This window comes from Malus sylvestris, chromosome 14 (genome assembly GCF_916048215.2).
Source record: "Malus sylvestris chromosome 14, drMalSylv7.2, whole genome shotgun sequence".
Classification (NCBI taxonomy): Eukaryota; Viridiplantae; Streptophyta; class Magnoliopsida; order Rosales; family Rosaceae; genus Malus; species Malus sylvestris.
Window position 1 is genome coordinate 23347334 of NC_062273.1, and position 70358 is coordinate 23417691.

Here is a 70358-nt window from a genome sequence, read left to right on the forward strand (position 1 = left end):
CTTATTTGGTTGAATTCTACTCTTTCGGAAGATCTTATTCCTTTCACAGTTGGTGTCCAATCTTCTCGAGAACTTTGGCTCACTCTTGAACAACGTTTTGGAGGCGTCTCAGCTGCTCATATTCACCAACTTCGTTCTCGCCTTCACTAAGTTTAGAAGGGTGATCTACCTATTTCAAAGTACATTCAACTCATCAAGAACATTTCAGATGCACTCATGGCTGCTGGAGCTCCAGTTTCTGAAAGTGATCTGATTGATATCACACTACAAGGTCTTTCTGATGATTATGAGTCTTTCATCGACTCGATTATGCTCCGCATCTCGTCCACCTCTTTGGATGAACTCCATGGATTGTTGATTAATAAGGAGCTCTTTATGAATCGCAAAAAGAAGTCTGTTGTTTCTGAACCATTTCAGGCTTATGCAGCTCACTCTTCTTAGCCTCATCTTCTTCCTACACCACAGGGCTATTCTCCACATCATTCTCGGGCCACTTACTCTCGTGATCATTCTCAGGGCACTCACTATCGTGGCAAAGGTTCTTTCCGGGGCCACAACAACAACTTTCGTGGAAATAATGCTCATGGTAATTATCGGGGCAATTACAGAGGTAACTCTCATAATTTCAATCGCAATTTTGGAGGCAATTCCAGAGGTAACAACACTGGTTCTAAATCTCCTTGTCAAATCTGCCATTTTCTTGAACATGAAATTATTGACTGTTTCGAACGAATGAATCATGCCTACTCTGGTAAAGTTCCTCCTGCAAAACTGGCAGCTATGTGTGCTCAAACTAACTACAAACCCTCTGCTCCTACTTGGCTCATAGACTCCGGAGCTACATCACATATCACTAATGATGTTTCTGCCCTTCAATCTCCAATGCCTTACAATGGTCAAGATAAGGTCTATATCGGTGATGGTCAAGGTATGCCAATTCATCATATTGGTACTACCACTCTTCGAACTCCTCTTGCTAATTTTCGTTTAAATAATGTTCTTCATGTCCCTGCAATGAAGCATAATCTTCTATCTGCTTATCAATTCCTAAGAGATAATCACTGCAAATTAACCTTTGATTCTGATGGATCTAAAATCAAGGATCGTATTTCGAGGAGGATGCTTTTTCGGGGCCCTGTTAGTTGTGGCTTCTATCCATTTCAAGGCTCACGAACTGCTTTCAACTCTCCTTCTGCACTTGTTAGTACAGCAACTTCTTTACAAGTCTGGCACAACCGGCTCGGTCATCCCTCATCTGTTATCTTCAGAAAGACTTTGAATAATAGTTCTATTGCTTATCGTGGTAAAAAGTTCACTTCGTTCTTTTGTTCAGATTGTGCAATTGGCAAGAATCACAAACTGCCATTTATTACCAGTGTTAGTACCGTGTCTGTTGCTTTAGAACTTGTGCATTGTGATGTCTGGGGACCTGCCCCTACATCTTCTGTTAGTGGCTATCGTTACTATGTCTTGTTTGTTGATGAGTTTACAAAGTATAGCTGGTTCTTTCCACTGAAGTTGAAATCTGAAGTGTATTCCATCTTTGTTCATTTCAAGAGCTATGTAGAAAACTTACTTGGAAATAAAATCAAAGTTCTCAGAACTGATTCAGGGGGTGAATTCACTGGTACTAATTTCAAGTCTTTTATGCTTCATCATGGTATTATGCATCAGTTTTCTTGTCCTCACACACCAGAACAAAATGGTTGTGTTGAACGGAAACATCGACATCTCACAGAAACTGCTCGCACTCTGCTCACTGCATCAAAGGTTCCTCATAAATACTGGGTTGAAGCATGTTCTACTACCTTATATTTGATCAATCGGCTTCCGATTTCTGGTCTTGCACTTTCTCCATGGGAACTGTTATTTCACAAGCCTCCTGACTACTCCAAGCTTAAAGTGTTTGGTTGCAGCTGTTATCCGTGGCTCAAACCATATACTACCTCAAAGTTGGATGGTAAAAGTGTTCAGTGTGTTTTTCTGGGTTATAGCTTGCAGCACAAAGGCTACAGATGCCTTGATCCTCTTACATCCCGCGTCTACATCTCAAGACATGTTTTGTTCAATGAAATCCACTTTCCTTTTCATGATTTTAAATCTTCTTCTGTGTCATCATCACAGCAATCCATTTCTTATCTTCCTACTTTTACCCTTCTTTTTTTAATAACCTGTCCCACACCACCCTCCCTCTTTCAGTCACCTCTCCCACTTTCCCCTAGTGCTTCCAGTCCTGTTAATGTACCACAACCCCAAACCACTAGTTCATCCAGTCCACCTTCCTTATCTCCTCCTACTTCTCCTTCCCCATTACCCCAACCCCATATCCCTGCCAACACTCATTCTATGACCACCCGATCCAAAGCCGGCATTTTTAAACCTAAAGCCTTGGCAGCCACCAAACATCCTCTTGACACTTCACAATTTGTTCCTACTACTTACCTTCAAGCCTCCAAACATGCTCATTGGAACCAGGCCATGGCAGAGGAATTTCAAGCACTGCAATCTACAAGAACTTGGTCCCTTGTTCCTTCTTCTCCTACTCAAAATCTGGTTGGTTGTAAATGGGTTTTTCTAGTTAAAAGGAAACCTGATGGCACTGTGGACCAGTACAAAGCCTGTTTGGTAGCGAAAGGATTTCATCAACAAGAAGGGATTGACTTTATAGAAACCTTCAGTCCCGTTGCAAAGCCTATTACTATTCGGATTCTTTTGACTTTAGTAGTACAGTTTGATTGGTTTTTAAACCAATTGGATATTAGTAATGCATTTTTGCACGGCACACTCAAGGAGGAGGTCATTATGCAACAACCTCCGGGATTTATTGATCAATCTAAAGCTTCTTATGTTTGCAAGCTCCACAAATCCCTTTATGGCCTTAAGCAAACCCCCCGGGCATGGTATGACAAGCTTTTCCAGACTTTGGTTTCTCTTGGTTTCACCAACTCTCCTTCTGATTGCTCTCCGTTTGTTCAATATCAACTAGCTCTTGTTATTGTTCTGGTCTATGTTGACGATATCATTGTGACTAGACCCAATGCCCAACTCTGTCAAGCTTTTATTCATAAGCTCAGTCAACTATTTCCGGTTAAAGACCTCGGCCCTTTACACTATTTCCTGGGTTTGGAAGTTCATCGCAGTTCAGCAGGAATTTTTCTTTCTCAACATAAGTATGCTGCTGATCTTCTGCTCAAAACAAAAATGCATGACAGCAACCCGTGTGCTACACCTCTTGGTACTCAAAAATTAAATCATAGTGGTACACTTATTTCCAATCCACATGAATATCGATCTATTGTTGGGGCATTGCAATACTTAACTTGGACTCGGCCAGATCTTTCTTTTGCCGTGAATCAACTCTGTCAGTTTTTACATTGTCCGACAGAAACCCATTTTCAGGCTGTCAAAAGAGTTCTCCGATTTCTCAAAGGTACTGGTACTGAAGGACTTTGGTTCAAGAAAAGTTCCTTGCATCTCACTGCCTTCTCGAATACTGATTGGGCAGGCTGTGTATTTGATAGGCGCTCCACCAGTGGCTACTGTGTTTATATTGGTAGCAATCTTATTAGCTGGAGTGCAAAGAAGCAACACACTGTTGCTCGTTCCTCCACCGAAGCCGAATATTGATCTTTAGCTCACACATCTGCTGAAATTACTTGGATTTGCAAAATTTTCAACGACATTGCCTTCCTTCTGTCTAAAGTTCCAGTGCTCTGGTGTGACAATATCTCTACCATCTCTCTAGCATCTAATCCTGTTTTTCATGCTCGAACTAAACACGTGGAAATTGATTATCACTACATTCGGGAACTTGTCTTAGCTTCTCTTCTATTTGTTCGCTTTGTACCTAGTCACCACCAAATTGCAGATATTCACACCAAATCATTGTCCAAAGCTCGGTTTCAGCTTCTTAAATCCAAGCTTTCACTTGGTCTTCCTCCGTTCAGCTTGAGGGGGTGTAAAGAGCCACATCCTCAGTCAACTCAACAGTGCCAACTAGGATCCAAGTCCTCAGTACAGTCAGCAATTACTTAGTGTATAAGTTTAGTGTTACTTTAGTATTGTAACTAATCTTAGTTTAATGTTAATTAGTTACAATAGTTAATATCTAAGCTTTATTTTAGCTTACTGGTATAAATACCATCATTTAAATCATTTCTTCAGTTAATAAGACATATCTTTCTAAATAGGAGTGAGAGAGATCGCGAACTTGTTTTTTCATCTGGCCAGATTATGAGATTATAATAATTCTTAAACCATTTCTACTGTTAATTCATATTTATATATAAATAATTATTTGCTTTTATACAATACATATTGTGAATTATTTGCAGCACATTTTTCTGGTCTTGTAACAACTTTAGACTCAAAACTAAGCATATCTTGAGGATAGTACCGCTTCTATTGCATGGTGGATGCGATATAACTTCTCCTCGTGCGTAAGCTTTTTATGAATTTCATTGTATATATCCAGCAACATCTGATAGCAGACTTTCATATACTCTGGTAGTTGATTCATGACTGAAACATCCTTCCCGATCAAGTAATAATATAAACCAGTCGTGCGTAATTAGGTTAGATTTTACTTTTGATCAGACGGTGATGTAAGGTAAGATAGTTTATATATAAGAGAATTTTAACTAACGATGTATTCATGCCTCTCAATAACTTCAGTAAAGAGCTCTAGTTCTTCATATGTTCCATATGCATCATAAACGTCATCGATAATGGATATAATAGCAGTAACTTTGCATAATGTCCTCCTAGTCAGTAGCGGAGCCATGACTTTACTCCCTTTAAATTCAATTTTTTTTTACATAAAACCCATAATAATATATTTTTCTAATAAAAATTCGATCCGAACTACAATAATAAATTTAAAGCTACTTAATAAATATATATACCATTCAATTTCTTAACTATTATAAACAAAAAATCGAGATAGCATACACCAAAAATCGCAAAAAACAAACATTCAGAGATCAAGTAATAGGACAAAACTTTTCAATAGTTATAAACGAAAAATCACGATTTAACGGTTATTTTAACTCCGATTTTGATGATTTTTTTACAGCTACACTCCTTGACCCTGTACGAATACAATGAATGAATTCGATCTTCAATTTAAAATATTTACACTAGTGGATACCACAAAATCTTATGTGATACTTAATGAAAGTATAAATAAATTCTAAGTGTTAGTGAATCTATTGTTTTGATGGGATACGCATTCTCCGAAACTAGTTTCAATAAACTTGTTTGTATATACTTCGAGATCGCATATGCCAAAAATCGCAAAAAAAAAACATTCAGAGATTAGCTAACCGGACAAAACTTTTCGATGATTATAAACGAAAAATCATGATTTAACAATTATTTTAACTCTGATTTTGATGATTGTTTACAGCCACACTCCTTGACCCTATATGAATACAATGAATGAATTCGATCTTCAATTTAAAATATTTACACTAGTGGATACCACAAAATCTTATGTTATACTTAATGAAAGTATAAATAAACTCTAAGTGTTAGTGAATCTATTGTTTTGGTGGAATACGCATTCTCAGAAACTAGTTTCAACGATCCAACCGTCAATTTTGTTTGTATATACTTCGAGATCACATACTCCAAAAAAAAAAAACATTCAGAGATCATGTAACGGGACAAAACTTTTCGACGAATATAAACGAAAAATCACGATTTAACGGTTATTTTAACTCTGATTTTGATAATTTTTTTACTGCTACACTCTTAACCCTATATAAATACAATGAATGAATTCAATCTACACTCTTAACCCTATATAAATACAATGAATGAATTCAATCTTCAATTTAAAATATTTACACTAGTGGATACCACAAAATCTTATGTGATATTTAATGAAAGTAAAAATAAACTCTAAGTGTTAGTGAATCTATTGTTTTAATGGGATATGCATTCTCCGAAACTAGTTTCAACGATCCCACCGTCAAACTTGTTTGTATATACTTCGAGATTGTATACGCCAAAAATTGCACAAAACAAACATTTAGAGATTAGCTAACCGAACAAAACTTTTCGACGGTTATAAACGAAAAATCACTATTTAACGGTTGTTTTAACTTTGATTTTGCGTGACACATTTGTCCGTCGTGCAAAAAATCTTTGTGCAATGCGGTTGTTCCGTCGTGCAAACACCGTTTGCATGACGCATTGGTTGGTACGTCGCGCAAAAACCCTTTGTGCGACGCATTTGGTTCGTCGCGTAATTTTCTGGCTCCAAACCAGAATTTTACAGCAATTTTCTGGTACAATAATATATTTTTCTAACAAAACCCCGATTCGAACTACAATAATAAATTTAAAGCTACTTAATAAATAGATATACCATTCAATTTCTTAAGTGTTATACGTACAAAATAAATAAATTTAAAGCTACTTAATAAATATATATAACATTCAATTTTACAAGTTTATATTAATCCTCATCCGAACTACAATAATAACTATCGCTATCCTCACTACTATCATTTTCGGATTCCCATTCATCCTCATCTTCGTTTGCCTCTTCCGGTGCATTGTATCACGGCAGATCACCAAGGTCAATTGAAATTGACTCTATTGGCATTTTGATTTCAGGAACTCCAATTACTTCAAACAGTTCTTAGACAACATTAGTATCCCAAAGTGTTTCTTCACCAATTTCTATCGAAGATGATAATTGTTGGTCAGCAACGTTGTCGTCGTTGTCATCATGAAATAGTCTTTGTGCAACGTTGAACCAAAACATCACGCAAAGGCCATTTGCGCGACATGGTTGGTCTGTCGCGCAATTTTTTGTTGCCAAATCAAGGCTTTTACTGCTTTTTCCCAACATTGCACAATGAAAGTACACATTCGTTGCGTTAAACCGTTTTGCTCAACGGAATGCTTTGTCGCACAAAACTGTTTTGTTCGATGGAATGATTCGTCGTGCAAAGTTCCGTTGCCCAAAATGTCCTTGTGTGACACTTAGTTGTCAACGTTGTGCAAAATGTCTTTGCGCAACATAATTTGCTCTGTCGCGCAAGTGTGTTTAAGTACTAGCGACAATTTTGGAGTGGAGGTTGAATACAAGCTTCCATGGCGGCTCAGTACAAATGGTGAAGCTTAGGGCTGGTTTGGTATTGCTGTGCTTTGAAAAAAAGCTGCTGTGAGAATAAGCGGTTGTGCTGTGAGAATAAGCGGCTGTGAAATAAATCAGCAGAGTGTTTGGTAAACTTTTTTGTAAAAGTGCTTTTGAAAAAAAAAGCAGTCTGATAGTGAATCTTTTCATTAAAGGAGCACTGTAGTTCTGTGTGCTTTGAAAAAAAGCCATTTTCCAAAGCTACAAATTGCAGATTCAGCTTTTTCCTTTGATTTCAGCTTATTCTCATAGTAGCTTCCAAAATAAGCCATTTTTTTTAAGTTTACCAAACACCAAAAACACTCCCAGCTTTTTTTCATAGGAGCTTTTTTTAAAATCACCTCAACCCCAAACTGGGGCTTATTGCCTTGGTTTTAAGCAAACTAAACGAAGCATTGGATTGAGAAGTAAAAAGGTAAAAGATTTGTTGAAGCATTGGTCTTTTTCTCCTTACGCAGTGCCGTAGGACGAATGAGACGACATGTCATTCGTGGGCAGGCGCCATTGTTAACGACTGAACAACAGCATGCAAGTGGGCAGCCCTTTGGTGTGAGGAGAAATGAGAGGAGGAGAAAAATGAGTGAGGAAGATTGGTGTGTAGAAAATGAAAATAATGATTTTGTAGTGAGTTGATCTTAAAAGTGAAAAATCAATTTAACATAGGGTGGCTTCGTCCATTTCAGATCGATATAACGTTTAAGTTATAGTTATGTTAATAAATTGTAAGCGGTGCGGTACGATGCGGTTTAATTTGTTTGAACTAAAATTAGAGATGAAATTAAATCAAACCAAACTGTTAGTGAGTAGTTGGTTTTGCTTGGTTTGACGATTTAGGAAGAATCTCAATACTGTTTCGGTTTTGTAATAATTAATTACTTGATTAGTTAAGATAAAAAACAAAAGAAAAACATATTGTACCATTATTAAACCGGAACATAGATATCCTCAATTTGTCTAAAGCAACCACGAGATGGTGGTTTAGTGGTAAATACCGGATTACAGGACTTCCTTAAAACTAAAACTAGAGGTCTCGGATTCAAAACCCGTTGTTGGTCTGGAAGCTAGACTTGTAGTTAGGGGAGGCTGAAATGTCTCTATGAGTCCCGGCCCCCGAAAGGGGTGGGGAAATTTGGAAAAGTAACCATATTTTAGACCCTATATAAAATTATAACCACCATTTTAGTTTTATGATAATTCTAACCAAAACTTGATGTAAAAGTACTAATATATTCTTAATATTAGAGTTTCTCACAGCAAAAACAAAACCTCTTTTAAACTCTCTCACAACCATCTGGTTTCTCACCCTAAACCAAAAGAGCCCCATTTGTCGATTTCTCATGGTTTTATGTTTAGTTTACCAGGTTATCTTCATTTTTCATGTTCTCTGAATACATTTGAATATCAATATCTATATACATATATATATATATGTGTGTGTTTATATTGATTAAAAAGGAGTGTAGGAAATGGAGGGGTTGGAGAGTAGGGGTACTGGGTAGTATTCAAGAGGCACCTCTTTTATGCTTCAACATCTTAATTAATTGTTGTTTTTTCATGGTTAAGAGCAATGAGGATTTTTTTTGTCATTAAGGGTATATTAGTACTTTTACATCAAGTTTTGATTAGAATTATCATAAAACTAAAATAATGTCTATAATTCTATATGTGATCTAAAATATGGTTACTCTTCCAAATTTTCAAAGGAATGGATAACCGTGACTTGCCACTAATTTTTCCTATTTAAAAAAAAATAAAAAATTGTCTAAAGCGAAGAACCCCAATTCCCAAATAATCCTGAAATATGTGGGCTATCCAAACAACCAAATTCGCCACCCTACACACACCTCCAAGCTCACTTCTCAGGACCCACGCCTCACGACCGTTAGATTCACCAAGCATTAAACCCATTATACACATCGAACGGACATAAACGACCTACCGCCACCTACATAACCCAACCCACTTCTTCCTCGCTGAAAAAACCCTAAACCCTAACCCCCACGAATTTCAGCTCTCCTCCCCTCTCTCCACCGCCGATTCTGACGGTTCTAGAGAGAGAAAGTGAGGGTTACACGGACAAAGCTGAAGCCCTCAACGCCGCCGTTTCTCGTTCTTGATGGCGCTCTACCTGCTCTACGAATCAGCTTCAGGCTACTCTCTGTTCCTCGCTCATGGCATCGACCAAATCGGGCAGAACACCGAGGCGGTCCGGAGCTCCATTTCGGACATCAACCGGTTCGGGAAGGTGGTCCAGCTCGCAGCTTTCGATCCATTCGAGTCGGCCCTCGACGCCCTTAACCAATGCAACTCAGTCTCTGAAGGTAAAGAATGAAAGCTTGTTTCTTTTAGGGTTTTTTATTTGATTATGTTTGTATTGATTACAATGATTAGGATTTTTTATTGGCTTTGTTTCTGTTTGAATATTAAGTTTGAACATTGTTCTGTAACTGTTTGTGTGATTGTTTTTCTGTTTGGTTGATGGGAAATTGAAGGAAAATAAGTTATGCATGTATTGGGCTGGCATTCAATTATCTACTGTTTTCCCTATCGATTATTGAGAAATGACGAAAATTTTGACCCAATTGAACCAGCTTCCTGCGTTTACATGAAAACTTGTGAAAACTTGCAAAAATATAAGATATTGGAGCCTTGTTGTGTTAAGGTCCCCAAGTTCAATATGTTCCCTTCTCCCTTATGCTTCGGAAAACTTGCTAGTTTGTCTCGTAATGCATATGTGGAATTTCAATTGGGTTAGTAGATTATACAATTTACTAATGTTGATAGTTGAAGTATAGTGTTGCCTCTCTTGATTTGCTTGGTGTGTGTTTAAATGAAGTTTACTCTTTTAATTTGGGTTGGTGAGGTTCCTTCAACACAAAGGGTTTTGCTTATTTGTTGTGGTTGCGTTTCAGGGGTTATGACTGATGAACTAAGAAAATTTTTGGAAAAAAATCTCCCAACAGTCAAGGAAGGTAAGAAGCCAAAGTTCAGTTTGGGAGTTTCCGAACCTAAGATTGGGTCACACATATTTGAAGAGACTAAAATTCCATGCCAAAGTAATGAGTTTGTCCTTGAGTTGATTCGTGGTGTCCGACTACATTTTACTACTCTTCTCAAGAGTCTAAAGGTTTGAATTCAACAAATCCTATTTCGTTGTATAATAAATTCATAGGTGTTCTTGTTTGCTATATTTTGTGGGTTTATGATGTAAAGACATTGCCTTTAGAATTTGTATCTTTCAATTTTTGATTTTCGTTCTTTCCTTACCCTAGCCTGGAGACTTAGAGAAAGCCCAGCTTGGTCTAGGGCACAGTTACAGCAGGGCCAAGGTCAAGTTCAATGTCAACCGAGTTGACAATATGGTGATTCAAGCAATCTTCCTTCTAGATACCCTTGATAAGGATATCAATTCCTTCTCCATGAGAGTCAGGTATGATACTGGCATTTGTGCACCTTCATATTCAAAGTTCAGTAATTTGAATTGGGATTTTACTGAAGATATAATATTTTTGTGTATTCTTGTTTATCCCTTCTCTGCAGAGAATGGTACTCTTGGCATTTTCCTGAATTGGTGAAGATCGTCAATGACAATTATCTCTATGCCAAAGTGTCAAAATATATTAAAGACAAGTCAACACTGTCTGAAGACAATCTATCAGATTTAACTGACCTTGTTGGAGACGAAGATAAGGCAAAGGAGATTATAGAAGCAGCCAAAGCCTCCATGGGTAGGATTCCATAATTTATGCCTTTCATTTATCTGTTTCTCTATCAATTCATTCATTTTCCTCATTGTTATGTTTGTTTTAATTTTTTCACAGGGCAAGATTTGTCTCCACTTGACTTGATGAACGTTCAGCAATTTGCACAGAAGGTGATGGACCTAGCCGAGTACAGGAAAAGGCTTTATGACTATCTGGTTTCTAAAATGAATGACATTGCTCCCAATTTGGCCTCTTTAATTGGTGAAGTAGTTGGAGCGCGTTTGATTTCTCATGCTGGTAGTCTTACAAATTTGGCTAAATGCCCTTCTTCTACCCTTCAGATCCTAGGCGCAGAGAAGGCTCTCTTCAGGTAGTTTTACACTCAGTTTCCCTCAAGATGTTACGTAAAAGTTGGTCCTGTATGACAAGAAACAAGTAAAAATGCCCTCTGGATTCATTTTAAGCCCTTTGGTTGACTCTTTTGTTCTTCTCCTCAGGGCACTAAAAACCAGGGGAAACACACCCAAATATGGACTGATATTCCATTCATCTTTTATTGGTCGAGCATCTGCACGGAACAAGGGCCGAATGGCTCGTTATCTTGCAAACAAGTGCTCTATTGCTTCTCGCATTGATTGCTTTGCAGGTGACTTTGAGCCTTCCTCATACAGTATTGGTTGTCTAGCTTTTCTTTTCTTGCGCAGCATGGTTTTTCCTGCATAAATAGTTTTGTTGCGACCTTATGTGGTTCAGATAGTAGCACTACTGCTTTTGGGGAGAAACTTCGTGAACAAGTTGAGGAGCGACTTGACTTTTATGACAAGGGTGTTGCACCTCGCAAAAACATTGATGTCATGAAATCTGCAATTGAGAGTACTCAAAGCAAAGGTGTGTAACTAAGAGAATATGGTCTTAAGAGTTTTTTACAGGACATCAATACAACCATTGGAATATACGTATTTTTGGTCATGAATCTGTCAAATTATATTGTATGAGAACTGGGATCAACCTTTGATTTGACATAAAATGTTGGTAGACTTGCTTTCTGGCGTGTAACTTTGATAGTTTACTTGTATGTAACAGATACAGAGATGGAAACAGAAGAAGCTTCGGGGAAGAAAAGCAAGAAAAAGAAATCAAAATCTGTAGATAATGGTGATGCTATGGCTGTGGATGAACCAGCTGCCACTGCAAATGGAGATGCCGCTGAGGGTAAATCTGAAAAGAAGAAGAAGAAGAAGGACAAGAGAAAATTGGATCAGGAGGATCAAACCATGGAGGATGCGAATAATGGACATGCCGAGGAGGATGGAATGGCCAAGAAGAAGAAGAAGAAGAGCAAACAGGAGAATGGAGACGATCTACAGGCTCCCAGTGATGTCAAGAAGAAGAAGAAAAAATCTAAAAGTGAAGACAGTGACTAAATTACAACTAACGTTGTTCTTGGTACTCAAGGGGCTCGTGGATATCCCGGCTTGCTGCCATTATGTTGTTTTGACGATGTCTACGGTTTCCTTAGTAGGTTTTTATGTTATCAGCATAAACCATGTTCTAATGCTCTTTATGTAGTAGTAACCTTTCTAGTTGCACTCTTATCTTAAGTTGATAGAATATGAATGTCGGTGTTTTTGCGGATTCTGTCTGTGAACTCAAAGATCTAGACGTGCAGTCAATAGAAATTGCAGTTGAACGTAGGTTTTTGACAATGATTTTGTTATATAAAGCTGTTTGTGTTTATGGTTATATGCTAGTGCTTATCATGCGATTCATTTGGTGCGAGAAGCAAAGCTCGAAAGCTCGATTCCTAGCTGCTACTGGAACTCTGCCGGAAGTTCAGCAGCTAGACGAGCTAGGAAGAGCAGACGAGCAACCGATGGAATTGATTTCACATGGTTTTGTTTGGTGAATGCATGACTCAACCTGTGTTTCTCAAGGTGCTGTTTATGTTTCAATATTTGCAATTCCTTGTCATTCAATCCTCATGGAACAATTTCTTTTAAAGAAGTTAAAGTGTTAAAATCAAAATTCTTCACTATTTTTTATTCTTTTTTTACATTTTCCATCTCTGGTTTTTCAAATTTTGACATTTTCTCTATATTTTACTAAGCTAATTAAGCAAATCATAATTTGACTTTACTTTTTAGTCTTATGTGTATTTGTAACCGAGAGTCACTGAATTCTCGATTACGGAATTTCCGTATATGATGATATGTAATATTGTATCAAGATGACTCATCGTGTATTTAGCTGCAATGCTATTTTTCCATTCAAATTTTTTTGACTTTTTCTCTATATTTTACTAAGCTAATTAAGCAATCAAAATTTGACTTTGCTTTTGTCCTTTTGACTCCGTATTACAATAATGCCTATTTACCCATTCATAATTTCTTACTTCAAATTCATATCTATTTGTTTTAAATATTATCTTATTCATGTCTGTTAGTATTCATTTGCATTTGTAACTGAGAGTCGCTAAATTACAGCGAATGACGACATCTAATAAGATGACTCATCGTGTAGTTTGGGGCCATTTGCCCATTCAGAATTTCTTATATTTCATTATCATAAACAAAAAAACAAAAGAAAAAAATTATTTATTTCAAAGCAGAACCAAGGGACAGGGGTAAAAAGGTAATTCAACAGACCTAGGTAGGTAAAACGGCTGCTTGAGTTCGAAGCATTGGAGGGTCCGAAGTCCGAACAAAGTACAACCACCACCCCACACCTTAAACACACAACCCAACTCCCTCCCTCCCTCCCTCTCTCTCTCTCTCTCTCTCTCTCTCTCTGCGCACTCTTACCGTAAATCTAGAGAGAGAAAACCCTACCCTAAAACCACAGAGAAACAATCAGCCATGGCGGGCAGCTCCGCGGTAGCAGCGAACCTGGAAGATGTGCCCTCCGTCGATCTCATGACCGAGCTCCTCCGCCGCATGAAATGCTCCACCAAGGCCGACAAGCGCCTCATTCTCATCGGTGACTCTATTCTCCATTAAAGCTCTTATTTTTTGTTCTTCTGGCTCTCAATTTCGGGTCAAGTTTTGATTTTTAAGAACAACCCAGATCCGAGAATTGCATGCTTTTGTAGATTCAAAGTCTGGTGTTTTTTTGTTTTTGCTAATTGATGTGTGAATTATTGTTCCGATTTCGGTTCTCAATCCTGACTGATCGGTTAGTGAGAAAATGTAGGAAAATCCCATCAAATGTTTGAAACAGATAGAAAATAACTAATGAAGAAGATAAGGTTGCTGAAAGTGGCTTGACTGATTTGGTTATTGCCCTTTTGCACTCGTGCTAATAAACCAAATATCGATTGGGGTTTCGGGATGTTTGATAGTTTTATTAAGATTGTTTTGTTTTGTTGTTTTTCTTAAGATGTAATAAGATAGGGTGCTCAATTGTCAATTCATATCCGGTTCTTTTTCTCTTGCCATTGTATTCTATATTATGCAGCGAAATGCTGAGACATTCGTTTCCAAAGGATGTCATGATGGCGAATTCTGGCATGCCGGCATGCCACCTGTTAGTACATTGCATACTCATGTAGGTATCCCTGTGTGTGTCAATATGTATGTTCTAGATTCAGATTTTACCCCCACCTTTGCCTCCTCGAGAAGGAGGATGGGGAAAAACTATGAGTTTTGGATGTCTTTACTTTGTTGCTTCTTTCGGTTATGATGCATGAAGGACCAATTTGGTTGATGCTTGAAGAATGTTCTTACAGTTAGCAGTATTTCTATTGAAGGAATTCTTCTTCCTTTCTTTTCTTGAATGTTTTCATGTGTGTAATCGTACAATTTGTATGGTACAGGCCCACCCGGATCAGGGAAAGGTACCCAATCACCTATAATTAAGGATGACTATTGCTTGTGCCACTTGGCTACTGGTGATATGTTGAGAGCCGCTGTTTCTGCTAAGACTCCTCTTGGGGTTAAAGCTAAAGAGGCTATGGATAAGGTGACTCCTTTTTATATGTTGTTTTACCATGAATTTTTTTCTTTGGACTGTGTTCTTAACTCCTTATATCACGCAATAAATTTCTGATATGGTGTTATGTCACTCTATTCAGGGAGAGCTTGTTTCCGATGACTTGGTTGTTGGCATCATAGATGAAGCAATGAAGAAGCCTTCATGTCAGAAAGGTTTCATTCTTGATGGATTTCCAAGGACTGTGGTCCAAGCAGAGAAGGTCTGCATTCTTTGGCATCTGTGTATATGTTACAGTAGGTATATGTTCAAAAGTATCTTGTGTTTGTGTGCCCTTGCGCTCTAAAGAAAGGTTATATTTCTTTGAATGCAGCTAGATGAGATGCTGAAAAAGCAGGGAGCTAAGATTGATAAGGTGCTCAACTTTGCAGTTGATGATGCAATCTTGGAAGAGAGGATTACTGGTCGCTGGATACACCCATCCAGTGGTAGATCCTACCACACGAAATTTGCGCCACCCAAGGCACCTGGTGTTGATGATGTAAGGGGGCAATATCTTTCCTTTTGGTATTAGAAAAACATTGTGCATCCAAAAATATTAAAAGAGAGACGGGCAAGGATATTTGGCTAAAAAGGAAAACAGCATAATGTCGGATGTAACAATCAAGTGATTTAAAAATATTAGTAGCTAGTGTTATGTTAATTTGTTTGTATCATACTCTGCATGAGCTTCAATTATACTCTTTGGAAAAGTTGTGCTGAATAAGCATATGCTTCCCTTGCTTCTTGTTTCGTTCAAGGTAACTGGAGAACCTTTGATTCAACGTAAGGATGATACTGCAGCAGTTCTCAAGTCAAGGCTGGAAGCATTTCACAAGCAAACTGAACCGGTATGGCTTCTTCCTTACATTTGGGGAGGCAATAATTATGTGTGTTTTCTTTTTGAGGTGTCTTTTTTTACTTGCATGTTCTCCGTAGAACTGTAGCAAGTTGTCTATGATAATCTAAAGACCTGAGGCAGTATGTGCTTGAAATGTCTCATGGTTGTGCAGCGATATTTTAACCATTGTTTCTGAACTGATACTTCTGCGAATTGTTATATTATTTGTTCCGGTGCAAAATCCTCCCCGTTGCTGTTTTTTTATTTTAGTGTTGGATATTTTTTTTTCAAATTGCTTGTTTATTACACCATTTCATGTTTCGTATGTTTTCGTTTTGCTTCTCATTATTTTCTGTAACGGGGCTCGTTATTTTGATGTGCAGGTTATTGGCTATTATTCCCAGAAAGGCATTGTTGCCAATCTTCAAGCGGAGAAACCTCCTCAAGAGGTCACTTCCGAGGTTCATAAAGTGCTCTCGTCGTAGAACAGGGTCCCCTTGCCCCTTGGCTTGGATAATTTATCCAAAAGTCCTAGTTCTTTTTTCGTTCATTTGTTTTCTGACATACAATTGAATCCGCCGATTCTGCGCATGTTTTGTTGAATTTTATATTGATAGTACCGGCTGCTGTCAACTCGAGAGTTTAATGAGAGGAGTAACTTGTGAAATAAGAATTATGAATTTTAGTGGCAATTTAGTTTTGTTCATTACTTTGCTGCAGTGCCACCTCAATTTCTTCGTGCGATGTTTTTTCTCTATGTGCTGTTGCTTGTACTGCAAAGATTGCCGCTGACATAGCGCAATGCTTTTCTCAATGTGCTGTTACTTGATTAAACCGGACAGAAATGCGAAGGAGGAGCTCTCAAAGTTGAACTCTCCATGAACTTTTTGACACCTTGCAGTTTAGTGCTAATTCCTGTGCGAGCACTATAAAACAATTTGCAAAAACACGAGGTGGTAGAGAGTTGGCATAGCGGGAGGAGAGGGTTTCTCACATTGCGTACAGGTACACAACAGTGGCGGTAAAGTGAGAAAGTTAAAACACATAGCATAGCATAACATCATGTTATTGGTTAAACTTGCAATACGGCCGGTATTGCGTCCCTGGTGATGGTAAAATTCGTGACTTTGGCCTAATGCCAATAAGTCCAGCACTGCATGATACATTGCTAACCATCTTTACACACTGATGGTCAAACACGCCACGAGCAACTAGCAAACTCCTCGTATGAACTTCCAAAGGACGACGAAGACTGGAGGACCATAGACCTACGCGTCCACTTTAATCTTTGCATCCAGATGAGTGAACTCCTGGAAGAAGGCTTTGAAATGCTCGTATGAATGCTTCACATCATCAACAGCACACATTTCTCGTATGCTGTGCATCGACAGCTGTGGTGCACCTACATCAACTGTTCGTATTCCCACTCCACTTGCCAGAATGGGACCGATGGTCGAACCGCATGCCATGTCATTACGAACTACAAAGTCCTGCATTTGAAGCAAACTCTATGATATTAATCAAATTATTTGTATCAAATCGGCTCTCTCGCCGTAGATTGACATTAACAGAAAGTGTGCTCGGTTTCAGTTATTTAACTTTCACAGCTAGAATACAAATCGTAGGGAGAGGCAAAGTGTGCTCAGTTTCAGTTATTTAACTTTCACAGCTAGAATACAAATCGTAGGGAGAGGCTGACCTGGACAGGAAGGCTGTGATTCCTTGCTATCTCCCTGAATATTAATGCAGTGACGGCATTGGTTGCGTAGCGTTGATTTGCATTGTGTTTGATCACAAGGCCCCCATGAAACTTGGGTTGGTGATTCTCTTCGTGTTTGTCCTGAATTAGATCCCTCGGTTAATATTGAGCAAAAGTAACAGCACTGAGAAAATTATTAGTACATTGAACAAACATACCATATAATTAGGATGTAAGGCATGTGCCATGTCAGCAGATACAAGAAAGCTCCTCTGAATAGCTTTCTCGAGCAGCTTGGGAAACGAGAAAAAAAAAATCAGTGCAGTGTATAAAAAACAAACTTTCCCGATGAAAACATAGCTAGTATTTCTTCAATACATTCCAGACCGTTTATTTTCCGCACTACTGAGTAGTCCGGACTATTACTGTAGTTACCAAATCCAATAGGGACAATACCATACAATTTGACATCAAAGAGTCACTACCTTAGAATCTGTTGTGAAGGAACTTGTAATTCGTGAAAGAGTATTCAACATGGCTGGAGACCCAGCGCCCTGGGCAGAATCAGATCCGACCTCCTCATGATCAAACAAAGCCACCATTCTAACACCAGACTCATCTTCAAGGTTGCTATCAGAAGATGTTGCATCTATCAATGCCTGGAAGTAAGCAATAAAGTAAGAAATAAGAATCAGCTGCTCCATATTGCAACAACATAGTACAATATACTTTAACGTAATACCAAACCAAAAAAAAAAAAATATACGAAAGCATACGGGTAGTATACAGTAGAGAAGAGAACTAACCTACAACTGGAATCTTGACAGAAAGATAAAGCCTTAACAAACTTTAAAAAAGTTTCTTACCTTAAGAGAACAAAATGACATGCAAAGATTATCAAGCCTTCCTGAGAAAATAAATTCTTTTGCGGCACCAGCTATTATGCTTGGTTGAGTATCACATGCTTGCAATTCAAAATCAGATATATGTTCCGGTTCACATCCAAGCTGATCTGCAAGTAGCTGGAAGAAAGAAAGAGAAAATCAATATAATATTATAATCACCATAACAGCATACCCAAAGTTGAAACTGTACTCTTGTGCACCTACAGCACTCGGCTAGCGCGCAACCCCGCCCCGTTATGTTATTTTAGAATTGAACTTATTGCTGGGATCTAAATGAGTAATAGTTGTCTTATCATCTGCTAATTTGTTCATGTATATGAAATCAACCAAAAGGCCAACTGATTCTCCAAGGTCAAATAGAAAGCCTAGGTTCAAGAATTACTGACCTGTAGTAGAAGTGAGTGATGCTTCGATGCAATTGAGGTTGTTTTCTCATTGGATTTCTTCCCATCATTCTGAGCATCACTATTAGCCCCACCATCTTCAGCAACCACTTTATTGAGCTCGGCCTACAAAAAAAGTTTTTTTTTTTTTTGGTAAAAGAAAGCACAAGTGAATAGGAAGGAAGGAAAATTGACAATTCTATGATAAACTATGCAAGAAAATTCAGTAGTTACTCCACTTTCAGATACTAAATACCATCCTCGTTAGATCTAATGAGCATGGGTATAACAACGTCTATGATGTGATTCCAAGATTACCTTGACTGCCGTTGCCAAGACGGGAAGAAGATGCGTCTGTGCATTCACCTTGAATGCATCTTTAACATCCCTGCCAAAGGACGATGAAAATATACTTGAAAGTGAGAAAGCAGAAATAATTTAGCTAAAGAAAAAGAATCACTAATGCATATTAATTTCAGTATAAGTCATCATGCATCATAGCGTGATTACCTGTCTAAGTGAATTGCCAGAGTAGGGACCCGCATTATGGGCTCCTCAATTCTAACAAGTTTATGTGAATACGAAACAGAGCCATCCTTTTCTTCTGTCACTATCACCCTGCCTGCAATCGTCAAGTCACGGTCGAACCATGTATGCCACAAGCCACTACCATAAGTTTGGACACCCACTTCCAAGAACCCGCCTTTAGCAACCTGCACAAGCCGTCCATATTCCAAAACCGTTCAAATTTTTCCACACCATATCCATTTGTTAATTGTGATCATTTCAGGCTTATCAGCTCCTTTTCGTAACAATCAAATTCAAATTCAAACAAATCGAGACAATACCTTGGAAACCGGTTTCAATTTGAGACAAGGACTATCAGTATGAGCACCAACTATATGAAATCCGTTTCCAGCAACATACCTATACATAAGCATACCCCATACACATTTTAGCTTTCCGAATAATTAAACCCGAAAAGATCAAAACTTTTTACTCCATCACCTCTCCCATGAATTTTTCGACATCAAACGAAGCTTAAATCAATGAAAACAAACAAGCAGGCTCGAATTAAAAGCGCTAAACAACGAAAAAAACTGAGCCTACTTTTTTCCGATTGCGAAAGCAACAATGGTGGAGTAATTCCTGGTGAAGAAATACTTTTTACCAGCTTCCAATTTCCAATCCTCCCTCTCCAAAACTTGCTCGTACCCCGCGCTTCGCAGCAGCTTCTTCGCCTCGTCTGCAGAAGAAATCGAACCAGATAACAAACAATTACCAAAAGCAACGAACTTTGGATTGAAATTAAGCAAATAAGGGGATTTGGGTTTTTACCGACGGCGTGGAAGGCGGTGGGGGCGGCGTTTAGGAAGCTGATGAGATCAGAGACGACGGAGTTTGGTTCTTGCTTTGCCATATCCGCTGTGCTGGGCTGAGCCGACTCGGTAACGCGCTCTCTAAGTCTCCTAGTGATATAGTTCTTGTTCAGTGGATCGTTCTGACTCTGCGTGCGAATTTATTTGTTGAATCCCGGCAACCAGAATCGGTTTGCGTGCGAATTTATTTGCTGAATCCCGGCAACCCGAATCTGTTCGCGTGATCTATAAAACTTTAAACGGTTCATATTATAAATAATTCTGGGAATATCGCTTTTACACCGAATCAATTAAAACTAACATTTAGTGCCACTATAAAAACACATGAATGAAATTGATAAAAATATTATAAATCATCTATCTATTTGTTAGAATAAATTGACTAAATAATCTTAGTTTTAATTTGTTTTTTACATAGATTCTTTACAGTGTGATTCATAATATCAATAGTTTTAATTATAAGCACAAAATTCTGTGATTCAAACATAAAAAATTTTGAGCAGAAGTTCCTACTCATATTTGAGTAGCCAAGCATTGTTCGTGCAAATTTACCCAAACCGACCAACCCAAAGTTGTGGTGTCACTGTTGCTCACGCGGGTGTGAATGGTTAACCAATGATAAGTTGTGAGATTGTCAGTAGTTTGTAATTTTAAAAAGAATTATGAGTACTACGGTCTGGTAGTATTCTTCTTTGCTTAGAAATTAGAGGTTTTAGGTTCGAGTCTCGTAAATGGCGAATTTGATACCAAATTAGGCTGTTCATAGTGTGGCTTAGCCGAATCCCACTTCCCCTAGTGTAAAAATATCGATGTACTAAAAAAAAAATTATGAGCATTTGAGTAATGATTTGACCAATAATTGTTTACGTTGTGCTTTTAATTCAATAAAGTAGAAGATCCAATTGGTATTTCCCGCAGTGTGTGAATGATTGTTAATATCACATATTAACCAGGCGACTGTTGATAACTTATAATTAAAAGAATTATGAGTTTTTGATATTGTAACTTTTTGTATGCTTGTGTAATATTTGGATCAATTTAATTATGAACTATCCAAATTGCCAACGACGCATCTTAAAGTTAGAAATAAGAAAACCTTGGGCATCAAAGATAATGGAAATGAGTGACATGGGATCCATATGAAGAATCATATAAAGCAACAAAAGCACTTCGTACTAAATATATGACATATGCTAGGTAAATTCGCCTAAAAAGCGAGCCTCAAGCCACTCGCTGGACGCATGTTCTGTATACCTTAACAATTAACATTCATGTTTGGGCTCGCTAAAATTAAAAAACAAAAATGTTAAACTTGTTCTCACTCTTCTAACTTCTCGTCTCCCCAACAGATGAACTCAAACAATCTCTCTTTTCTTCTCTGCCATTCCAACAGGACGTCTATAGATTCTTCAAAGAAATAGAGAATTTAATTTTTGAACTTGCTTCTTGATGGAAATGTACAATTTTTTATGGGTAAATTACAGTAACCCCTCAGGTTTGAGGTCTTGCACAAACCCATATAACATTTTTAAAACATTTCACTTTTATACCTCACATATCATTTTATTTCAACATAATACTTTCGTTACACTTTTCATTCATTAATCCGTTAAGTGCTGACGTGGCTACTAAATGTGTGCCACGTGGCAAATTTTTTTTAAAAAAAAAACCTAAATCTTCTAAATAACTATTAAAAAAAAAAAAATTGAAACCTTCCCTCATCCTCCTCTCTTCTCCCCGCAACCCGCAAACCCATATCCCCCATCTTCATCTTCTTGCCTGCAACCTAGAAAGAAAAACAAAAACCTGGGTTCGTGAGGTGGAATCGGGTGCGAGGGTAGGTGCAGGGGGAAGATGAATTGGGTTGTTGTTGTTGGGTTTTTTTTTTTTTTTTTTTTTTTTTTTTTTTTCGGGTTGCAGGAGGGGTTTTGGGGGAAGAAGATGAACATGGAGGAAGGAGAAGGTGAAGGAGAAGGGGGAGGGAAGGTGAGTGCAGATGCGGGGAGAAGACGAACTGGTTGCAGGATTGGGGATCTGGGAAGGAAGGGTCGCGGGTTGGAGGGGTGTGTTCTGGTTTTGGGGTGGGGGATGCGGGTTGGGGGTTGTGTTCTGGTTTTGGGGTGGGGAACGCGGGTGGGGTGGGGTGCGGGGGTGGTTTATTTCAGTTTTTTTTTTTTTAATTTTATTTATTTATTTAGAAGATTTAGTTTTTTTAAAAAAAATAAATAAATTTTTTTGCCACGTGGCACACATTTGGCAGCCATGTGGCAGCCACGTCAACACTTAACGAATTATGGATGAAAAATGTAACAGAGGTATTATTTTGAAATAAAATGGTACGTGAGGTATGAAAGTAAAATGTGTTAAAGATGTTGTATAAGTTTGTGCAAAATCTCAAACTTGAGAGGTTACTGTGTAATTTACCTATTTTTTATTTTAATTCTCTGTGAGAATCTGCATCCACCACCTAAAACGCTCAATCTCTGCAGATGTTGGTCCTCTAATGGCCGACCATGGACATTCAATCCCTAATCCAACTTTCTTTATCAAGAAAAATAAAAGGAGCAACAAGAAAGACCCATGAAATTAAGAATCGATGTCTACTATGATCTTTAAGTGTTGGTTCGGATGTTCAACAATTTTCATCTAGGATCCATGGTGACCGACTGGAATTTTTACAATTGTTGCCTGTGGGTTCATTGGGCCGGAAAGATGAGACATGGTAGAGAAGAAGAGAGAGAAAGATTGTTTAAGTTCATCGATATGGGCGGAGCCATGAAAGGATCATAATGGTCTCGAGCCTACCTGACATTTTTTCACACAAAAAATTAGAATTATTCTTATGATTTTCAAAGATTTTTCTTAGGATTAGGGCTCCAACTAAAATTTTTTCTTTATTATTTTCACTGGGTTTGATTTGAGGCTGGTGACTCTTTTGTAGTTAACTAGCGACACTGTGAGTTTTGCAGAACTTAGGTGATCAGGATTCAGAAGAGAGAGAGTAGGTGAGATAGTTGGTTTTTATTTTTATATTTGCTTTATTCTCCTTCTCATTCCTTCCATCTTCTGCTTGCCATTTACAAGAACTTTAAATTGTATCTGAGTCATGATACTAGGCATGAGAGTTGAGTTGAGGAAAACAATGACAAGAACGACATCACACCAAACCCAAATAATGGTGGTCGTAGCTTAGGACACGACACACCCTAATTTTTCTTATATCAAGAGAGTATTTTAGGGCGAGATTTTAAGGCTCCTCCTGAGCTACTGTTCATCGGGTTGGGGAGACGAGAGGTTGGAGGAGAGAGAGACCAACTTTAACATTTTTTTTTAGTAGACCTAAATAGGAATATTAATTGCTGAGTAGAAAAAACACGCGTTTAGTAAGTTGCTTGAAACTCACTTTTAAGACAAGTCTGCCAAGCATATTTCTATATATAGAAAGAGAGATATAGGACATACATGAGAATTTGTGAAATTTTAAACTTAGTCCACAACTCTTTACTCTAAAATTTTGATAAAAGTAATAAAGAATTTACAACTTAAGTGATTGAAAGCGCTTGTTCCTGTATTCAAATTTCCTACCGCAATATTACTTGTATTAATGAGTTAGAAACTCTGAGTCGCCCTTGATTCCATTTACTATATGTTGTCTTTCTAGTCACTCATTCTATTCCATCAAAACCATCTTTGTCTTTTTCTTTCTCCTTTTCTTTTTTATATCACTTGCCAAACAAAGCATAAATTAAAATGCATTTAAATCATCTCTTGTTAATATACATCTCTCCAAAAGTCGAATACATAATTTGTAGTTAATCACACTAGGAAAATATGGATAACTACTAACCTAAATCACAGTTTTGCTTTTGCCAACAGCCCAAGTATTAGCGAAACTACTATTACAAGAAGCACTTTTGAGCTAACCTGCTTTTTATTTTCCCGGGAAAACCAAACGGAATAACCGTCGACTTCATGGTTGTGTACAATTACCATAAAACCCTCTCGCGGGTTCATTTTACTGAGCTAATTTTGCAATAAATCAAGGACAAATCGGACATTTACGAAGGTTCTAGAATCAAGAACCATATAGCCTTACACAACAAGCTTCTCGGTGCTTTCTTTCATTTCTTCTCTTACAATCTTTCAAACTCCTCACTTTCCCTCTCTCTCTCTCTCTCTCTCTCTCTCTCTCTAAAAACCCAAAATTTACAGAAAACAGAGCTTCTTCCAAAACCCCAATTACAGAGAAGCACCACTCTGTAATTTCCATGGCGAAAGCAAGAAACTTGAAGGCTTCCACATTCACCACAAACCCACCACCGCCGCCGCCATTCTTCCACCTACTTCCATTCACTCCGCTCACCGCCTTCCTCTTCTCCCCGAAAACCCTCCGCCACCGAAACCCGATGCTCTGCAGCAACAGCAAGCACCCATTAGCCGTCCCAATCTTCTACCTCTCCCTCCTATTTTCCATCACTTTCTTGGGAATTTCCTTTCTCACGCTGGTCCCCTCATACCCTCCTCTCCTCCCCTGTTCCCATTTCTCCTCTCCAACTCCTTCTCCCACTTCTCCAGTTTCCGCCACCAATGGAGAGGAAGATAATGACCGGCCGAGCCTGTCAACCAGTGCAATGGTACCGCTGCCTGCTCGCAGGGCTTTCGGTAACCTTTCAGAGGCGGAAAGGGAGTTCTGGCAGCAGCCCAGAGGTGAAAATTACCGGCCCTGCTTGGATTTCAGCCTCGGGTATCGGAGAATCTCTCCCAGGATTTCTGAGGAGAAAAGGAGGTTCTTGGTGGTGGTGGCGTCAGGAGGTTTGAACCAGCAGAGGAATCAGATTGTTGATGCTGTCGTCATTGCAAGAATTCTTGGAGCTGCATTGGTTGTTCCAGTATTGCAGATCAATCTGATTTGGGGAGACGAAAGGTTTGCCATATGCGTTTTTTTTTTCTTAATTTTTAAATCATGTTTTGATGTTGTTCTTGGTCCGTTTTGGTCAATTTGGTTATGTTAAAACATGATTTCTAGATTCTGGTACCAAAATAGGACATGTATTTTGTTCGATTCTTCGTGTTCAGCAAGAAAGTCATTGTTTTCGCATAAAAAATAAGCATAAAACAAGCCGCTTGGAATCATCTACTAGTATTTTAATAGGGTTTGATTCTGTCGAATGCTTGTGCTGATCGGTTTGTTTTTATTGAATTTGCAGTGAGTTCTCGGACATTTTCGATGCGGAACATTTCAAAAGGACCTTACAAGCTGATGTACGAATTGTATCGTCTCTTCCCTCCACACATTTGATGTCAAGACAGACAATCGAAAACAAGATTCCGCACGACGTTACTCCACAGTGGATCCATAGCAGATTCTACAATCAAGTACGGAACATCTCTCATATTAATTATTACCAGTCTTCGGGTTGAGAAATGAACTGAACTAAGAAAGAAAATAATTTTCCTCAAACTTTGTTTTTGATGTTTATGCAGCTGAGGAGAGAAGGCCTTCTTGTGTTAAAGGGGTTGGATTCTAAGCTCTCCAAGAATCTCCCCCCTGATCTGCAGAAGCTTCGGTGTAAGGTACATTACGAACTTAACCACCGTCATCAGATATTTGTACATAATGTAAGTTCATGTTGTCATTGATCCCATTTTGTGTTTACATTTCAGGTAGCTTTTCATGCATTAAGGTTTGCAGCACCAATTCGAGAACTTGGAAATCGACTTACAAAGAGAATGTGGATTGAGGGTCCTTACATTGCACTCCATCTCCGGCTAGAGAAGGATGTGTGGGTCAGAACTGGATGTCTCACTGGTTTAGGCCCCGAATATGATGATGTGGTCACCAATGTTCGGGAGTCTCAACCCGAATACCTCACTGGACGGTTAAACATGAGCTACACCCAGCGGAAACTTGCTGGACTTTGCCCCCTAAATGCTTTAGAAATAGCAAGGTATGTATAGGAGTAGAAATGCAGAGTTGTAATTTCATAGTTTTATTTTTGCACCATGGTTGAAGTTGGATGTTTAATGCAGGTTTCTGAAAGCTTTAGGCGCACCAAGAGGTGCACGGATATACAGCGCAGGAGGCGAGGCATTTGGAGGCAGCAGGGCTCTGCAGCCACTTGTGGACGAGTTTCCAAATTTGGTGACAAAGGAGATGTTGGCGCGAGATGGAGAACTCGCTCCATACATGAACAAGGCTTCAGCTCTGGCTGCCATTGACTACACTGTGTCTCTGAGCAGTGATGTCTTTGTTCCATCGCATGGTGGAAACATGGGCCGAGCAATGCAGGTAAGCACTCAAAACTTTCTTTATTCTGATAGTTCAAAGTAAAATTAACTTTAAATCATTACGTTTGATCAAATGCTCTCGATTTAAGTTGTATTTTTGACATGGCAGGGTCACCGTGCCTATGTAGGACACAGAAAGTTTATAAAGCCGAACAAGCGAGCAATGCTGCCTCTTTTTGAAGACAGCTCCATCGGTGATGCAGAGTTTGGAAGCATCATGAGAGGGTTGCATAGGAAGTCTCAGGGGCAGCCGGAGCCAAGGGGTTACAGGAGAAACCGAGATGTGATTGCATATCCTGTGCCTGAGTGCATGTGTAAACACAGTACAGGCATTTTCTAGTGCCATTAGAGAAACATTAGGAACTCTATATAGGACTCAAATTTTCTGGTTCATTGATTGTGGGAGTTTTATTCCAATTTATAGGAATCGAACTCAAAATTCTGGCTAAGCCACTACCTTAACCTGATTGGACATGCAAATGGCACCCAAATGAGCTCTATTCAGCTAATAAATGTTAAAAGTTTGCACTTGAAGGGAATTGGTTGATAACAAGGAAGGAAGAAAAATGAAAAAAAGGCAGCAAGAAGTGAAGATAATTGTGTAAATCCGATGTTAGCACCTTGAAGCTAAGAAGAATGAAGATCAAGGGAAATGAACACAATGACATTAAGGGGGAGTGTTGAAATGCACTTACGTTACGTTTTGTTAATGTCTTGAATTGCTTATATTTTGTAACTAGAATGAATGGGAGCTTTGACAAGTTAATCCATGCACTGGGTATATCACCAAGACGTGTGTGTTATAGTTGGGTGTACTTTAGAATTTCTCTCGCAGGTAATTGTTGAGAGTATAATCCTGCGAAAAGAAGGGACTTTGCACGAGCAAGTGAGTTGAGCTAATCCCATATTGCCATTTGGTTTTATGGTGGAACCTTAACTTTCTTTAGTTATTATCGTAGGATCAACTTTTTCCAAGATCCCACCCTATGTGAATCGCTTTTCCAATATGTAAAGTTAGTATCAATGTAAAACTTGATTAGTGGTTTATTGTGTTAATTAATGAACCCGATTTGTTATTTACAACAATGAACTTATCCACGGGGTTTTTGAGATTGAAGAATCTTTAACAGTAACAGAGGTTCAGTTCAGGGTTTATGAGATTAGTGGAACCTTTAACAGAGTTTGATACGTGGGTTTGTGGCCACTAGTAGTACGGTTTAGTAATATTTCTCTTTGCTTGTAAGTGAGAGGTCTTAGGTTTGATTATCGCCAAAGGCGAATTTGAACCACATTATTGCTAGTTCATTGAGGCTAAGCCCATCCCTCTCCCCTTAGTGTAGATAATATAGTTTGTTAAAAAAAAAAAGGTGGGTTTTGTGATAAAATTTCTTTATTTGCTAACACTAATAAACGCGAACTCAAATCACTAACAAAATGTTTGTTGTTAACACTCCACAAAAAATATCTCGTATCTTACTTAATAAAAAAGAAAAAGAAAATGAGAAATGCATGGGGATTAGTTTGCTAATAATAATTCTGAATCAACTTGTTAGAAGTTATAAATTATAGTATTACAATTCTGTTTTTGGTGATTGCTGTAACAACAATAATATCGCCAGCATTTGCAACTAGATTAACCCTTTCTCCATCGGAATCACCCCTTTCTTCATCGGAATCATTTTCAACTTTAATCGTGTATCCGCCATAATGCAACAGCATCGGATTTGACGAGATCTGTGGGAAAGAAATTTACTATAATATTCTCTATAAAGACAATGTAGACATCGAACCAGGTTGCTGCCTTGAGCTTTTAAGAGAGGGCTTACCATGCCACAAAGCATTGGTGAAAAGAGCTCTTAAACCATCAGTCAGCAAAGGTGCTAGCACATCAGGATTCTGGAGTATTTGGCCAAAGGCAGAATTTGGTGCACCGTTCCTTGAACTCATTCTCGGCTATCTCGCATTCCCTCTATGAGGAGTCGGAGAAGCACCCTCAGCTTAAAAGTGAGTGAGAAACAAGGAATGGCATAGGGCACCCTTAGAGATAGCCTAGTTGACGAGCCAAGAACTTGGGATGATAGAATTCCCAGCTTCCTCGACGAGCTTCGCAACCATATGGTAGATCGCGAGTCATGATGAATGATCCCCACGATTTTCGAAGATCAGCTTCCTCGGCTTCTTCCCATGCCGATTGTGGAAGGATGATGGAAGATGGGTATGTCCAACGACGACATATTTGGAATTTGTCTTCTGATAGGTCCTTTAGGCCGAAGAAATATTTGAAAATTTCTTCGGCCGTGTGAGTAGGAATGGGGCATGAGGCTAGCCAAGACCCATTGCTTCAGAGGAATTGAAGCTTGGAACTTCTAGCCGCAACATCGAGAAATAGTCCTGCAGCCAAAGTTGGAAGACCCAGAACGAGTTGTTTTGGTGAAGGTTGATTTTCGCTACGGTAGCTTCGACCAAGCACCTGGTGTGTTTGGCAAGAATGGTTGGACTAAGGGTCAGGACATGACCGCTGGCCAGGGCTTCAGCGGCGGGCATGTTCTCGGCCAGACATTTAGTCGACTTAGCACAAAATGTGTACTTGTTGTACCAGTAGAATAAGAAGGCCCTGTGTTCCCCCTTCTTAAGATCATCCCCTTCTGAGTTGGCGAAGTGGGTGATCATGGTGTTGTAATAGAAAAAGTTCTTGTGCAGTTTCTGCGAGTCCTCTTTCGACGGCTTTTGGTTTCCTTTCATCAAGGCTTTAATGGCACGTTCCTCGAAAACTGTCTTCAGGTCCATGTCAAATTTATACCAGAGAAAGAAGTGTCAATTGGAAGGTCGGTGAGAGAGGTGCCAAGTATGGCAGTAATGTTCAACATCGTTGAACTAAGGGGGTCAAGGGGAAGAACCATCGTGTTGGTGGCCGAGCACCAAAAGCTAAGGGCAACCATCACAAGTTCTCGATCCAAGTTCATCTCGATGGTTGAGAGTTTGATGGCATAAAAAATGCCGAGAGATCTCTATTCGTTGCCAAAGTATGGCTTCATTCGAGTGACCAAGTGGCCTAGGTTGCAGTGGTCGAGGGCTAGACACCTTAAGGTTTGGCTGATTCCTATTTTGACCAGTCATACCCTTGGAACAAAGCTTTTAGGCAGTGAACCTTCAACATTTCGATGATGACTTTTGGAACATCATCCTTGAAAAGTGGGCCAAGGGTTTGATGGAAATCACTTAGCTTATCCTCGAATTAAATGGTTTTGATATTCCAATCAATAATGTTACAACACTTATCGCATTCCTCGGTGAACTTGATAATGAAAGTATTGGCAGCCATTGAGGAAGATGAAGGTTTTTTTGGGTTTCAAAGTATGGTTTCTTTTATGGGTTTAGAAGTAAATGGCAAGAGATTCGAGAGATTTGAAAGCGTGAAGATCTGAATGAAGGAGAGTTGGATATTTATAGGCATTTAGGAAAAAGATCAACAATTTTATTTTTAAAGAATAAGGGGTAGATTCGACCACAATATTATGTAATCATGATGGATATTCAGAGAATCCAGATGAAGAAGTAGAAAAGCTCACGTATTGAGGATGCATGATTACGTGTGACGACGAGTTTTATGGCGAATGGACTTTTCAGTGCTTGCACGACTCAAGGATGCTGAAAAGCTCAGGAAATCAAGGCTGCATGATTGCATATGACGACGAGTTTATGGTGAAATGATGTTTTAGTGTCTGCATGCCTTAGGGGTCATTATTAAGAGATATATATGCTAAGAAGATGCCATGCGGCAGGGAGTCTGACATGATTAAAATCGTGCAATCTACTCCATAAATGCGCCTGAGTGGTTGAGAGATTTGAGGTTTCTTAGTGTCCGTTAGGAATATGTTGAGGGTCGATTTTGCTTATGCAAGGTCGAAGTTCAGCCAAGACTTATAGGCCGAATACCTCAGAAGCGAAGTGGCAATGTTTGGGCCTAAAATATTATTTTGGGCCGAGCTTAGAGTTATTTTTGGCCTAGTAGTCTTCTTGTAGAATTATTATGGACCGTCCAGTCATCATGGGACATCCGGTAATTGACCGAATCCTATTGCAGGACAGATTGGTTTAGATAGGGATGGAGTAGTCGAGACCTAGTGCAATGAGGAGTTTTAATAAACTAAAGATGCTGAGACTTAGGAAATGAATCTGGTTTGTTAATTAGCTCGGTTCAGAGTCATTTTGGAGTTAGGATTGGCCGAAACCTTATCAAATTAGGTTAAGGAGTTCTAATCCGAGTATGATTTTAGCTTGGCTATGAAAGGTTTCGCTATACTAAATAGATGAGGGAGTGTACATTCAAAAGCCCCATCCAATTTAACACATAAATTGCTCTGCGCAAATCTTTTCAACAACCTTTGAGATTTTATCCTTTTCCCATTTCTTCCACCAACACATCTTTAGTTTGGATAAACAACACTGTGAAGGCAACATGCGACATCTTCAGTTTGGATAAACAGCACTGGAGCCGTAGAATCAGCCGATCAAGGAGCACCTTCAGTCCAGATAAACAACACTGCTTTGAGATCGACTGGTTATTTATCCAAGTCTCGGTCGATAGGGACTTTCGAGTTCCTGTTGGTAGAGGTCATCTCATTAACCTTCTCAGCGAAGTGAGGTGTTACAGGTTACTAGGCCTGGCACATTGAAAGCCAAGTTGTTTTATGATTGGATATTCGTAAGTGAGTTTCAGAGTTCGGCATTCTGATAGCCGATCCACATTTATTATCAAGACATACATCTCTTTTGAGAACTTGTGTCCATATAGCCTGGTGCCAGTTTAGCATGCTTATACTCTTACGAATATAATCACCGTGACCGAACCCGGCTTTGACGATTCGTGAACTTCACATGACTAATAGCCTTGTCTTAAGGCTCTAGAACCCAAAGACCGAGACGCGTTCCTTCCTCGATCCCAATCGCAGGATCAAGAAGTCAGCAACGTGCTCAAAGCAACATCAACACATTTTACTCCCCGGTCGAGTTGGCACGCCCCACACATAATTGAAGGACGTAGTTAGCTTATTAGTTACTTGGTCTGCGCACCACGTAGGCGTGGTGGTTTTTAGAGTCAACAAATTGTAAATAGATTAAGTTTAGATGTGGCTCGATCGAGTCTTTAGTGGACTAAAATTGTCAAGGATCAGGATGGTCTTTGTTTAGATGTGAATTATTCTAAAGATCAAAATTCATTTTGATTCGATAAAGATGAATTAACCTCACAAAAGGATTAAGTTCATAATCCTGGTTTGAATCAAAGAGGTTGAGACTGGATAAAGGTGACTAAATAAGGGATAAAAGGGGATAAAGAAAGAATTATTCAGGTAACTGGCTAGTGACACAGTCCTATCAAGACTTTACCTCAGCAAACCTGATTATTCTTCAAAACCATCCCTATAAATAAAAGAGTTTACTGCAACATGAGATGCCCCCTTTAACTCAACAAACAACTCAAAACGCTCTACGCGAAATCTTTCTCCCTTGAGAAAAATACTGACTATTGTAATTAACCCGCCTGCCAACACACCTTTAGTTTGGATAAGTAAACATCACTGTTTTGACAACCAACGATATCTTCAGTTTGGATAAGTAAACAACAATGGAGCTGTAGAACCAGACGATTTAGCAGAACCTTCAGTTTAGACAAGTAAACAACATTGCTATTGGTCGGTTGGTTATCTATCCAAGTCTCAGTCGGCGAAGAGTTCTCAATTCTTTTGCATAACGAGGTTACTTCATTAACTTCCCAACGGAATGAAGTGTTCTATAATTGGTTACTCTCATGTGAATTTTGCAATTCGGCATTCAAATGGCCGAACCATGTTAATGAAATGCATATCTCCTTTGAATGCATGTGACCTTACAACCTAATACCAATTTTGCGCACCTATATTCTCATGAATATAGTCGAAGTGGCATAACCTGTTGCAGGAGATCTTGAACTTCGCAATGAACAAGGCGACATTTTCTTCAGGTTATAAAACCCAAGGCCGAGACAGTTCCATCATTTGCCATAGTTTCTTAAGTACAAAAGTCAGCAACGCATTCAACACCATCACCACCACATCTATTCTACACACCCGACCGAGCTTGATCGCAAATCGGCACGCCCTCATTCACATGAGGAACGTTAGCTCATATTTACTCGGCCTGTATTGCTACGTAGCCTTTGGAATTTTGAGGGTCAAGATTTACACAAGAATTAAAAAAGAACATTAATAAGGAGGGGAAAAGATAGGATTAAAATTTCCTGGACAGAAGGAGATCATATTGTTGTTTTTGCCACATTGGTGCATCATGTGCAAGATGCAGGCAAAAAGTGCAGATTACTTTCTAGGTGATATCAGGAGGGTGCTTCTCAATTTTAATCACTAAAACCCATTTTGCTAAACCCTTAATCCTGAACCCTAATCTTGTATCTTTCTCTCCTTTTCCTTGCTGGGAATTTCTTTTATCTCACCCATGCATACCCTTCTTAGTTTCATATATGTATTGAATGCCAGGTAATCGTCATTTCCACATTGGCTTTAGTTTTCAGGTAGCTTTGTGATCACCAGTTTGAGAACTTAGAATCTACTTCAAAGAGAATTTGGATTGAAGAGCTTTACTTTGCACTCGGTCTTTGGCTAGAGAAAAATATGTCAGTCAGAACCAGATGTCTCCAAATATGATGACATCATCCCCAAGGTTCGAGAGTCTCAGTGACGGAGCCAGAATTCTGAATGAGGAGGGGCCTTTCACAAATATGTGTGTGTGTGTGTGATTGTGTTTATATATATATATATATATATATATATATATATGAGTGTATATATGAGTGTGTGTAAAAAGTTGAATTCATAACATGTTGACATATGCAATTTGTGTAATCCTCACAAAACTGAAAAAATTCTCTTGAATTCAATACTAAGAAGAAAAAAAATGTAAAAACCCAGACAACCAAGTAAGAGGTAGGTTGTGGAAGGCTAAAGAAAATACAAAGAAGTAGAAAAAAGAAGGAAAATGGGGAGAGGTCTGCAAATAAAGAAGGTGGGTTGCTTTTGAAAATTATAGGGTGTATATTACTGTTAGGTGAGAGAATCGAACTAGAAGTGCAGTTGCTTTTTCCATTTAAAATTGCACATCTCTTTTAAAAATTTCCTGCCAAACTTATCGTTTCATTAGACAACAAAAAAGATTTAAAATAAAAACAGCTTAACGACGTCGTTTGCGTCATCTTTTTCCATGAGGTTCACACCTCAGATGAAATCAGGATGGGCCGGGGACTACCCTAGTCCCTTGGTGGCTCCGCCACTAGTCTGAACCTGGATATCTCCATAGACAAGTGAACATGAGCTATACAACCAATACGTACAAGTCTTCAGCTCTAGCTGCCATTGACTACTTTGTGTCTCTGAGCTAGGGTTATGTCTTTGTATTGTACTCACATGGTGGAACGTGGGCCAAGCAATGCAGACAAACATTTCAATGTGTAAAGTAATGAAACTAACAGGGTCACCTTGCCTACAGGGGACACAGAAAATTTATAGAGCCGAACAGGCGAGCAATGCTGGCTCTTTTCGAAGATTCCTCCAGTAGTGGAACCGAGATGTGATTGCATATAATGCATGTGTAAATTGAACTTTTCTATTCGTTCAAGCAGTAAATTGAATTTTTCGAGCCTTATATTTCCAGAAGGAAAAATTAGTGAACATCAGAGCTCTTTCTAGTTTGAACTCAGGTTTGAAAACATTGAAAACTCAGTGTGACCTCTTTGCAGTATAATTAAATTGCGAAACAAAATTGAAAACTCAGTTTGGATTTATTTGCATTTTTATATTTTATGAAGTGTAACCGAACCTTAACTGTCCTACACAAGTATTCTTACCACGATATAACAGATGGATACCACAAATTGAATAGAAAATTCTTAATAGCATACATAAATTGTTTAAAGTCACACATGCGAGAGTCTTGATTATAGAAAAATATGAAGTACGTACTACATAAAACCGGAATGAGAGATTATGTAACTAAGTCGATCTACTAATTGCAGCACTGTTGTGGTTGAAATCACGGAACCACTTAGCTGATTGCTTGGGGTAGCGCTTGTAGTTGTCTTCAAAATCAACGTAATAGAGTCCAACTTGTTGAGACAACCCTATACCCCATTCAAAGTCATCGAACAGAGCCCAGCAAAAGTATCCTTTGACATTTGCTCCATTCCTGCGATAAACCGGATAAGAACGTGATTATACATTGAGTCGATCTATGTTAATTAAGAAGTTATATCACGTACTTCATTGCCTTATTGAGCCAATACAAATGCCGAGCAATATAGGAAATTCGATTTGGGTCTTTTGCTTGTTCATCCAGCGGAAGTCTGTCATTTCTTGGATTACCATATCCTATAAAAGTTACAGCAGATGTAACAATTCATGTTAACGTTCTGTGATAACTTCCATTACTAATTAGATACTTTCCAACATATGTGGATTAACTGAAGCATAAGTTAGAAATCCAACCATTTTCGGAAATGTAGATTTGTGGGCTACGATATTCATTCTTCACATAGTTCATGAGCTTCTGCAGCCCTTGTGGCCAATGGTTCTCGGACTGTACCACAAGGAAAATGTAAGCACAAATTTCATTCAAGAAAGCTTCAAGAATTGTGATAAAAAAAAGCAAGAACATAAAAGGTTAGAAGTTTCTTACCACACCAGGAACATCTTTCATATCTGCAATAACCAAACAAATCAAGAAACATAAAAGGTTAGAACCTATACTTATGCTTGATTTGTTTTATTTATTTTCTCCCATTACGGCTATGACAAGTACTGTATTTGACCTTTTTCTTCCGCCCATGAATCGAAGGAATAGCTCAGATTCTCTGCAGGAGGAGGAGGCCTATATTTCGCATGAACTGATTCATAATAGTTTAACCCAACAAAGCCTAAATTCCCCTTGACAAGAGATTTCTCTTCGGCGGAAAATGTGGGCAGCCTTTCCTTCACCAGCTCTTTCATGCTTTGTGGGTATTTTCCAAATACCAACGGTCCCATAAACCTAATGCAAATTCAACAAGAAGCTAATATTAATCAACTGCTAATGAAATTAAATTAATTAATGGACTTCTTAAAGTTATCATTAGTGGTTATACAGACCATCCTAGATAAAAATCAAACAGTCTCTTTGCTGCAGCTTGATCTTCCTGTGAATTAGAATATGGCTTAAAATACTTAGTAGCAAGGACGATTCCGATCTCTCCATTTTGCTCTACCTGCAAGACGACATTCAAAACAAACTTTATCAAGATTCCTTCAATGAGTTTTGAACTTTGAATAGAGATGAACGTGGTTTCTATAAGTTTAACCTGGTATCTCTCTTTATATAGCTTCACAGCAGTGGCGTGAGCAAGGATGATGTGATGGGCAGCAATGTAAGGCTCCGTGGACGAGTTACCACCAAAGTTACAGGGACCGACGGGCACCATACATCGAGGTGGAGATCCCAACCCACAACGTCCTTGTGGAAGCGAGCACCTTCCTGGTGGGGCAATCCCAATCTCGTAGCCATATTGTGCAAGAACATTTGGCTCATTAATGGTGAACCAATGCCTAACTCTATCACCAAACAATTTGAAACAGAGCTCAGCATAATCGCTGAAGTCTTTCCTGCAAACACAGACCATCTTACTTACAGGATGCAGATAGATTCCATGGATATATAAAAGATTAAGCACAAGAAGGAGAAAGCATGCATAAAGTAGAAGAAGGGAAATATACAACGAGCCACAATAATCATTAGAGGCTCGAGTTTGCTTTTCATACACAGTCATGTTCGCAATATCAGATAGATAGATGAAGTGATTTATTAAATTAAACGAACTGAATTTCGAAATAAACATTACATGATAATTCTACAAGATTAAACTTACACAAACATGTGATTCATCAAGCCTCCATACTTCTCTTGCAGAACTTGGGGCAAGTCAAAGTGATAGATCGTGACAAAAGGCTCAATGCCTGCATTAGGACACAAGAAACACGTTAAATCAAACACATCCTTGAGAAAATTTGAAGCGTAAACAAGAAACTCAAGTTACAAAAATTACATGGCGCAAAGCAGTACTAGGTTACTAATTAATAAACTTTCAGAAGTGAAGTTTATTTACCATTTCTTATTAATTCGTTGATCAGACGATTGTAATGATCTACACCAAGTTGGTTAACTCCACCACTTATGTTTCCCTCTGCATAGGTTTCATCAACATGAGCCCCCATCATCTTGTTATAAAGGATTAAATTAACTTAAACAAGTAGAAGATAAAGAAGAATGAAATTAAAATTAAAACTAAAGCAAAGGGATGAGAAAGAAAGGAAGCGTACTTGGTAAAATTCTACTCCAGGAAATGGAGAATCTATAGGAGTTCACTCCAAGCTCCTTGACAAGCTGAATGTCCTCCTAAATTCAGATTATTCCATACAATACATTAGTTTAAATTCTCAAAACAATTAATTATTTGCATTGTCAAAGATGTTTTGACCCTTTTTGCTACTCACCATGTATCGTCTGTATCCATCAATTGCCTTAGAGAATTTCTTACTGTCTCGAATCGCACCTGCAACTGATACTTGTGAGATGAGGATTCCAATATATTGTAACATCCCACATTGACCAACGGAGAGGAGGTGATGTGCCTTATATGTACATGGCCACCTCCCATAGCACGAGGCCTTTTGGGAACTCATTGGCTTCAGATTCCATCGGAACTCCGTAGTTAAGCGAGTTCGGGCGAGAGCATTCCCAAGATAAGTGACCCGCTGAGAAGTTCTCGTGTGAGTTCCAAGAAACAAAACCGTGAGGGTGTGGTCGGGGCCCAAAGAGGACAATATCATGCTACGGCGGAGCCGGGACTGGGATGTGACAGAATGGTATCAGAGCTACTCTGCTGTGTGAAGCGAGTGTGCCGACGAGGACGTCGGGCCCCTAAGGAGATGGATTGTAACATCCCACATCGATCAACGGAGAGGGAGTGATGTGCCTTATATGTACATGCCCATCTCCATATAGCACGAGGCCTTTTGGGAACTCACTGGCTTCGAGTTCCATCGGAACTCCGAAGTTAAGTGAGATTGGGCGAGAGCAATCCTAATATGGGTGACCCACTGGGAAGTTCTCATATGAGTTCCTATAAACAAATTCATAAGGGAATGGTAAACCTAAAGCGGACAATATCGTGCTACGGCGGAGTCGAGACTGGGACGTGACATATATGAACAAAAGATAATGAAAGTTAAGTCAACCTGGGAGTATTTTGGCACGATGATCCCAGACACTTGGGGATCGCCCTTCTTCTTCGACTGCCCCTTCCGTCTGCACAACATCACATTAATATGTTTACTTTTAGTGATCGTTTAGAAGAAAGTATGAGGCTATACATATATCATAGTTTGAAATTGCATTGCATAAGGCGTCGCGTGGGAGGTTCTACGATGCAATGTCGTGCTATGTAGCGATTTCCCATAAGGTATTCGAGACTTGCAATGCGTAAAATAGTAATGAATAAATATACAATACTTGCACCAAAACACATAATTTAACAATAATTTCATAAAAATGCATAATAAACTACCAAAATACATATGGTTCAAGTTCAACAACACAATATAAAATCAAAATATTCCAAACATAATGATGATCTTATAAAGATAATTCACAAAGTTACAAACTATTCATAAACCAATTACATAAAGAAAAACTAGACTTTTATCATATCCTCATCAAGAATATCATCACCATGCAAACTATGGAGATAGAAGTAGGAGTAATAGGGGGGACAGAAGGACTAGGAGCAGTAGGATCACGAGGCATTTGGTGTGGTATATGGTGGAAGATCGCTTAAAAATTGAACCTTTTTTTGGACCGTGATATTTTTGAGTTACATCACAAAATCTTTTTGGCGGTGCAATATAGCGCATACGTGTGTGTGTGTATATATATGTATGAGTAAATTGACCATTTTTAACATCAATGTATGTACCTGAGCAGCTGAAGTGCCAACTCCAATGAAAAAATCAACAGGAAAATCAGCCCGGTGAATGTTGAGTTCAAGAGTGGGTGCAGCACTGCTTGAGTTCATCACCTCAACTGCAACAACGCCATTTAATTGTGCTAAGTAGAAAACTTGATTGATCACCATATGATGAAAGGGTAAACATATAAGGCATAGGCAGAGAAAAAGACTGGCAAAAGAGTTGCACAATTACACAGGGCAAGTGATTGACATCAATTGAAACACAAGTTATCTGAAAGTGTCCAAGACAACACTATCGATCGTTTATCATATGATTGTAAACAGAAAATTTTATTATTAGCATTATCTGACTCTAGGAAAAAACATTACAAGTTGTTGCACTCTAAAAAAGAATGAACACCTAAAGGACTACAAGTAAATAAGATTGTTCATGGACACGAGACTCAACAAGATTGAATCAACAGATTTTTCACGACATTCACAAACTAAAAATTAAAAACTAAACGAACAGGTACGAACGCTTAAACATAAGAATAGAAGAACAGTTTTGAACAAGGATATTTGGAACAACCGTCAACAAAAGATAGCAACACAAACAACTACTATATATCTTTTAAAAATGCTTGAAGATTTTAACTGAGTACGTAGTTTGATGTTTCGACAATACAGTAGTTTCACTCAAGCTTAAGAGAGGACATGAAAAAGATGATAAAAGAAAATGAAAATTTCAAGGCAGGATTAAAGGAAAACCTTGTTGGGCCTCTGCAGATAAAAGCAAAGCTATTAGAAAAATGGCAGCAGCAATGACACAAAGCAACTTCTCTTTCTGCAGCAACATCTTTGTTTTCTTTCTCTCTCTCTCTGCTCTCTTGTTTTGCTCTCAGACGTTTGAAATGGAATGAAGAGGTGGAGGAGCGACTCCACCTTTTATAGTGAAATGCCGCTGGTCTGTATTCTTTCATCACCGTCGGATCTTTTCTCATTTCTTCTCGACCGTTCATCATCCTAGTACTAACATCTTCTGTCTTGTATTTATTTGGTTCCTTAAAATTTTTGTGCGCTAAATTGCTAATCAACATACTTCTACTTCAGCTTCTTCAGTTTGGTTTGGTGCGATAGTTATTGATTATTTAAGATTTTCGTTTAACTTTTAATCGCATTTTATATTATTAAATTGGTCATGAATTCCATTTTATTAAATTATGTGTTCTAAATCGGTTCTGGGTTCGAAAAGTCTTAATTATATTGGTTTTAAAACAAGTTTGCTAATTAACGTTCTCATTGCACTGTAATGTCACATTACTAATGTGCATAGCAAAAGGTGCTCAAAAGAATTGAAGTTGAGGAGACTTGAAAGTTCATTCGGTAAATTACTCGATCCAATTCGATACGAAGAGTTACGTGATCCAATTCGACAAGAAGAATTGTATGATCCAATTCGATAAATTGCTCCATAGAGCATATTATTCCGAAAGATTATTGACAAACAAATCCATTAGAGAGAAAATTATATTCCTTTCATTTTCTAATCAATATCATACTATTAATTTAATACAGACATAAAAATATTAGTTGTTTTCATTAATGGTGGTGCTCTCTACACCATTTTTGGTGAAAATGTTTGTGGAACTAATTCTTAGTAAAAACGCAAGTAAATTTTGTAAAACACTTAAAATTCTTTTTGAAAGAAACTCATAACTGACACTTCTTTTAGGAAACACTTCAAGTGATAATTGGAAACCAAATTTTTTTTTTCTCAAAAAGAGCTTTTAGTTATTTTAAAAGTATTTCCAAACAAATCCTAAATATGTACAAACTAGACATTATAGTTTTTTTAATTGTTATTGACACTCCACAAAAATCATCTTATATTCTTTCTTAATAAAAAAAGAAAAAGAAAACGAGAAATGCATGGGGGTTAGTTTGAAGTGCTAATAATTTTGAATCAGCTTGTTAAAATTTATAAATTATAGTCCAAATTAAATAACAAAGCAAACCGATCATGAATGAAGAAACGTCATTATAAATTTCTGACAAAATATGAATAAATTAGTTGAACGTTTAGTGATAAGTTATGAAGCGATAACAGTTTAACAATTGGAAATGCATGTCGTCTTGACAACTCTATAAATTCTTAGGAAAACTAATGAAAAAGGCTTGAAAACTTTGAGTTTTAATGATAAGGACAAAATAAAGGGTAAAGTGAATAGTACCAGGATTGACTTTTTAGTGTAAAAATGTGGTTTTTCTTTAAAATGAACAGTACCGGGTGCTTTTCGTTAAAGTTCCCTAAATTCTTTCCCATTGTAAAAAAAAAAAAAAAAAAAAAAAAAACATATATATATACCATCTTTATAAATAATGGCAAGGTTCAACTTTTACCCAAATGGTATTACAATTTTGTTTTTGGTGATTGTTGTAACAATAATAATATCACCAGCACTTGCAACCAGATTAACCCTTTCTCCTTTGGAATCGCCCTTTTTTCATCGGAGTCACTTTCAACTTCAATCGTATATCCGCCAGAATGCGGCAGCCTTGGATTTGACAAGTTTTGTGGGAAACAAATATACTATAAGGCCATCTCCAGCTGATGGCTGGCCAGAGGGCTCGTTTTAGCCCTCTGGCCCTCCAAGATTATCCAAGATATTAATATTTTAATGAACAGTACTTGACCATATTTACCTCCGTCTCCAATCGAGGGCTTATTTTAGTCATTTCACAAAAAACCGTCTCCAACCGAGGGCCAAAGGGTCATAGGGCCAAACATAATTTATTATTTAAAAACTACAACTTAAATTCAAATCCAACGGCTAAATGACGTCAGCTAGCCATTGGATTTGAATTTTTTTTTTTTTGCTATAAATAGGGTGGATATTGGGATATAATTCACACAACTTTGAATTCACTCTATTTAAATTCAATCTTTATCAATTCAATCTATTTAAATTCAATCTTTTTCAATTCAATCTCTTTCAATTCAAGTTTGCAATGAATTCCAACTGGGGGTCCTTATCCAATTCCAAAAGAGAAGCAAAATGGGTACAAATGAGACGAGAAGATGAGGAGTCTTATGAAGAAGTTCAAGTAAGGTGCAACAAACAAAACATAGCAGCAGCCATAGCTGTGGCCATGGTGTGTCAGCCAACTCAGGAACAACCTTAATGGGGTGGCTTTATTGCTGGTCGCTCTTACAAACCATGAAACAGAGCGATGACGCATGCTAATCTGATGAACAACTACTTCGACCCTAACTCGGTGTACACAGAAGAGGATTTCAGACGTCGCTTCCGGATGAGGTGTCATGTCTTCGAGTGTTTACTTTGTGATGTCCAGCAGGTCAATCCGTACTTTCGACAGAAGCGGGACAGAGCAGGCCGCCCTAGTTTCTCACCTCATCAAAAGGTTACTGTTGCACTCCGAATGATGGCCTATGGCTTCCCAACTGATTCGATTGATGAAACCCATGGTATGTCTAAGTCTACATGCCTTGATACTCTTCAAGAATTTTGTGACACAATTGTTCAGCTTTACAAAGACACTACCTCCGCGAGCCAAATCAAGAAGATCTGAATCGGCTCATTCGCAAAGCTGAAGACCATGGGTTTCCGGGCATGATAGGGTCATTAGACTGCATGCATTGGGATTGGAAGAACTGTCCCACCGGATGGCAAGAAGGCTTTAGCGGAAGGTTGAGAAAGCCAACTGTTGTGTTAGAGGCAGTTGCCTCATATGACACATGGATCTGGCATGCCTTCTTTGGAGTCCCTGGATCCCAAAATGACATTACAGTTTTTGGGCGTTCACCCCTCTTCAATAACTTGACGGAAGGTAAATCACCTCAACTTGACTACTACATCAACGGCCGTCAATACAATATGAGGTATTACTTAGCAGATGGCATCTACCCAAAGTGGGCGACACTTGTCCAAGCAATTCCAAACCCTATGAATGACGCGGAAAAATTGTTTACCTTACACCAAGAGGCATATCGGAAAGATGTTGAGAGAGCTTTTGGTATTCTACAAGCACGGTGGAAGATCATTAGCGAACTGGCAAGAGGGTGGAGTCGAGAAAATTTGGACTCCATCATGATGTCTTGCATCATATTACACAATATGATAGTGGGGGATAAGCGAGATGGGTATATTGATGGAGAGTCCAATGACGATCAAGAAGATCCAAATAGATCAAGAAGGGCTCGTGCAAAAATATATGATGAGCCTAATTTGCCTTTCAATCCAAGAACTGGTAGTATCTCTATAGATGAGTACATGAGGCGCTATAGAATGATACGTTCTCGTGCCACAAACAAGTACCTACAACAAGATCTTGTTGCACATCTTTAGGCCCAAAGAAGCATGGAGTAGGCATTTACGTTTTATGTTTTTAAATGTTTTTAAAAATGTTGTTTAAGTTTCATGTTGTATAATTTTTGGTTAATGTTATTTAATGTTGTTTCATATTGTTTAATGTTGTTTCATGTTACTTAATTTAATTTAATGTTGTATAATGGCTTACGAAGTTATAGGAAAAAAATAGAATTTAAAAAAAATATGAAACAAATTTTGTGAAATAGAAGTTATAGGAAAAAAATGGAATTTAAAAAAAATATGAAACAAATTTTGTGAAATAGAAGTTATAGGAAAAAAATGGAATTTAAAAAAAACATATGAATTAAATTTTGTGAAATAAAAGTTATAGGAAAAAAATAGAAGTTATATGAAAATTTTTGTAAATAAAAAATAATAATAAAACTGTAAAAAAAAAGAAAAAAAAAATGGCCAGCCCCGAGCTAGCTGGCTCTAGCCCTCCAGCCCTCTCCGATTCCGTGGGGCCCTCCCAGATTCCAGAGTCCTTTGGCCTAGCCCTTGGTTGGAGACGGTTTTTGGCCTATTTTCGCCCTCTGGCCCTCTGGACCCTTCGGTTGGAGATGGCCTAATATGCTCTATGAAGACCATGTAAACATCGAACCAGGTTGCTGCCTTGAGCTTATAAGCGAGGGCTTACCATGCCACAAAGCATTGGTGAAAAAAGCTCTTAAACAACCTCTCCCAAATGTAAACAAATTAAAGGCATTGAAGATGAGTAGAAAACAATGGGATGCTTGTCTTCCAATTGCTAAAGAGTTCGACTACATGAATCCTTGGTAATCTTTACCACACCAAAGGCAGTGTGATGGTCGCGTTGAAAATTCACCAAATATCCGAAGTTTCTTCTACCGTAAAAGAATAATGCTTTATTCGAAATTTAAAATTACAAAAGAATTTTAAAATGATAAAATCTAATTTTCTGAAATTTATCTATTATGCTATTTTGGATGGGGAAGTACTAATTTTCATGGATTCTTAATGACCAGAATTTACCATTTACAGCAATTAAAATCTTTTTAGTCTCCATTGTTTGAAAGTTGGACACATAAATTTCATTGTCTGAATAATTCCTAGAATTATAAATTTACACAAGAACAAAAAAGAACATTAATCAGGAGGGAAATGATAGGATGAAAACTTCCTAGACAGAAGGAGATCATATTGTTGTTTTTGTCACATTGGAGTATCATGTGCAAGATGCAGGCGAAAATTGCAGATTACTTTCTAGGTGATCTCAGGAGGGTGCTTCTCAATTTTAATCACTTATAAAACCCATTCTGACTAACTCTTAACCCTAAACCCTAATCTTGTATCTTTCTCATTTTCCTTCCCTTGCTGGGGAATTTCAATTATCAACCCATGCATACGTTTCTTTCGTATATACATATTGAATGTTCAGATGATCATCATTTCCACATTCGCTTTAGTTTTCAGGTAGATTTTTGTGATCACCAGTTTGAGAACTTGGAATCTACTTCCAAAGAGAATATGGATTTAGGAGCTTTACTTTGGACTCCATCCCCAGCTAGAGAGGGGATATGTGAGTCACAACCAGGTGTCTCACCGGTTTAGGCCTAAATATGATGACATCATCCCCAAGGTTTGAGATTCTCATCCCGAATACCTCCATGGAGAAGTGAACATGAGCTACATCCAACAAATGAGCTCTGGCTGCCATTGACTACATTGTGTCTCTGAGCTAGGGCTATGTCTTTGTATTGTACTCACATGGTGGAAACGTGGACCAAGCAATGCAGGCAAGCACTTCAATGTGTAAATTAAGTAATGAAATTAACAGGGTCACCTTGCCTACAGGGGATACAGAAAATTTATAGAGCCGAACAAGCGAGCATTGCTGGCTCCTTTTGAAAGGTTCCTCCATTTGTGAAACCGAGATGTGATTGCATATAGTGCAAGTGTAAATTGAACTTTACTACTTGAACTTTTCTGTTCGTTCAGGCAGTAAATTGAATTTTTCTACTGTCAAAAGAAGCCTTGTATATTCAGAAGGAAAAATTGGTGAACTATATCTTAGCTCTTTCGAGTTTGAACTCAGGTTTGAAAACACTGAAAACTTAGCGTGACCTCTTGCGGTACTAATCAAATTGCGAAACAAAATTGAATATCCTTAAGTTATTTGTAATCGAAGCTGTTTGGATTTATTTTGATTTTTATATTTTATGAAGTGTAACCATAAATGTCCAACACAAGTATTCTTACCATGATATAAAAGATGAATACCACAAATAGAAAATTCTTAATAGCATAGATAAATTTTAATGTCACACCTGTGAGAGTCTTGATTATAGAAACATATGAAGTACAGCATAAAAACGGAATGAGAGATTATGTAACTAAGTCGATCTATTAATTGAAGTACCAGTAGTTGTTGTCGTTGAAATCACGGAACCACTTAGCTGATTGCTTGGGGTAGCGCTTGTAGTTGTCTTCGAAATCAATAATAAAGTCCAAATTGTTGCAACAATCCTATACCCCATTCAAAGTCATCGAACAGAGCCCAGCAAAAGTATCCTTTGACATTTGCTCCGTTCCTGCGATAAGCTCGATAAGAATGAGAAATGATACATTGAGTCAATTCAGCTTACTTCATTGCCTTATTGAGTAGATACAAATGCCGAGCAATATAGGAGATTCGATCCGGGTCTTTTAGTTGTCCATCAAGCGGAAGTCTGTCATTTCTTCGGTTACCATATCCTATAAAAGTTGCAGCAGATGTTACAATTCATGTTAAGGTTCAGTGATAACTTTCTTTAGTCATTGGATGCTTTCAAACATATGTGGATTAACTGAAGCACAAGTTAGAAATCCAACCATTTTCAGAAATGTAGATTCGGGTTCGAGACTTGGGAGCAGCCTCTCCATAAATGGGGGTAAGGCTAGCCGACATTCACCTCTCCCAGACCCTGCGTAAAGCGGGAGCCTTGTGCACTGGGTACGACCTTTTTTATACTTCATGAGCTTCTGCAGCCCTTCTGGCCAATGATTCCCGGACTGCACCACAAGGAAAATGTAACCACAAATTTCATCCAAGAAAGCTTCAAGAACTGTGATAACAACAGAAAATTTTTAGAAGTTTCTTACCACACCAGGAACATCTTTGATATCTGCAATAACCAAGACAAATCAAGAAACAAAACATTAGAACCTCTATATGAAAGTTTTTTTTTTTTCTCCCATTATGGCTATGGCAAGTACGGCATTTTACCTTTTTCTTCGGCCCATGGATCGTAGGAAGGAATAGCTCAGATTCTCTGTAGGAGGAGGAGGTCTATATTTGCATGAACAGATACATAATAGTTTATCCCAGCAAAGCCTAAATTCCCCTTGACAAGAGATTTCTCTTCTGCTGAAAATGTGGGCAGCCTTTCCTTCACCAGCTCTCTCATGCTTTGTGGGTATTTTCCAAATACCAACGGTCCCATAAACCTAATGCAGATTAAACAAAAAGCTAATATTAATCAACCGCTAATGAAATTAAATTAATTAATGGACTTCTCAAAGTTATCATTAGTGGTCATGCTGACCATCCTAGGTAGAAATCAAACAGTCTCTTTGCTGCAGCTCGATCTTCCTGTGACTTAGAATATGGCTTAAAATACTTAGTAGCAAGGACGATTCCAATTTCTCCATTTTGCTCTACCTACAAGATGACATCCGAAGCAAACTTTATCAAGATTCCTTCACCGAGTTCTGAACTTTGAATAGAGATGAACCTGGTTTCTATAAGTCTAACCTGGTATCTCTCTCTATATAACTTCACAGCGGTGGCGTGAGCAAGGATGATGTGATGGGCAGCAATGTAAGGCTCCGTGGACGAGTTACCACCAAAGTTACAGGGACCGACGGGCACCATACATCGAGGTGGAGATCCCAATGCACAATGTCCTTATGGAAGCGAGCACCTTCCTGGTGGGGCAATCCCAAGCTCGTAGCCATATTGTGCAATAACATTTGGCTCATTGATGGTGAACCAATGCCTAACTCTATCTCCAAACAATTTGAAACAGAGCTCAGCATAATCGCTGAAGTCTTTCCTGCAAAAACAGACCATATTTTTTACAAGATGGAGAAAGATTCCATGGATATATAAAAGGTTAAGCACAAGAAGGAGAAAGCATGAAGTAGAAGAAGGGAAAGATATGATGAGCCTTGATAATCATTAGAGGCGAGTTTGCTTTTCATATATACTCGTGTGGATGCAAATTTCTTCCTCCTTGATCTTGGACAATTTTGCACCTACAAAACAATTAACACCTTAGGTTAAGGCCAAGAGCCTCACACGCTCACGATGAATGGGGGAGGGGGGCTTTAGCCGAAGAACCTCCGATGCCAAAGTTAGAATTTAGAGAGAAATAGTGTTTAGGGAATTTTGGGATTTTTGCCAAAGTGTTGGAATGAATATTTGGTGAAAATAGGAGCCTATTTATAGGGCTAGGTTGGTTCACTTTAGAGAGGAAATGTGGCCGGCCACTAAGTAGGTTTTTAGGTTTTATTTTGGTTTAATTAGCCAACATAAAAGGAAATGTTTTGGTAGTTATGGAATTAATTGGCTAATAAATGGGAAGAAATGGTGAAAAAAGGTAGAAAAAGTGATGGATTAGGTTTTGAATGGGAATAGCCGGCCCTTTAGTATTTTTAGGTGTGAATGGGTGTTTTAATTGATAATTAAGGGATTGATTAGGTAATTAATCCCTTAATTAATCAATTTTTATGGAATATGAAAGGAAAATATTATTTAGCTAATTGATTAGCTAAATAATGGAATACAAAATATATAGAATAAATTAGGTTTTAGGAATTACCTTATAGAAAGGATTTGATGAAATAGGCTTTAAATTGTTACCTATTTTGGGCACTTTTGACTTGGTTGAGGATGATTATCCGCAGCTTGCGCGTAGGAATCTCGGTATGCCTTAAGGTTATTTTTGTCCTCTTTTACCCAAAAATCCACGTGTCGTCTTGTGATTATTTTTGGCTCCACAAATGCCCCCACATCTGTTGGGCTGCTCGCAGGAAAGGGCAGCAGGTGTAGAGATCTTCTTGCTTTAGGAAACTTAAGACTGCTTCCTATTTTGATGTTGATTCTCTCTTTAATAGGAAATTAGATCATTCTAGGAAAGGGAAATAAATTTCTCTCAAAGCCTATTTAAGTCCACCTTAAGTGGGTTATTAAATCAACTTTGGAGAGCGATTTATTCTACCCTACAAGAGAGAGATAGCTTAGAGGATATTTGTTCCCATTCCTCTAGCAATCTTTTACATCTTGCCCGTGCAAATGACTGTCTTTCGTTCCTTTCTTCGTCTTCTTTATGCCGCACTAAGGTAAGAAAAAATTAATTTTCTTTGTCTTCTTCTTGGATGGTACTACTGCGGGGCAGCCGTCGGGGTAATGCGGCACGTCAGCTGGCATGGGCCAGGAGTAGGCTCGACATGGGCCGATGAGGTATTGTGGCAAGGACCACTGCTTTAAGCTGTTCGACTTGGCTAGAACCAAGGGCAGCTTGTGTGGCTTGGGCCTCGGATTGTGGCGCTGGGGCGCAGTACTAGGCAAGTCACATGGCTTATGTCCTTTTAGGCTTTTGGACATGACGCGAGCTAAGCGGGTGATTGAGAGAAATGAAAAGGTTGCGGGCCTCATGAGCTGCTGGAATGGTGGGTTGAACTCCCCTGCTAGGTACCACGAATGACGTTGGTTACTTTAACTCTCTTCGTTAGGAGAAACGTGGGCTGCTCCCAAAAGAGAAGGTGAATAGGATCAAGGCAGATGCATTGGCTCGCCTAATCACTGTTGTGGATCCTGTTGCAAGTGAAGGTGGGAAAAGGGATCTTCCCTGCCTGCTCAAGAGATGTCGGCTGAGAAAAAACCAAAGACTTCTTTTGTTGCTCGCGCGGGTTCGCCGACTGCCTCTAAGCTTGTGATTGACTTGACTTTTTCCAAGGGGACGAAAAATGAGGCTGCTAGATCTGAGCATGTGGCGCCTGCCATGTTAAGAATGGCTAGTACGATTGCTGATAGGATTGTTGGGCATAAAGGTCCTGTCATGCCCCTAGTGCCAAATTTTGTACCAAGACGTCTGTTGGGAGCTAAGTTCAGTTCACATTTGGAGATGCTTGCTATTATAAAGAGCGATAAGGTGGACTCTACTGCTAAAGTGACGCCAAGGCCCACTCCCTTTGCTGCTAAGACTGATTCGTCTGCTGCTTGAAGTCATGAACGCTTGTGCCAAGTTTGTTGATAGCGGTAGAAAGGTTGTTTACCCAAGTTCCTTTGCGAAAGATACGACCCAATATAGAAGGACTGCTCTGCTTGCTATGATGCATATATAGCAAGGCTGTCAAGAAGGTGGCGAAGATTATGGCAGCTGAAGCTTATTCCTCAGCCAAGGAGATCAAGAGGTTGGATTCTGAGCTTGTTGCTTTGAAGGGGTCTAGTATTTCTGCCCCCACTTCTCTACAGCTTGAGACCACTCGTCACGAGATCGTTGACTTAAAGACTAAGCTTGACGCGATCCAAGTTAAGTATGAAAGTACAGAGAAGGAGATTTGAATGTTACAATACCTCAGATTCAAGATCTTGAGTTTGCAGTTTCTGAGCTTCGTTTTGCTACTTATGTAAATGATGAAAAATTGATTGCTGCTTATACTAGGAGTGAATGAGCTGCAGTGCGTCTGTGTTAGTCTACTTGAGAAGAATGAGCAGCTGAAGGGTGAGAAGGATGGGCTTGAGGTTTCAAGACTTTCTCTATTTCTCTGGAAGACTTGCTTGCTTTTACTTTTGAGGCTTCTATTGGAGAAGTTAATGCCCAGGCTGGGGTAGCCGGGGGTGAAGCGCCGGATGATGCCGCTGCTAAGAGCGTTATGGAGGTGTGGCGACCGAGTAGTCATGGGATGTCCAAGCTGTTGTAGTGTAGTATTCTAGGTAGCCTTTAGGATTTTCTTTTTTTTTCCTTGAAGCTCTTGTTTTGCTTGAACTCCTTCGGCCTTTGCTAGTTGTTTATAAACATGTTTTCCTTCGTTTTACTTCATCTTCGCTTCTTTTGTTCATGCCCTAACCTTTAGACTTGATAGACCAGTGGCAGGCATGCTACTTTTTTATAAGCAGACAAACTCGCATAGCCTATGCAGCTGTAAGAGTTGGTGAAGAACTTTGCAAAGTTGTTTGCCATAGGGTTGGCAGCCAAATGCCTTACTTACAGAAGCAGAAAGGTCCGCGTAACCACTAGGCTGTTAACCTTCACTTTCTCCAATTCCGTAGGTTGCGTAACAAGTATCACAACACTTTTAGGACTTGGTGTAGGTTGTTCCGCGCTTGCCAAAGGTGAAGCTTATCGACTATGTAACATGTCGGCAATGGATAAACTTCGTATATGCGCGCTAGCTTGTTTAACCTTTCATAAGAATGTGCGATTGTATAAGTCTAGCGCGGCTTTACTGCTCGAAGGGCAAGTCGTAGGCAGTCTTCCGGAATCCGTAGGCTACCTTAGTGCACTCGGTAGCAGCTTTAAGGTTCCAGGGTAGCCGTCTATAAGGCATACTGCGTAATGTGCCCCCTCCGTCTCTATGGCCCGGTTCCCCCCGGATTAGGCCAAGAGACCCAAAATCCTTCAGTTAGCTAAGCCTTGAAAAAGACCATTGTGGCTAATTCTAGGAATCCCGGCGCAAGCCATCGTGCATCTAGTTATACTAGGGCAGCCTAGCTCATCCACTTCTGGATATTCGGAGTGTAAAGTTTATCCTCTAGTCTTGGAGAGCTGACCCATATGGGTGTCGGGGAATTGGTTTACCCTCTCGCACTGGAGAGCAATTAGTTTACCATCTCGTACTGGAAAGCATGGTTGGTTCATCGGGAGGCGCAATTCTTGCAATGGGTCCCTAAAAAGAGTGCAGTCTTCTTTTGAAGTGCCGGAGTGATCAATTGTTGTAAGCATGCAATCGAGCCAAGTTGTGATTACTTTTGAATTCCTCATTGAAAAATGAGTGAAACGAACGAGAACTTAGCTATAAGGTAGGAACTGCATAATAACTGGATAGTCCTTGACTTTTAAGGTGGTGCCCGTCGAGCTTCTTAAGTCTTTGGGCTTTGATGTAGTGGGAGGTCACACATGGTACTTCTTCAGATTGTAGGCGCTCCACTACTTTTCGATCTTTTTATCATTTCATGGTGGCGAGGGTGTAATTACTCTTGCCACCTACTCTGCTGATCTTGTACGGACCTTCCCAGATGAGATCTATCTTTTTGAAGCATTCTTTGTGGGCAGTGATGAAGGCTTTTCTTAGGACTAGATCTTTGGGTTGAAACTGCCTGATCTTGGCCTTTTTGTTGTAGCTGGGGAGAAGTTGTTGCTGGTAGGCTACGATTCAAGTGATGGTCTGCTCACGCTTCTCCTCTGCCAGATCTAAACTTGTGGCCATCTCTTTTCTGTTCGGTTATTCATCTTTTGGTGGTGCGATATGCCCATAGACATCTGAGGAGTTCGTTTAGCCATTTTCCCTTCTTGCTGGTGAGGGATTTCTTGAGGTAGTTGAGGATCGTCTTGTTGGATACTTCGGCCTGCCTATGGCTTTGAGGATGTCTCGGCGTGGACATGTGCTGCTAGATGCCATATTCTTAAGGCATTTTTGTACTAACTCCTTAGCATCTTGGTGCATGGTAGGCCAATAATAGCATGCGTTAAAAGCCTTCTATGCTAAGGATCGGCCTTCGGAGTGGTTTCCACATACACCTTCGTGGATTGATATTAGAACTTTCAAATCGTCGGGAAGGCGCTAGGCAGCAGATATGTGGTTTGGTGTGGGATCTTTGGATGAGAATGCTATGACACTTAGGCTGCTGGCTCCATCTCTATGCTTGGCTTGTCAAGATATTCCACCGGAATAGAGCGTTTTGAGTTAGTGATCGAGTACGGAGCCTAGGCCGGCTAGTACGTTTGCATGGGCGTTGTCTGCCCGGGGAACTTGAGTGAGAGTTTAAGTCTGAAATGCCTCAAACTGCTTGCGTACTTTCTCTAGGTATTACGTCATCGATATGCAAATGCCAGAAATCTCCATTGAGGGAGCAGGTGCAGCTAAGGTGTGATTGGCTGCCTTCGGGGCGCCATTGGGCTGCTTTGTTGCATTGTCAAGGCTAGGTGTGAAGGTGTGGTAGGGAGCCGTGGGGCTGGGGCCATGTTACATGTAGTAGGAAATGCTCAATTTCCGGTATTGGGCCACTCTAGAGCTGAATAATGGAGAAAAGGTTGGCTAAGGCCGTGTGACGCGCAGCAAGAGGTAGTGCTCAACTGCCAGTACATGTTACTTTTATGTAAAATCTTCTGGGGCGACGAGGACAAAACTTGCTTTTGAGTGTTCCTTCCAATGTTCGTTTACCCTTGGCGTGTCTAGTTGTTGCGTTCGTCAGGATTCGGTGGAATAGTGCATCATGATGATAACCGCGTGCGTTTAAAGGTAAAACTTGAGCTTTTAGGTTACAACAACTATCACCGAAGTTAGCTTTTGAATTTCTGATAACATCAATGAGAGCTTTTAAATTGTGGAATACAACTAATAGCATCGATGAGAGCTTTTAAACTGTGGAATACAGGTAGTCGGGCACCCAGCTCTTCTCGTATGATGGTAAAGCTTATTTCTGCTCAGATACGATTACTCGTCCAGTCAGACTTTGAATCTCTTTCAAAGTAGTAAGGAAGTTCATATTCAAGATCGCTTGGATTTGTCTTAAATGGGCATCGGCAAACTTCGTCCCAAAGTGCATGCTTCTTTGCCAGAGCGAAAGAGTCTACCAGAGTTAGATCTTCTTTCATTATCAGTTTTTCGAACAGTGGGTGGTCTGCTGGAAGTCATTTTTGGAAGGCTGCTCTAGCTATCGAGTCGTTGCATCCGACTATTTTTGCCTTCTCTACTTTGAACCTCCTCACATAGTCACGAAGCAACTCCTTTGGGTTCTTCTTGACGTCGAACAAATGGTTAGACTTCTTTTTTATCGTGCGATATGATGAATATTCTTTGGTGAAAACTAAAGAAAGTTCGTAGAAATTCCGGATGGATTGTGGCGGCAGGGTGTAGAACCAATCTTGCGCCTCGTCTTGTAGAGTAGTGGCGAATATCTTGCACATGAGATCATTGTTGTTTCGATAAAGGATCATTGCGCTTCGGTAGCGCTTTAAGTGTCTCTCCGGGTCTTCATTCCTTTTGAAATATGCGAAATGTGGCATGCTGAACTCGCATGGAGGCTCTGCTTGCTCGATCTCGTCCATGAAAGGTGACCTACTTATGTTGGTCATGTTCCGTCGTAGTGCCTCCTTGGTGACCTCATTGTGTTGGAAATTACGCAATCGCTTGGTCAATAGTCTCTCTACTTCTTCCTGAATTTGCCTTTGTTGGGGTAGCGGAGCTCTTGGCTGCCCCAAGTCGTGACTTACTGGTCTAGGTTGTTCTTCCATGTGTTTGGCTCGTCTATGCCGCGGATGCGGTGCATGTAGTGTGTTCCTAGCAGGCGAGTGAGTTCTTCGCAGGCTGCTGGTTGAACTTGAGTCCTATTGAGTGATTGCTTCTCTCCGTCCGTCGTGCTGCCTACTCCGATGTGAGATGGATGATGCTCTTTGCAGGCTTAACCACGAATGAACACTTCTCCTGGAAAGCTGCTCATGTTGACTATCGGAGTGTGACCCTAACCGTGAATGTATGCTCATCTGTGGGCCTAGTCGAGAATGCACACTCCTTTGCGCTCTAAGACGGGAGTATACGCTATCTCGAGGGCCTAATCAAGAATGTACACTGCCTGAACATTCGGCTTGTGGCTGGTCGAGTGGCTTCTTACCGGGACACTGCTGGAAAGGTTCGTCTACCCTTGTCTTACTTCGGGATACCTTGTCCGGGGCACGTTGGATCTCGATGCGTTGCAAAAGTTGATTCACCAAGATTGTCTGTTGTGCAAGGGAACTCGTCAACTCTATGACTTGTCAAGATAAGTGTTGTTCACCATTTGGATTGGAAGAGCTTGGAAGGAATGCACCTCATTGGGCAGTGGAAGGGTGGTAGACTCCGAGTGCGAGATTTGAGTTGGAAAATGTCAAATCTATGAGAAAATGTTATAAGAATGCCCCCAGCTCGATGGTAGGTCCTGATGGTTGAGATAGTCTTGGGCTGACTTGGGTTGTTTGGAAAGCCACGGGAGTAGGCTGGGCCACGAGAGCAGGCTGTGCCGTGAGAATGGGCTGCTCGATTGGAGCATGCTGGGCCACGGGAGTGGGCTGCTTGTCGGGAGTAGGCTGAGTCACGAGAACAGGCTGCTCGGCATGAGCAAGTTGGGATGTGAGAGTGGGCTGCTCGATGGGAGCAGGCTGGGCCACGGAAGTGGGCTGCTCAGCGGAAACAGGCTGGACCACGAGAGTGGGCTGCTCGTCGGGAGCAAGCTGCTTAGTATGTGATGCATGCGAATACGAGGCTTGAGCTCGGGCCCGTGCAAACTTGGATAGCACGGCTTGGGCCGTGGCCTTGGTGCCGTGAGCCTTGGATGGCACGGCTTGGGCCGTGGTGAATGCACCATGGACCTCGCCACAGGTGGCTACCGAGATAGCCACCGCGGTGGTTCCCGTGGTGGAAACTCGTGGTGGTGGTGCTGCTCCACTTATTGTCGCATTTAGCCTCACAGATCTCCGCAATCCCATTTCTTGAACATTAGAATTTTCACTTGTGGAATTTTCTAAATTTCTAGCCATTATATTTTGCTTATACGTTTTATCAAAGAACCTTTGCAAATAAAAAATTCTAATAATAAGAATGTATGAAAAATATTCAAATGGACTAGAAAATAAAAAAAAAACCTTTTTGTGCGAGAGTCTTCTACGAGTATGGATTTCAACTCTCAATGAAAGCACCAATTTGTGGATACAAATTTCTTCCTCCTTGATTTTGGACAATTTTGCACCTACAAAACAATTAACACCTTAGGTTAAGGCCAAGAGCCTCACACACCCATGATGAATGGGGGGGGGGGGGAAGGCTTTGGCAGAAGAACCTCCGATGCCAAAGTTAGAATTTAGAGAGACAGAGTGTTTAGGGAATTTTGGGATTTTTGCCAAAGTGTTGGAATGAATATTTGGTGAAAATAGGAGCCTATTTATAGGGCTAGGTTGGTTCACTTTAGAGAGGAAATGTGGCCGGCCACTAAGTAGGGTTTTTAGGTATGTTTTGGTAGTTATGGAATTAATTGGCTAATAAAAGGGAAGAAATGGTGAAAAAAGGTAGAAAAAGTGATGGATTAGGTTTTGAATGGGGATAGCCGGCCCTTTAGTATTTTTAGGTGTGAATGGGTGTTTTAATTGATAATTAAGGGATTGATTAGGTAATTAATCCCTTAATTAATCAATTTTTAGGGATATATGAAAGGAAAATATTATTTAGCTAATTGATTAGCTAAATAATGGAATACAAAATATATAGAATAAATTAGGTTTTAGGAATTACCTTATAGAAAGGATTTGATGAAATAGGTTTTAAATTGTTACCTATTTTGGGCACTTTTGACTTGGTTGAGGATGATTGTCCGCCGCTCGCGCGTAGGAATCTCGGTATGCCTCAAGGGTATTTTTGTCCTCTTTTACCCAAAAATCCACGTGTCGCCTTGTGATTATTTTTGGCTCCACAACTCGTGTTCACAATATCAGATAGAGATGAAGTGATTTATTAAACGAAATGAAACTCTAAATAAACAATACATGATAATTCTACAAGATTAAACTTACACAAACATTTGATGCATCAAGCCTCCATACTTCTCTTGCAGAACTTGGGGTAAGTCAAAGTGATAGATCGTGACAAAAGGCTCAATGCCTGCATTAGGACACAGGAAACACGTTAAATCAAACAAATCCTGAGAAAATATGAAGCTTAAACAAGAAACTAAAGTTACAAAAAGTATACATGCCGTAAAGCAGTACTAAATTACTAATTAATAAACTTTCAGAAGTGAACTTTATTTACCATTTCTTATTAATTCATTGATCAGACGATTGTAATGATCTACACCAAGTTGGTTAACTCCACCACTTATGCTTCCCTCTGCATAGGTTTCATCAACATGAGCCTCCATCATTTTGTTATAAAGGATCAAATTAACTTAAACAAGAAGGAGATAAAGAAAAATGTTTAACGGAATTAAAACAAAACAAAGGACGGGAAAGAAAGGAAAATAACGTGGTAGAATTCTTGTCCAGGAAACGGAGAATCTATAGGAGTTCACTCCAAGATCCTTGATAAGCTGAATGTCCTCCTATAATGCAGATTATACCTGATAAAGTTTGTTGATTTTGTGTTTTTGATTGAGTGTTTGAACCGGTTTCTTTTTTATTAGGATGCCAGAGAAAAATGGGGAAAACTAGGACGTTGGATACTGGCTTAGCAAAAATGCAGCAGCCCTGATTGATTAAGTAAGGTGAGATTTTACAAGGGTATGGTGCATTGCCATCACCCATACTTGTTAAAAAGTGATTGACAAGAGACTTTAACAACCATTTAAGCCTTACTACTCCATATTACATCCTAACCCTTCATTTGGGGGTTAAGTGATTTAATCTAGAGTGTACATTTGTCACTCACACACTTACACCCACATTTAAACAAAACTAGCTGTTAGAGACTAAAACCATTCATCTTCTTTCTTCTTCTTCGATGCAGACAACACCCTTTGCTCGGGAGCCCCTTTCTGCCTTCGACTCCTCGACTCTAGGAGCTGGTTAGCTTCCAACACTCCCTTCTAAACTGCTTCTGGGAGTCAATCTGAGCAAACCCCTCAGGTAATTGAATCTCTCCTTCAGTAGTGCTTTTGTGAATATGTCTGCGATCTGATCTTCTATGCTGCAATAGATTAGTTTGATTGTGTTGTCCTGCAATGCTTCTTTGATGAAATGATATCTTATCTTGATATGTTTTGTTCTCTGATGAAATACTGGGGTTTTAGTCATGGCAATTGCAAAGGTGTTGTCACACAAAAGTGGTGTGACTTCAACCTGCAATTCGCCAAAATCTTTAAGTATGAACCTTAGCCAAATAGCTTGAGCTGTAGCTTCTGATGCACTCACATACTCTGCCTCGGCTGTGGACAGTGCAACACTTTGTTGCTTCATAGAGGCCCATGAAAATACCCCTAATCCAAAAGTGAAAGCATAGCCAGATGTGCTTCTACTATCATCTTCACTGCCACCCCAGTCACTATCACAGAATCCAATTAGAATAGATGACTTTCCCATCTCATATTTGATCCCATAATCAAGAGTTTCTTATACATATCTTAGCACTCTCTTAGTTGTGCCCATATGTATCTTGCTAGGATTCTGCATAAACCTAGAAAGTAGGCTTACTGAGAACATTAAATCTGGCCTTGTTGCAGTTAGATACAATAGACTGCCAACAATGCTTTTATAGAGACTAGCATCTGCAGGATCACTTCCATCCTCCTTCTTAAGCTTCTCATTTGCAATTAGGGATGTAGAAAATGGTTTGCAACCCTTCAAACCAAATTTCTCAAGCAAAGTTTTAGCATACTTCTTTTGATGAATAAAGATGCTACTTGCTTCTTGAATTACCCCAATGCCAAGAAAATGATGCAATAGGCCTAGGTCAGTCATTTCATACCTCTTCATCATCTCTTCCTTGAACTCTTCCATCATTGTAGCATCATTTCCAGTGTAGACAACATCATCCATATAGATTGAGACAATGAGTGTCTTGTTGTTGCTTTCTGTCTTGGTGTAGAGTGTAGCTTCACTAGGACTTTTCTGAAATCATTTCTCAGTGAAATAGGAATCAATCTCACTGTACCAAGCTCTTGGAGCTTGTTTTAGGCCATAAAGAGCCTTTCTTAACTTGTACACCTTTTCTGGAAACTCTTGACTTGTGAACCCTTGAGGTTGTTCCACAAACACCTCCTTCTCTAGCACTCCATTTAGAAATGCAGATTTAACATCCAATTGATGCAGCTTCCAACCCTTCTTGGTTGTTAGGGCTATCAAGGTCCTTATGGTGTCTAACCTTGCTACTGGAGCAAAGGTTTCATTGAAGTCTACACCAGGCTTCTGTGAGTAACCTTTGGCCACTAACCTGGCCTTATTCTTTTGCACAGAACCATCTAGATTTAGCTTTACTTGGTACACCCATTTTACACCAATCACAGGCTTGTCACTTAGTCGATTTACAAGTTCCCAAGTGTCATTCTTTTCTATCATTTCAAGCTCTTCCTTCATTGCTTTCTTCCAAGCTTTGTCTTTCTCAGTTTCTTCATATGTTTCTGGTTCTACTACACAGTAATTACATGTAGCATAAATCTCATCTAAGTTTCTCAATCTTACTGGAGTTGAACTAGGAGTTGTTGTCTATGATTGACTTGATTGTGGACTCATGGTAGCTTGCTGTAGAGTCCCTTGTATGTCACCATTATCTGTGACTTCTTCTTGAACTGAGGTCTCTATAAGCTCCCTTGTTTGCCTTTTGTCTAGGTCAATTTGTAGAGAGACACTGTCCTTTTCCTCTACCATTGTATCCCAGTTCCACATTGAGTCTTCATCAAAGATAACATCCCTTGATAGGATTATCTTATGAGTCAACACATTATAAACTCTGTATCCTTTCTCACTGGTACCATAGCCTACAAAAACACCATTGTTACTTGATTTCTCCAACTTGTGCCTTAGTTAGTGAGGGATGAGAGTGTAGCACACTGAGCCAAACACTCTCAGATGCTTCACATAAGGCTTCCTTCCATTGAACACTTCAAATGGAGTCTTCTTCTCCAATGCTTTAGTATGACACCTATTCAATAGGTACACTGAGGTGTTCACAGCTTCACTCCAAAATTTATAAGGCATGTTCTTCTCATGCATCATAGACTTAGCCATTTCGACTATAGTCCTATTCTTCCTTTCTGCAATCCCATTATGTTGTTGTGAATATGCCACAGTGAGTTGCTTCTCCAACCCCACATCTTCACAAAATGCATTGAACTCATGTGAGGTGTACTCACCTCCCTTATCACTTCTTAGTCTTTTGATTTGATATCCACTTTGCAATTCCACCGTTGCCTTGAACTTCTTGAATATTGTGAATACCTCAGACTTGAACCTCATGAAATACACCCAACACATCCGTGAATAGTCATCAATGAAAGTTAGGAAATACTTGTTTCCACTAATTGTTGTTGTTTTCATTGGTCCACACACATCTAAGTGATTCAAGTGGCATTGTTGCCCTCCAAGCCTTTCCAGCTTCAAATGAATCTCTGTGATGCTTGCCAAACACACACCCTTCACAGGTTTCATTTCATTAATCCATCTTTGGTATACCTTGCACCATTTCATCCTTTTGTAGATTTTGTAAGCTTGTCATGTTTAAATGACCGAGTCTCTTATGCCATAGCTTCATAAAACTTGTCACACTTACTTTCTTTGCCACTTCTTCTAAGTACTTCAGCACAAGTGGAAAGCTTCTATTTTTCATTTCCACTTTGGTTACCAAGTTTGATAGGGATCTGTCATCATAGATCTCAACCACAGTTCCCCCAAAGAGTAGGAAATAGACATGCTCCATCATTTGACCCACACTAAGTAGATTCTCATCCAATCCAGGCAGCATCACCTCCCTTATGCATCTTCTTCCTTTCTTGGTGTTGATAACCAGAGTTCCTCTTCCAATGGCTTTGACAATGTTTCCATCTCCTATTTTCACTTTTCCAATGAAGTTTGTGTCGATGTCAATGAGTAATGACTCATGTGCAGTCATGTGGTTGCTGCAGCCACTGTTAATGTACCACATTTCATTGTTTCTCTCCATTTTTACATTGAAAGCACATAACACATTTGCTTCTTCTTCCACTTGATTTGCACAGTTCACTTGTTACACATTCTTTGATCTGCAGTCCTTCATAATGTGCCCAAACTTGTTGCATTTGTGGAATCTAGGCTTGTCCTTGAACCAACACTCCCTAAGATGGAATTTATCACAGTGCTTGCATTGTTGCTTGGTTCTTGGACCTGTATTGATGTTGTTGCCTTGGTTAGGTCTTGAGTTGTGATACCCTTTTCCTTCCCATTTCTTGTTATTGCCCTTCCACTGTGGTTTCTGATTGTTTGCACTGGCTTGACTACTAGATCCAACATTAAGTGATTGAAAAGCTTTCTCAGGTGCATAGTCAACATGCCTCTCGAGCCTTTAATCAAAAGCTCTTAAGGATGTCATCACATCTTGTACACTGAGAGTTTCAGTGTCTTTGGTTTCTTCTATAACACTCACTATTGAATCATAGGGTTTAGTCAAACTAATCAACAGTTTTTGGACAATTCTTTCATTAGGCAGTTCCTCACCATATGTTTTCATCTTGTTTACAACATCAAACAGCCTAATGAAGTAGTCTTTTAATAGCTCATTTTCCCTCATTGTATACTCAAAATCTCTTCTAAGGGACTGAAGTTTCACCTTTCTAACTTTAGTGTCTCCTCTGTACTCTTGCTGTAAAACTTCCCAAGCTCCCTTTGCAGTCTCTTCATTTGCTATCCTTGGAAAAATGGTGTCTGAGACAACACCTTGAATGATTCCAAGTGCTCTAGCATCCTCCATCCGATTCTGCTTTAGTGTTTTGAGTTGTGTTTCTGTGAGATCCTCTTCTAGAGCATCGATCTCTATCTCAGGTAGTTCATACCCGTGTTGAACCATATCCCATAGATCATAGGATTTGAAAATGGTTGTCATTCTTATTCTCCAAAAATCATAATTCTCCCCATCAAAGACTGGAGCTTTTAGCTCATTGCTACTGCTGGATCCTTTCATTTCAGGGTAGTTTGTTGATTGTTGTTGTAGAAGACACTACGTTGGTGCTCTCAGAAATCTCTATTTGCACAGATTACGCCCAGACTTCTCTCCCTTTTTTTTAAGATCAGTAACAAAGCTCTGAGGCCATGATAAAGTTTGTTGATTTTGTGTTTTTGATTGATTGTTTGAACCGGTTTCTTTTTTATTATGATGGCAGAGAAAAATGGAGAAAACTAGGAGGTTGGATACTGGCTTAGCAAAAATGCAGCAGCCCTGACTGATTAAGTAAGGTGAGATTTTACAAGGGTATGGTGCATTGCCATCACCCATACTTGTTAAAAAATGATTGACAAGAGACTTTAACAACCATTTAAGCCTTACTACTCCATATTACATTCTAATCCTTCATTTGGGGGTTAAGTGATTTAATCTGGAGTGTACACTTGTCACTAACACACTTACACCCACATTTAAACAAAACTAGCCGTTGGAGACTAAAACCCTTCATCTTCTTTCTTCTTCTTCGATGCAGACAACACCCTTTGCTCGGGAGCCCCTTGCTGCCTTCGACTCCTCGACTCCAGGAGCTGGTTAGCTTCCAACAATACCATACAATACATTAGTTTCAAATTTCAAAACAATTATTTGCATTCTCAAAGATATATGTTTTGACCCTTTTTGCTACTCACCATGTATCGTCTGTATCCATCAATTGCCTTAGGGAATTTGTCACTCTGTCGAATCGCACCTGCAACTGAAACTTGTGAGATGAGGATTCTAAAATTGGAAATATATGAAGAAAAGATAATGAAAGTTAAGTAAACCTGGGAGTGTTTTGGCACGATGATCCCAGACACTTGGGGATCGCCCTTCTTCTTCGGCTGCCCCTTCTTTCTGAACAACATCACATTAATATGTTTAGTGATCGTTAACAAAGAAAGTATGAGGCTACATATATAAATCATAGTTTGAAATCCCATTGCATAAGGGGTTGCATGGGACGTTTTGCTATGCAATGTCGCGCTATGTAGCTATTTCGCATAAGCTATTCGAGACTTGCATAGCGTAAAATAGTAATGAATAAATATATAAATATACTTGCACCAAAACACATAATTTGACAATAATTTCACATTAATGCATAATAAACTACCAAAATACATATGGTTCAAGTTCAAAAACACACTACACTTAAATAAAAATCCAAATATTCCAAACATAATGCTCAACTTATAAAGATCATTCACAAAGTTACAAATATTCAAAAGCCGATTACAGAAAAAAAAAAAAAACTAGACTTTACTCATTGTGATCATCATCCTCATCAAGAATATCATCACCATGCAAACTATGGTGATAGAAGTAGAAGTAATAGGAGGGACAGAAGGACTAGGACCGATAGGATCACGAGGCATTCGGTGTGGTATTGCGCAATATCGCGAAAAAATCAAACTCTTTTAGACTATCGCGATATTTTTGCGTTGTATCACAAAATCTTTTCCACGGTGCAATATAGCGTGTGTATAGATATATATGAGTAAATTAACCATTTTTAACATCAGTGTATATACCTGTGCAGCTGAAGTGCCAACTCCAATGAAAAAATCAACCGGAAAATCAGCCCGGTGAATGTTAAGTTCGAGAGTGGATGCAGCACTGCTTGAGTTCATCACCTCAACTGCAACAACACCATTTAATTGTGCTAAGTAGAAAACTTGATTGATTATCATATGATGAAAGAGTAAACATAAAAGGCATAGGCAGAGAAAAAGATGGACAAGAGTTGCATTATTACACAGGGCAAGTGACATCAATTCAAACACAAGTTATCTGAAAGTGTCCTAGAAACACTATCGATCGTCTATCATATGATTGGAAGCAGCTGATTTTATTATTAGCATTAACTGACTCTAGAAAAAAAAAAAACATTACAAGTTGTTACACTCTAAAAAAGAATGAACACCTAAAAGACTACAAGTAAATAAGATTTTTCATGGACTCAACAAGATTTAATCAACAGATTTTTCACGGAGAAAAGGCAATCACAAACGAAAAACTAAAAACTAAACGACAGGTGCCTTAAACATAAGAATAGAAAAAAAGTTTTGAACAAGGATATTTGGAACAACCGTCAACAAAATAAAGCAACACAAACAACTATACTATATATCTTTTAAAAAATGCTTGAAGATTTTAACTGAGTTCGTAGTTTTGGTGTTTCCACAGTACAGTAGTTTCACTCAAGCTTAAGAGAGGGCATGAAAAAGATGATAAAAGAAAGTGAAAATTTCAAGGCAGGATTAAAGGCAAACCTTGTTGAGCCTCTGCAGATAAAAGCGAAGCCATTAGAAAAATGGCAGCAGCAATGACACAAAGCAACTTCTCTTTCTGCAGCAACATCTTTTTTTTCTCTCTCTCTGCTCTCTTGTTTTGCTCTCAGACGTTTGAAACAGAATGAGGAGGTGGAGGAGCAATACCACCTTTTATAGTGAAATGCCACTGGTCTGTATTCTTTAATCACCGTTGGATCTTTTCGCATTTCATCTCGACCGTTGATCATCCTAGTACTACCATCTTCTGTCTTGTATTTATTTGGCTCGTTAAAATTTTTGTGTGCTAAATTGCTAATCATCAACATACTTCTGTTCAGCTCTTTTTAGTTTGATTTGGTGCGATAGTTATTGATTATTTAAGACTTTGGTTCAAGTTTTAATTTTCGTTTTGACTTTTAATCTCATTTTATATTATTAACATTCTCATTGCATTGCAACGTGCCTAGCCAAAGGAACAATGCTTGACTACTCAAAGATGAGTAGGAACTCCTACTCAAAACTCTTTGTGTTCAAATCACAGAGTTTTATGCTTATGATCAAAACCGTTCATATTATAAATCATACTGTAAAGATTATTTCTATAAAAAAATGAATTAAAACTAAGGACGTTTAGTTAACTTATTCTAGCAAATATATAGACGGTTCGTAATGCTTTTACCAATTCCGTCCATTTTTTTTTATACAATTCAATGACTAAACGACCTTAGTTTTAGTTGATTTTTTTATAGAGGAGATTTTTATAAAGTGATTTATAATATGAACGGTTCTGATTTTTTAGTATGAACTCCTTCTTTGAATAGTCAAGTATTGTTCTAGCCAAAGGTGCTCAAAGAATTGAACTTGAAGGAGACTTGAATGCTCATTCGACAAATTATTCGATCCAATTCGGTAAGAAGAATTATATGATCAATTATTCCGAAAGATTAAACAAATCCATTAGAGAGAAAGTTATATTGTTTTCACAATATCATTACTATTATTTTAAGGGAACTATTATTAGCACTCCAAAAATTTTATCATACATTCCTCATAAGTGTATTTTTCTTTTTAATTATAGAAAATTTGGAGTGCCAAATGAGATTTTTAGAGTGTTAATATCAATTCCCTATTTTAATACGTAACATAAAAGTTTAATTGTTTTCATTATGGTAATGCTATCCACACCTTTTTTTGCTACCCACACACTCATCTTAATTTCCGACCGTCGAATCAAATGGATTAAGAAAGATTTGATAGCACCACCCTTCATTAAATTTGAATATATGTACTCAAAGGTAAAATCCCACCTTACATGCTGACTAATTAGGCCCCGTTTGGGATTGAGGTGATTTTAAAAAAAGCTACTGTGAAAAAAAGCTGAGGGTCATTTTTGTGTTTGGTAAACTGAAAAAAAATGGCTTATTTTGGAAGCTGCTGTGAGAATAAGCTGAAAATCAAAGGAAAAGCTGAAGCTGCTATTTGCTGCTTTGAAAAAAAGCCAGTTTTTTCAAAGCACACGGAGCTACAGTGCTCCTTTAATGAAAAGACACACTATCATCCTGCTTTTTTTTCCAAAAGCACTTTCACAAAAAAATTTACCAAACACTCTACTGGCTTTATTTCACAGCCGCTTATTCTCACAGCACAGCCGCTTATTCTCACAGCAGCTTTTTTTCAAAGCACAGCAATACCAAACCAGCCCTTAATCACCCTGAAGAACTTGGTTGGCTGAAATTAACTGCTCGCTAACTAGGTTTCGCAGCTACAACCAAAATTTACGAAACATAACGAGTAAATAATTAGGAGATACCTAAATAATTACCCTCTAAAGAATTGCCATTCATTGGAAATTGGTGGAACGTTAACGTCCTAGACATCCTAAAGCCAGTGCATGATATGCATGCACTGATTCATCTAGGGTTCGTCATTCCTAATTAACCCTCTACTATTACAAGTGACTCGGTAGTGAAATACTTTCAATAAAATGGACAATTGAAGAAATCTAGATTAATCTACAATAAGGAGTCAAGGTTTATTTGGTTACTTAAATTTTTGTGTGCTGATTCGGGTAATGCTAGTGAGACTAAATTTGAGACAAAATTTGTAAAACAAATGATGTGTCACCAATAGAAATGAGTCCGTTTATCAACACTTAAGTAATTATCCAATCATCAACTTTTATGTCATTTTACAGATTTTTGTCTACAAATTTAGTTTCCCTAGCATTATATGATCCGCTCTTTAAGTTTGGGTTGATAATTTAAGTTTTTCGTCTATTTTTTAATCTCATTTTATATTATTAAACTCATGAATTTCATTTTATTTTACCTTTCTGTTTTACTAAATTATGTGTTCTGCTTTTCAATAACTAAATTTTTGTTATTTTGGTTTTGGCTTTGAAAAGTTTCAATTGCTGGTTTTGAAACAAAGTTGCTTATGGTTTGGTCATGGAGACACTCCAAAGCTTGCCTTTACATGGTGGTGCCCGAAAATACGGGAGATACTAAAGGGGCACAAAAGAATTGAAGTTGAAGGATACTCTAATTAAGGGCATCATGTTTACGTAACCGTAATCGGAAGAAAAAAAGATATTAAATTTGAATTACAGAATATTCATACATTTATTAAATAATAGGAAATACAAAAAAGGTGATGGAACTCATATGAATTTTGGAATTAAGTTCTTCATCTCGAAGAAATTGAACTCCCTAAATATAGGTGGTAATCCAATTCTGTAGCATGTGGAGAATCCTTTGGCGGGCATCCAAACTATCCTGGCAATCTTCCAGTGCGTAGCCAAACTATCCTAGCAAACGTTCGTTCATTCTAACAAATTTTGTGGTAGATGCAATTACAACAAGAGGTCCAGCCACGAATGATTTACAAGTATGGATTAAATCTTTACGGCATAAGTGGATTCAAACATAACACTTAGCAAATGACTTAACTGGACACTACAACTGAGCTATATTAGTGACTACAACGAAATACAATGTTTAGTGAAAATTAGTGGACTGTTAACGTCCGACACATACGTGTATTTAGTTAAACGACTTTTGGATTTTTATGGATTATTAATAAATAGAAGCTATTATTTCCTTTTTGAAGTATTTCTTCATAAATGAAAGCTATTTTCGAATCGAATAAAGAGTAATGATATTCATACCATGTTTTTATACCACATTTATATACCATCTTAGGTGGCATCTGATGTGAACAACCACATCATTTGAAAAATTTGCAAAACCCAAGGAAATGAAGGAGAAAGACTCCTCATATACCACAATCATCTTTTAATTAACTAGTTTTTCTTAATTATTAGTTTATTAAATAATGAACAAAATTTAAAAATCTGATTAATTCAAATGATGTGGCTGTCAACATCAAATGTCACCTAAGATGGTATGAAAATGTGGTATAAAAACGTAGTATGAATAACATTACTCTCAAATAAATAGAAGCTATTATTTTCTCACCATCACCACATTCTGTAACTTTGTCCATCAACTTCACAATTAATGAACATGTAATATATTTGCTAGGTTTCGTCTGCCTAGTAATTACAGTGTGTAAGAATAGTACGAGTCCTCGTAAATCTTTTATAGGGATTTAGCCTTTAGGAGATTAGAGGGAGAGAGCTAGGAAATTAGGTCATCTCCAACCGATGGCTGGTCAGATAACTCGTTTTAGTCCTCTGACTCTCCAAAATCCTCAAAGATAATAATATTTTAATGAACAGTACATGGCCATATTTGACTCCGTCTCCAACCGAGGGCCAAAGGGCCAAATGGCTCGTTTTAACCCTGTCACAAAAAACCGTCTCCAACCGAGAGCCAAACATAATTTATCTGACATTGCCAAAGGCAGCTCTGGCGCAAGTGAGGGTGTTCGAACTTACAAGAGGCGGAGGCAGGCGAGGTTCAGTTGGGATAGCAAGTCACAGGATGGTGGGGGAGAGCTGATGTGGAATCATCGAGTCAATTGGCAAACCAGGTGCTTCCTGTAGCTCTTGCTCTGCGCTATTATTTCATGTTGACAAAAACCATATTCTTTATTAATTAGACAATTTGTAAAGCAGGACCGTAATATTCTAGTATGTTTGCTGATCTCCTTCTCCCCTGTAATTTTTTGTGTTGAATTTTAACGGAATTTGACTTGAGCACTGGTAAGCTGTACTTAGTTTAGACAGAAGAATTAGCTTATGAATCACATCCTTAAGTAAAAATTATAACAAGGCTTGTTGGTATTTCAAAGTTTACTAACTCAATACCAAAAATATGTGGGTGATAAGTTTTCTAATTTTATCACACCTCTCAATATCACTCTCAATAAAATTGGACAAACGAAAGGAAAAAAGTAACAAATTTGTTGATAACAAAACACTTTGAAATATTAGAAAAGTTTATAACTCTTAAAAGGTTACAAGCTGAAAAATGAGAATGAGAATTACAAAGAGCCTTATGGGAAGGCTTTCTTATACTTGCAAAAACAAAAGGAACCACACAAGTGCTTTTAATAAACAAATACAACATGTCAGCTTTCCTAAAAGCAGTTCAGTTATCACATGGCAACACACTGCTATCTTGTAATCACCTTTCGGCTGACAGATAGAGGTAGCAATGATGTTTGTAGTTGTATGTGAACAACCTGAAAAAACAACATGCTAGCTAAAAAGTGTTCCAACAATTTCTGAAAAGTGTTCCACTATTTTCTAAAAAGTGTTCCACCACTTTCGGCCACTGTATTTGATTTGAACTTCCAACACACCCCCTCAAATCAAAATACCTTCATGCCTAGCATTTCACGCAGCAACTGAAATGATTCAATTGGCAGTGGCTTTGTGAAGATGTCAGCTACTTGTTCCTTCGTGTGACAATAGACAAGTTCAATTGTCTTTTGCTTCACGTGGTCCCTCAGAAAATGGAACCTGGTATCAATATGTTTGCTCATTCCATGTTGGACTGGATTCCTAGCAAGCTTGATAGCTGAGATGTTATCCACATGAATCACAGTCGATTCCACTTGTGGATAACACACTGACTTAAACAGATTTCTTAACCAAATTGCCTCACACACAGTTAAGGTTACATAAACGTATTCGGCTTCACACGATGACAAAGCAATAATTGATTGCTTATTTGAAGTCCATGAGAAAGCTGTTGATCATAGAAAAAACACATAGCCAGTTGTGTTTTTCCTTTCATCTTGGTCACCTCCCTAATCACTATCTGAATAACCAAATAATTTTGCATCTTCACCAAAATTATAAAACAGACCATAGTTTAGAGTACCTCTAATGTACCACAAAATTCTCTTGGCGGCCAGCCAATGGGACTCCCTTGGTGTTTCCATGTACCGACTCACGAGTCCAACGCTATAAACTATATCAGGTCTTGTGATTGTAAGGTACCTTAGGCTTCCAACCAACCTTTCGTACACGGTTGAGTTTACAAAATCACCTTCTCCTTCCTTGGACAGCTTCAATCCAGTTGCAACTGGAGTGTTGACAATATTGCACTTGTCCATATTGAATTTCTCCAATATATCTCTCATGTACTTTTGTTGAGAGATGTAGACACCATCACTTTCTTGCTTCACCTCTATGCCAAGAAAGTATGACATTAATCCATTGTTAGTCATCTCAAATTCACTGAACATAGATTGCTTGAACTCACGGAACATTGCTTCATTGTTTCTTGTAAACAACAAGTCATCTACATAGAGACAAATAATTAAGAACTCCCCTTTTGTACCATTCTTCATGTAAACTGAATGCTCGTATGAACATTTCTGAAATTCATTTTGGTGAAGGTAGTTATCAATCCTTGAGTTCCAAGCTCGTGATGCTTGTTTGAGGCCATACAAAGCCTTCTTCAAACGATACACCTTTTCTTCTTCTCCTTGTACTTGGAAGCCTTCTGGTTGTTCCATGTACACTTCTTCCTCAAGTACTCCATTAAGGAAGGCTGACTTGACCTCTAGTTGATAAATTTTCCATTTATGATGAGCGGCAAGAGAGATTAGCAATCTTACCGTGTCAAGTCTTGCAACTGGAGCATAGACTTCATCATAGTCCACTCCATACTTCTGTTTGTAGCCCTTCGCTACAAGCCTTGATTTGTACCGATCCACACTCCCATATGCAGTGCGTTTGATCTTATACACCCACTTGACACCAATAACCTTCTGATTTGGTAGGAGCTTTGTCAACTCCCAAGTGTCATTTTTCTCGATTGCATGGATTTCTTCCTCCATGGCTATTCTCCAACGATTTTCTTCCACAGCTTCATTGAATGAGAGAGGCTCATGGTCTGCATACAAGCAGAAAATGTTGGTTTCTTCTTCTTCTTCTTCTTGTCCATATATCTCGGTGAGACTTCTTAGCCTCACTAGAGTTGAGGAGTTGCTTTCTTCACTGGAAGTAGGACCACTCCTTGCAGTTATGTGCAATGGAGTTGTTGTGATTGATTGAGCAGGTTGTTGCTTAACAAGTGGTACAACTTCTGGTTCTTCAAAATCAATGGAAACAATCTTCTCTTTACTGACTTCTTTGCTGTTCCATTTCCATGCCTCTTCCTCACTGAAGATGACATCTCTACTAACCACTAATTTGCCAGTTAGTGGGTTGTAGAGCTTATATGCCTTGGACTCTTCACTATAGCCCAAAAACACACACTTCTCACCTCTATCATCGAGTTTCCTCCTCTTGGCTTCTGGAACTTGAGCATATGCAACACACCCAAAAACTCTTAGGTGTGCAACGTTCGGCTTGTATCCACTCCAAGCTTCTTATGGTGTCATCATCTTGATATTTTTTATTGGACATCGATTCAACAAATAAATCGAACAAGTTACAGCTTCTGCCCAGAATTCTTTTGGCAAATTCTTCTCTTTAAGCATAGACCTTGTCATGTCAAGGATGGTTCGATTCTCTTTTTCGACTATCCTATTTTGTTGTGGGGTATAGGCAGCAGTCAGTTGATGCCTAATTCGCAATATGCTTGGAAAGAATTGGAGGTGTACTCTCCACCTCTATCTGATCTAACAGCCACAAGCTTGTGGTTGCTTTCAGCTTCTGTGAGTGCCTTAAACTCCTTGAAGACTCTTAGGGCAGCCGACTTCTCCTTGAGAAAATAAACCCAAGTCTTCCTACTAAAATCATCAATGAAGGTAATAAAATACCTATTACCTTTATAAGACATATGATCCAACGGACCACATATATCCGTGTGTACTAACTGCAATGGTGCCTTTGCTCTCCATGTATCACCAACAGGAAACGATTATCGTGCTTGTTTGCCAAGCACACAACCTTCACATACTTGGTGTGTGGCTTCAATCTGGGGTAGACCACGAACCATTTCTCCACTTGACAATAACTTTAGGCCATTGAAATGAAGATGGACAAACCGAAGATGCCATTTTCATAACTCATCTTCCATCACACCAATGTTGCAGCTTCCAATCTTTGTGTTCAACTTCAACGGGAACATTCGGT

At 38.9% G+C, this 70358-nt stretch overlaps 7 protein-coding genes across 7 annotated transcripts; 3 read left to right on the forward strand and 4 right to left on the reverse strand.

Annotated features, from left to right (window-relative positions):
• Positions 1 to 9115: 9115 nt before the first annotated feature.
• Positions 9116 to 12597, forward strand: LOC126600013 (nucleolar protein 56-like). The gene is made up of 8 exons (XM_050266511.1): positions 9116 to 9471; positions 10063 to 10277; positions 10423 to 10580; positions 10691 to 10878; positions 10972 to 11224; positions 11352 to 11500; positions 11608 to 11742; positions 11938 to 12597. Exons 1-8 carry the CDS (start codon positions 9267 to 9269, stop codon positions 12276 to 12278), a joined length of 1644 nt encoding a protein of 547 aa, XP_050122468.1. The 5' UTR covers positions 9116 to 9266; the 3' UTR covers positions 12279 to 12597.
• Positions 12598 to 13544: 947 nt separating this feature from the next.
• Positions 13545 to 16353, forward strand: LOC126599682 (adenylate kinase 4-like). Its single transcript, XM_050266096.1, has 6 exons — positions 13545 to 13830; positions 14666 to 14811; positions 14924 to 15043; positions 15155 to 15322; positions 15582 to 15671; positions 16045 to 16353. The coding sequence occupies exons 1-6, from the start codon at positions 13710 to 13712 to the stop codon at positions 16144 to 16146; spliced, it is 747 nt and encodes a 248-aa protein (XP_050122053.1). The 5' UTR covers positions 13545 to 13709; the 3' UTR covers positions 16147 to 16353.
• A 358-nt stretch (positions 16354 to 16711) lies between these two features.
• Positions 16712 to 20292, reverse strand: LOC126599681 (probable aspartyl aminopeptidase). The gene is made up of 11 exons (XM_050266095.1): positions 19987 to 20292; positions 19759 to 19894; positions 19497 to 19575; positions 19159 to 19361; positions 18967 to 19036; positions 18652 to 18774; positions 18227 to 18382; positions 17846 to 18019; positions 17579 to 17653; positions 17361 to 17501; positions 16712 to 17151 (listed from the first exon to the last, which is right to left on the reverse strand). Exons 1-11 carry the CDS (start codon positions 20066 to 20068, stop codon positions 16930 to 16932), a joined length of 1461 nt encoding a protein of 486 aa, XP_050122052.1. The 5' UTR covers positions 20069 to 20292; the 3' UTR covers positions 16712 to 16929.
• A 3899-nt stretch (positions 20293 to 24191) lies between these two features.
• LOC126600275 (O-fucosyltransferase 37-like) lies at positions 24192 to 27105 on the forward strand. The gene is made up of 6 exons (XM_050266859.1): positions 24192 to 24951; positions 25235 to 25403; positions 25512 to 25601; positions 25692 to 25975; positions 26058 to 26316; positions 26425 to 27105. The coding sequence occupies exons 1-6, from the start codon at positions 24296 to 24298 to the stop codon at positions 26653 to 26655; spliced, it is 1689 nt and encodes a 562-aa protein (XP_050122816.1). The 5' UTR covers positions 24192 to 24295; the 3' UTR covers positions 26656 to 27105.
• Positions 27106 to 34354: 7249 nt separating this feature from the next.
• Positions 34355 to 38523, reverse strand: LOC126599128 (beta-glucosidase 13-like). The gene is made up of 11 exons (XM_050265467.1): positions 38365 to 38523; positions 36710 to 36785; positions 36496 to 36573; positions 36259 to 36346; positions 35695 to 35995; positions 35486 to 35601; positions 35170 to 35387; positions 35037 to 35059; positions 34847 to 34937; positions 34621 to 34729; positions 34355 to 34547 (listed from the first exon to the last, which is right to left on the reverse strand). The coding sequence occupies exons 1-11, from the start codon at positions 38521 to 38523 to the stop codon at positions 34355 to 34357; spliced, it is 1452 nt and encodes a 483-aa protein (XP_050121424.1).
• Positions 38524 to 59951: 21428 nt separating this feature from the next.
• Positions 59952 to 60566, reverse strand: LOC126599129 (uncharacterized). Its single transcript, XM_050265468.1, has one exon. The coding sequence runs from the start codon at positions 60564 to 60566 to the stop codon at positions 59952 to 59954; it is 615 nt and encodes a 204-aa protein (XP_050121425.1).
• Positions 60567 to 60844: 278 nt separating this feature from the next.
• LOC126599130 (uncharacterized) lies at positions 60845 to 63087 on the reverse strand. The gene is made up of 4 exons (XM_050265469.1): positions 62861 to 63087; positions 61373 to 61442; positions 61238 to 61296; positions 60845 to 61135 (listed from the first exon to the last, which is right to left on the reverse strand). The coding sequence occupies exons 1-4, from the start codon at positions 63085 to 63087 to the stop codon at positions 60946 to 60948; spliced, it is 546 nt and encodes a 181-aa protein (XP_050121426.1). The 3' UTR covers positions 60845 to 60945.
• Positions 63088 to 70358: the final 7271 nt, after the last annotated feature.

Bases quoted from the DNA above. Each gene is read 5' to 3' on its own strand.
- LOC126599130 (XM_050265469.1), bottom strand. From the start codon at position 63,087: ATGCGAAAAGATCCAACGGTGATTAAAGAATACAGACCAGTGGCATTT. The intron at 61,297-61,372 runs GTTTACTTAACT...TTTCAGTTGCAG, and splicing joins TCGTGCCAAAACACTCCCAG to GTGCGATTCGACAGAGTGAC. The intron at 61,136-61,237 runs GTGAGTAGCAAA...GAAGCTAACCAG, and splicing joins ATGGATACAGACGATACATG to CTCCTGGAGTCGAGGAGTCG.
- LOC126599681 (XM_050266095.1), bottom strand. From the start codon at position 20,068: ATGGCAAAGCAAGAACCAAACTCCGTCGTCTCTGATCTCATCAGCTTC. The intron at 19,895-19,986 runs GTAAAAACCCAA...TTTCTTCTGCAG, and splicing joins CACCGCCTTCCACGCCGTCG to ACGAGGCGAAGAAGCTGCTG. The intron at 18,383-18,651 runs GTCAGTAATTCT...TCTTTCTTCCAG, and splicing joins ATCACTCACTTCTACTACAG to CTACTTGCAGATCAGCTTGG.
- LOC126600275 (XM_050266859.1), top strand. From the start codon at position 24,296: ATGGCGAAAGCAAGAAACTTGAAGGCTTCCACATTCACCACAAACCCA. The intron at 25,404-25,511 runs GTACGGAACATC...ATGTTTATGCAG, and splicing joins ATAGCAGATTCTACAATCAA to CTGAGGAGAGAAGGCCTTCT. The intron at 26,317-26,424 runs GTAAGCACTCAA...TTGACATGGCAG, and splicing joins ACATGGGCCGAGCAATGCAG to GGTCACCGTGCCTATGTAGG.
- LOC126599129 (XM_050265468.1), bottom strand. From the start codon at position 60,566: ATGAAAGGATCCAGCAGTAGCAATGAGCTAAAAGCTCCAGTCTTTGAT.
- LOC126600013 (XM_050266511.1), top strand. From the start codon at position 9,267: ATGGCGCTCTACCTGCTCTACGAATCAGCTTCAGGCTACTCTCTGTTC. The intron at 10,581-10,690 runs GTATGATACTGG...CCTTCTCTGCAG, and splicing joins TCCTTCTCCATGAGAGTCAG to AGAATGGTACTCTTGGCATT. The intron at 11,743-11,937 runs GTGTGTAACTAA...TGTATGTAACAG, and splicing joins TGAGAGTACTCAAAGCAAAG to ATACAGAGATGGAAACAGAA.
- LOC126599682 (XM_050266096.1), top strand. From the start codon at position 13,710: ATGGCGGGCAGCTCCGCGGTAGCAGCGAACCTGGAAGATGTGCCCTCC. The intron at 15,323-15,581 runs GTAAGGGGGCAA...GTTTCGTTCAAG, and splicing joins AGGCACCTGGTGTTGATGAT to GTAACTGGAGAACCTTTGAT. The intron at 15,672-16,044 runs GTATGGCTTCTT...TTTGATGTGCAG, and splicing joins TTCACAAGCAAACTGAACCG to GTTATTGGCTATTATTCCCA.
- LOC126599128 (XM_050265467.1), bottom strand. From the start codon at position 38,523: ATGGTGATCAATCAAGTTTTCTACTTAGCACAATTAAATGGCGTTGTT. The intron at 34,938-35,036 runs GTAAGAAACTTC...CTTGTGGTACAG, and splicing joins TGAAAGATGTTCCTGGTGTG to TCCGAGAACCATTGGCCACA. The intron at 34,730-34,846 runs GTTGGATTTCTA...TAACTTTTATAG, and splicing joins AATCTACATTTCCGAAAATG to GATATGGTAATCCAAGAAAT.